This window comes from Macaca thibetana, chromosome 4 (genome assembly GCF_024542745.1).
Source record: "Macaca thibetana thibetana isolate TM-01 chromosome 4, ASM2454274v1, whole genome shotgun sequence".
In the NCBI taxonomy this organism is placed as follows: Eukaryota; Metazoa; Chordata; class Mammalia; order Primates; family Cercopithecidae; genus Macaca; species Macaca thibetana.
The window spans coordinates 130,416,935-130,489,023 of NC_065581.1; positions in this window are offsets into that span (position 1 = coordinate 130,416,935).

Below are 72,089 nucleotides of genomic sequence, written 5' to 3' on the forward strand. Positions count from 1 at the left end.
GGCATGGTGGCTCACGCCTGTAATCCTAGCACTTTGGGAGGCCAAGGTGGGTGGATCACCTGAGGTCAGGAGTTCGACACCAGCCTGGCCAACATGATGAAACCCCGTCTGTGCTAAAAAATACAAAAATTAGCCGGGCCTGGTGGTACATGCCTGTAATCCCAGCTACCTGGGAGGCTAAGCCAGGAGAATCACTTGAACCCAGGAGGCAGATGTTGCAGTGAGCCAAGATCACACCACAGCACTCCAGCCTGAGCAACAGAGCAAGACTCCATCTCAAAAAATAGTAATATATTTTTTTTTTTAAAAGAGAAGATTAGGACACAGACATGCACAGAGGGAAGCCCATGTGAAGACTCAGGGAGAAGGCAGCCATCTACCAGCCAAATAGGCAGACTTTAGGAAAAGCACCTTGATCTTGGACTTCTGGCCTCCAGAACTTTGAGGAAGTACATTTCTGTTGTTTAAGCCACCCAGTCTGTGATATTTTCTTATGGCAGCCCAAGCACACTAGCACATGACCCAAGGGCAGGCGTAGAGATGCTGCTTACTATTATGTGGAGATTCTTTGAGCCAGAGTTGGTTGTTTGGTTTGTTTGTTTTTTGAGACAGGGTCTTGTTCTGTTTCCCATGCTGGAGTGCAGTGGTGCTGTCACAGCACCTCACTACGCTGCAACCTCAATCTCCCAGGCTCAAGAGATCCTCCTACCTCAGCCTCTTGAGTAGCACATACTACAAGCATGTGCCACCATGCCTAGCTAATTTCTTTTCTTTCTTTTTTTTTTTTTTTTGGTAAAAATGTCTCACTGTGTTGCCCAGGCTAGTCCTGAACTCCTGAACTCAAGTGATTCTCCTGCCTCAGCCTCCCGAAGTGTTGGGATTACAGGCATGAGCCACCACGCCTGGCCCAGAATCGATTGTTATTGTTATTTTTCTGAGTATATTAGGGCTAGGACATTGCAACAACATTTATGATCTTTTTTTTTGTTTTTTGAGATGGAATTTTTGCTTTTGTTGCCCAGGCTGGAGTGCAATGGCACGATCTTGGCTCACTGCAACCTCTGCCTCCTGAGTTCAAGCGATTCTCCTGTCTCAGCCTCCTGAATAGCTGGGATTACAGGTGCATGCCACTATGCCCAGCTAATTTTTGTATTTTTTTAGTAGAGATGGGGTTTCATCATATTAGTCAGACTGGTCTTGAACTCCTGACCTCAGCTGATCTGCCTGCCTTGGCCTTAACATTTATGATCTTAAAATGCATTTTCTTTATCCCCATGCCTGTAAGGGGAAAGTGGAGGCTAGAGTATTTCTTCAGTGAGTGCTGTGGAGTACCAAACTAAAGAAAATATTCTTAACATATTCAAGCTAAACCCTGTCTCTACTAAAAATACAAAATTAACCTGGCGTGGTGGTGTACACCTGTAATCCCAGCTACTCAGGAAGCTGAGGCAGGAGAATCGCTTGAACCCGGGAAGCAAAGGTTGCAGTGAGCCGAGATCCCGCCACTGCACTCCAGTCTGGGTGACACAGTGAGATTCCATGTCATAAATAAATAAATGAAACGGTAAAAAAAAAAAAAAAAACATATTCAAGCTAAGTGATTCAGAATTAAATGATATAATTGTCCATTTGTCAGGCTCTACAAAATTGGAGTGACACTACTGTTCTGTGTTAAAAGCAAGGTATATCTTTGCTTCATTTTACTGGTTAAAGATTATTCCAGAGTCCATTTACACCATTCTTCTACTCTGTAACATTTTTAAATCTGTATGATCTTTCTCAGTAAAATATGAAAAATACTTGGCGGTTTGAGCTCTGCTTGAAATGACAGCCATAGGAGGCTAACTTCCTCCAAATCCCTTCTTTCCTCTCTCACACTCCTCCTTTTCATCAGAATTTAAAAAAAAAAAATCTTATTTTTTTTTTTTTCAAAACATGAGACTGCATGGCTAAAGGACTCCGTTTTCTACCTGTTTTTGGTAGAAGAGGCTACATGGAGGTAGAAGGAATGCAGAATAAAGAGAAAGAAAAGAATATGAGCCGGGGTGGGTTATTCTCCTTTGCCTTGGTTCCCCAGCTCTGTCTGGCACATTGGTGTGTCCTGCTCTGCACCCTGGTAGGGGACCTCAAGCTCCTCTGCTTTCTGGTTGGTTTGGCCAAAGGGAGGTTATTAGTTGAGGGGGAGCTAGGCATGGAGAGAGGTCTGGATATTTTGCTCCCCTGTACTTGCACACCTTGCCACAGTTTTGGAAAATCCTCTCCCTTTGGCTAGCACTCCCATTGGTTGGTTCCAAGAACAGCATCATTTCCCTTTGACCCTGCAGGCCTGGGGGCAGCAATGGCTCCTGTCTTCTCTGTTGCTAGTTGCTGGATGCTTCACCATTCCTTGTTGTTTCCCTCAACTCTGCCCACAGCTCTGCAAATCGTCTTCATTTAACTGCTCTCAGTTAAAGCTTTGAGTGTGCCAATGTGGGGATTCTGACTATAAGGAAAGTGGATGTGCTGTGGTCAAGAATAGGCCAAGGCAAACATTTAGTCTAGCGTGACTCAGCAAGTCTGGAGCACAGGCGCACAACCCCGTGCATTACGTAAACACACCACGTGAGGCACATTAGGTGATCACCCATGTGAGCTCTTGCTTGGCTCAGAGCCACTATTGTCTGTAAAAGGTATAGTTACCCTGCTGATGCTGTACATATGGCTTGCACCCAGAGAGGGAGTAAAGCCATGTCAAAACTGTCTATGATTCCTTGAGTGTTTTTCCAGCTACCAGCCACTCACCCACCGACTCCCCTCAGACCTCAGTTAGAACCTGACAATTGGCATTATGAACAGGATCCTGAGCTGTGCTGCTGGAATGAATGGGCTGTGATGGAAACCTGACTGGTGGTGGATGGGTCCCTCATGAGCATGGAGTGGCAGTGAAAAAACTGGAAGTGCAGAGAACTGAGAAGGAGTGAGCTTTTGCCTGCAGATTTCAATGGGCATTTTTGACTGTGCTACAAGAAGTACACACCTAGTTCCTGAAGGATGCAGTGCAGGTGAGGGCCCTCCAGGTACAGGTGGCGCACCCGGGGGCCCAGCTACACAGCTCAGAAAAGGAGTTAGAAGGCCGGATGTGGTGGCTCATACCTGTAATCCCAGCACTTTGGGAGGCTAAGGTGGGCAGATCACAAGGTCAGGAGTTTGAGACCACCCTGTCTCTACTAAAAATACAAAAATTAGCCGGGTGTGGTGGCGCACGCCTGTAATCCCAGCTACTTGGGAGGCTGAGGCAGGAGAATCCCTTGAACCTGGGAGGCGGAGTTTGCAGTGAGCCAAGATTGCGTCATTGCACTCCAGCCTGGGTGACAGAGCAAGACTCTGTCTCAAAAACAACCCTCCCCCCACCGCCCCCCCCAAAAAAAAACCAACAAAGAAAAGAAGGTAGAAGCTGCTGTGAATGGGGACCGCCAGGTGTGGGCAGGGTGCTTGGAGGCCCGGCTACAGAGCTTGGAAAAGAAATTAGAGGCTGCTGTGAATGCAGGCCTGGATCCTTCACACTCACAGATGTGGATAGATTTCATTCTGGTTGGGGGTGACCAAGAGAAAATTGATAAGCAGCCCAATGAAGTACTCTTAACTTTGTGGAGATAGTTGTTTTCAGAGCAGCAATTCCAGAGATGTCCAAGTGGGAGAAGGATATTGCTGTGCAACCCAGTCCCACGTGGGTGCTACAGCTCAGAGACTACTTGCTACAGCCAGGTGGGGGTGTAAAGCCTTTTCTGTTTGATTAGGGAAATGGCCGAGGTGTCTGGCTTGGGGACATACTGGATGACCAGAGGCCACAGGTGGACTTGGCAATCCACTGGTCCCTGCACCTGGATAAGTTTCCAGGCAAGGCTGCATAGATGGCTATGGAGACTGGTGAGTGAAAATGAAACCTGTATCTCTGCACCTTGGCATCGGCCACTTGGCTTCCTGCTTATGCACTGTGTATATCTCTCCCATACCTGAATACATTCTGGGGGTGGAAGTTTTACACGGGTTGGCAGCTGTGCCATCTATCACGGGTTTGGTGGACTGCTTGACAACAGAACTGAGACAGCACCCCTATGTAGGGGACTTGGCCAATGCAGTCTTCTCAATTGACATTGCTCTACAGAGCCAGGAACAGTTTGCCTTCATGGGAGGGCAACAATGGATTTTCACAGTGCTGCCACAGGGCTACATGCATAGCCCCACCTTATGTCATGGTCTTGTTGATGATATTATGTTAACCTCTCACTCTCTTGCAGATTTAGAAGCAGCAATGCCCCTCTTGCCCGGGATTGAGAGAGTGCTGCTGAAGCTGCTTTCCTGCCAGCCAACCGGGCTATTCAGCAGATGCAGGCCCTATGAGTGATTGACCAGGGTTGCCCATTTAAATTTGATATGCATGTGACCACAGATGGGTTTGGCTGGGGCCTGTGGCTGTGCATGGAGCACTTTAGAATGATAGTAGGCTTTTGGTCCCAACTTTAGAAGGGGGCTGAGCTCTGGTATCCATTGATAGAGAAGCAGTTAGTAGCTGCATATACTGCCCCTCAGGCTCATGAGAGCATGGCAAGATGAGCTACAGTCATCATGCTGATGACTTACTCAATAGCAACTTGGGTACAGTTATGGCTATGGATCCCCCAGCCTGGGACTGTGTAGACATCCCTTTAGCAAAGTGGGGCACCTACTTAAAGCAGCAGAGTACACTGAGTACAACCCCTTACAGCAGAGTTGCAAGAGGTCTTGGGACCTGTAGTCTTAATGTAAGAGAAGGCCATGGGGCCTGAGGTACCCCTAGACATGGTTCTAGCTAAGGTGCTACTGCTGCTTGGACTGCTGTTGCAGTCCAACCTAGTACTGGCACCATATGGTTTGAAACCAGGTATGGACAAAGTAGCCAATGGGCTGAACTCAGGGCAGTGTGAATGGTGATCACCAAGGTGGTGACACCTATGGTAATCTGCACTGATAGCTGGGCAGTTTATTGAGGCTTAACCTTGTGGTTAACTACCTGCAAGTTACAGAAGTAGCTAGTCACCAGCCCATGTGGGGCAAGACCTGTAGGAGGAAGGATGACGTTCTCCAACTACATATGAGGACGAACGGTAACCTGTTGTTGCCTGCCCCAGTGCCCCTAAAGGCAGGAAAATAAAAACCTGGCTTAATGTATTAAGCAGCATTGGGGTAACATCACCATGGGGTGGTTGCCCACCATAACCTGGAGTTGTTTCTCCCTGTAGTACTGCTGTGGCCTCTGGATTCAGGGTACTGCCCTGCAGGCGTGTCTCCCACTAGAAGAACTCCCTTGGCTTACAGGGTGGAATGTAAGGCCTGTGTGTCAGACCTGTGTGTCCAAGGCCTATGTCTCCCTCAACCTAGGGGATGGAGTGTAAGGAAAATGGATTTGCTGCAGTCAAGAATAGGCCAAGGTAGATATCCAGTCCAGCATGACTCAGCGAGTTTGGAGCCCAGGTGCACAACTCCACACATTATGTAATCACGCCACGTGAGGCGCATTAGGTGATCACACACATGAGCTTGTGCTTGGCTCGGACCCACTATTGTCTGTACAAGGTATAATTACCCTGCTGATGCTGTACATACGGCTTACGCCTGGGCTCACTTGTGCCCAGAGAGAGAGTAAAGCCATGTCGAAACTGTTTATGATTCCTCGAGTGTTTTTCCAGCTACCCACCACTCACCCATTGACTCCCCTCAGACCTCAGTTAGAACCTGACACTGACTAAGACACAGTCGTAGCTCAGAGGATATTTGATTTCTTATCCTGGACACTGAAAGCAGTTACATGGATTCTATCATACTTTGGCATATTTTCTCCTTCTGCATACTTTATGGGGTGAGAATATAGAATACGTCCCTGTTGCTAATCTCTAAGTGAACTCTGTACCCTTTAAATCTTCTTGGACAAGCATCCTTGTGGTTTTCACCAGGTGCACTCAATCTAGAACAGGAAGGAGTGTGGATGAAGTTGCTTGTGTGAAATAATAACAGATGTATATATCCAGTGCTGTGCTGGTCAATGTTTAAAGTTCAGCTCTGGTGGAGGTGGGGTCTAGGAGGCCCCAGTTTGTAGCATTTGCCATTTTCTGTGGTGTAAATATTTTTACCGTGCTGATTTTAAACCACAAGTGTAACATCATTGAACATACTTTGGGAAGAGATGCTACCCAGCTCTTGCAAGCTGATGCAAGCTGGTTCCAGCACCTCCCTGTTTACACTCAGTTATAGACAGACTGGGATAAACACATTTATGTTACAGTGGGAATTTCATAGGTTAAAACATTACTGTAAAGAAGTTTGACGAGAAAGTCATTGTGGGGGTATTATTAGTCAGCAGGTGAATATAAATAGGAAGCACAGGTGTGTTTGTGTTCTCAGGGGAGGGCCCTGCTGCTGTTCAGTCACTCCGGGTTTCAAATGCAAAGTGAAGGCAGCCTCGTGATCCTAGAATCCTGAAACATTGTCACAGCGTCTGAACTATTGGATATGTTAGCTTATTATTTGCAAATAAAACTTCAGTTATAGCTTGAAGCTTATTTTATCCTTTCTCAAATTAGTTTTATGTCAAATTAGCAACATAAGGTGAGAATGAAAAAATTAACTAAAAATGACAGAACAACTGACGTGGTTTCTTGTTTTCTTTCTTTTCTTTTCTTCTTCTTCTTTTTTTTTGAGACAGAGTCTCACTCTGTCTCCCAGACTGGAATGCAGTGGTCTGATCTTGGCTTACTGCAACCTCTGCCTCCCAGGTTCAAGTGATTCTACTGCCTCAGACTCCTGAGTAGCTGGGATTACGGGCTTGCACCACCAAGCCCTGCTAGTTTTTTTTGAAACAGGGTCTCACTCTATTGCCCAGGCTGGAGTGCAGTGGCGCGATCATGGCTCACAGCAACCTCCATCTCCTGGGCTCAAACGATTCTCATGCCTCAGCCTCACGAGAAGCTGGGTCTACAGGTGTGTGCCACCATGCCTGGCTAATTTTTTTTGTATTTTTAGTTGAGATGGGTTTTCACCATGTTGCCCAGGCTAGTCTTGAACTCCTGAGCTCAGGCAATCTGCCCACCACGGCATCCCAAAGTGCTAGGGCTACAGGCGTGAGCCACCATGCCCGGCCATAATTTTTGTATTTTTAGTAGAGACGGGGTTTCACCATGTTGGTCAGGCTGGTCTTGAGCTCCTCACCTCAAGTGATCCACCCGCCTCAGCCTCCCGAAGTGCTAGGATTACAGGCATGAGCCACCACCTCCGGCCAACTAATGTGGTTTCATTGAAGTTCTCTGAATATACTCCTGAAATTTGACCAAAATCATATAACCAAATCTTGGCATCTAGAACCCAGGAGCTGGCCCTTAATACTTGAAAGAACAATGTTTGAAGAGAGAAATACATAGAGATAGTAAACAGCAGCTATTAAAGTTGTAGTACTTATAAGTCCCTAAGGTGGGCTTTGATGAAAATATTAATAGGTTCTAAAAGTGGTTAGAGAAATTATGGAATGAAAGAAGTATCATAAATAAGTTATGGAAAACTAGTTAAATTGCAAATTAGTACCAAACTTCTTAAAATAGAATAAGTGCCAATCAAGATCCCCTATATGTTATATCTTTATTTTTCATTTAAAATATTTATTTTTATTTTTTAACTTTTGAGGTAGGGTCTCACTCTGTTGCCCAGGCTGGAGTACAGTGGTGGGTCATAGCTCACAGCAGCCTTGACTTTCTGGGCTCAAGCGATCCTCCTGCCTCGGCCTCCCAGATAACTGGGACTACAGCTACCTGGGAGGCCGATGATGCTCAGCTAATATATATATTTTATTTTGTAGAGATGGGGGTCTTGCTGTGTTGCATAGGCTGTTCTGGAACTCCTGGCCACAAGTGACTATCTTCCTGCTTAGGCCTTTCGAAGTGCTGGGATTGCAGACATGAGACACCATTCCTGGCCTTAAAAATTTTTTTGAAAATTATAAATTTTTAAACATGAATTTCAAAACACAGACATTATGTAGCATAGCACACTATATATTTTATAATTTATGTTCCCCATTTCTGTTCCTTTTTTCAAATTATGTAATATATTAATGTATATTAATATATACTGTATATATAATGTATATGTGTATACATATATGTGTGTATTAATGTGTATATATAAATGTAATATATTCTCAGTGTAACAATTCAAGCAACAGAGACATTTATAAAACAAAACTTCAACATTCGTCATTCACCCCACCTCCACAGGTGGTGGTAATCTCTAAGTTGACAAGCATCATCTATTTATATGATAATGCACATATACACACACATTTTAAAAGTTTTTTACGTGGGTGAAAGTCTATATAATTTATTTTTATAAAATATAATTTATTTTCCCTTCACAATATAGCTTGCAGAGATTTCTATTTAAATATGTGTAACCCAATCCTATCTTTTAATTGGCTATGTAGAATAGTTACATATTATTTAACATTTCCTCTATTGACAGGTCATTTAAAAAAATCTTTATAATTAAAGATATGATACAATCTTTTTGTGGGGGATGGAGTCTCACTCTGTCACCCAGGCTGTAGTGCAGTGGCATGATCTTGGCTCACTGCAACCTCTGCCTCCTGGGTTCAAGTGATTCTCCTGCCTCAGCCTCCCAAGTAGCTGGAATTACAGGCATGCACCACCATGCCCGGCTGATTTTGTGTTTTTAGTAGAGATGGGGTTTTGCCATGTTGGCCAGGGCTGGTCTGGAACTCCTGACCCCAGGTAATCCACCCATGTTGGCCTCCCAAAGTGCTGGGATTACAGGTGTGAGCCACTGCGCCTGGCCCTACAGTCTTTTAAAAACACATCTATAAAGTAGAATTTTAGTATTGGACTTGTTGGGTCAATCCTAATACATTATATCTTTAAATGAAACTGTCTAAAGTCCAGTGGAGACCTGGATAGACCATTGAGAATCTATTCTACTATTTTAAAACTTGCAAGCAAATTGAGTTTCTGCAACCTTTTATTGCATTAAATTCATCAGTAGAACTTGGTGGTGTATCAGCAGTGAGCTAGGAGCGGTCAACCCTCTGTGCAGCAATACAGAGATGCATTGTCTATAGAGGACTGAAAAACCGTAAGAAAACTGACTGCAAGTCAGCTGCTCTTTATTATTACCATGAGCTAGCATCTCTAAAAATGTCCGTGATAAAATATTCCTTAAAGAAAATCTGTTGTTGGTTTAAGTTCCAATTTTTATGGCCACTACTAAGTTTTAATAATATGTGTGTTAGCTCCAAATTTACATACATTTATTGCTTGTCATTTAATAAACATTGTATTCTCTAAGAATTAGCCAGGCGTGGTGGCAGGGGCCTGTAATTCCAGCTACTCGGGAGGCTGAGGCAGGATAATTGCTTGAACCTGGGAGGTGAGGTTGCAGTGAGTCGAGATCGTGCCATTGCACTCCAGCCTGGGGGACAAGAGTGAGGCTTCATCTCAAAAATAAAAAAAGAGGCCGGGCGCGGTGGCTCAAGCCTGTAATCCCAGCACTTTGGGAGGCCGAGACGGGCGGATCACTAGGTCAGGAGATTGAGACCATCCTGGCTAACACGGCGAAACCCCGTCTCTACTAAAAACACAAAAAATTAGCCGGGCGAGGTGGCGGGCGCCTGTGGTTCCAGCTACTCGGGAGGCTGAGGCAGGAGAATGGCGGGAACCCGGGAGGCGGAGCTTGCAGTGAGCTGAGATCTGGCCACTGCACTCCAGCCTGGGTGACAGAGTGAGACTCCGTCTCAAAAAAAAAAAAATAAAAATAAAAAAATAAAAAAAATAAAAAAAGAAAGAAAAATTGTATTCTCATCAGTAGTTAATTCAGAAAATTCTCAATTATCCAGTTAGCCCCCAACGCATGTGAATTTAGCTATATGTGTTTGTTTCTAGAGTAAGCTCATAAGAGTGGAGAGTTCAAGCTCCCTTCTGACAAATTTAGTGTCTCCAACCCCTGGGAAATCACATATACCTGTATTTAAATTCTAGATTTGAAATAAACATGATGGTGTAGAGATAATAAAGACGAAGAAACAGAACTTGAGTTAATGTTTATTCTTCATTTTATTGTGACCACTTTGCTTTTATTTGTGTTTAGATTAAAAACAGTGAAACTGTGCTAGCTGCAACGTACAATATTCAAGAAAAGAAAACACTATAACATCAGTGGTATTATTTAGAAGTCACTGAAATTTTAACTTTTGTAGATGTTTCGACTTTATTAAAATCACTTCTTTTTAATTTTTACTGGCATGGTTTTACATATAAAATTCAATAAAAGTCTAACTGTCTGCATTTATTTTGCCTATTACTATTTGTTTCATTTTAGTATTTTTACTAAAAGCAATTTTGTCATACGGAGGGGGTGGAAAAAATCTTGTGTATGTACTAGGTAAATGCTTTAAGGAAAATATAGTATGTACTGGTTATTTGAGGGATCTAAGACCAATGTTTTTATATAATCACCCCCTAATGTGCATGTTTTATAACTATAATGTTTTACAAATTCTTTAACAGAAAATCATTAAAATCCTACTCTAAAGGATGTCAGACTCAGTGACACAGAAATAGAAATAATATGTGTCCACAGCAGCCTATGAGGAAGAAGCGCATGCACATCTGAGTGACCTCTTCCTCACACAGTAGGCATTGCAGGATCAGAGGCTGGAAAACTGCAAACCAACGCTAAATAATCAGAGGCCAAGAGACCAAGAAGTACAGGAAAATATCCTTCTAGGTTGGCTGCTGAAGAGCACACAGACACACACACACACACACACACTCTAGTAAGACAGCATCTTCCTTTGGCAATATTGTCACCTATGTGAACTCTGCCCATCTGTAACTCACTTATGAGTGATATGAGCAATCAGACTGTTTCATCACCGAAATTACCGATCACAACCCCTTCCATTGTTTCATACAAAATATCATACCTGGAGATGGAACTCGTTCTTGGTCCTGCCGTCCTGCCGTCCTGCCGTCCTGCCTTCCTGCCTTCCTGCCTTCCTGACTTCCTCCCTCCCTCCCTCTCTCCCCCTCTTTTTTTTTCCCTTTCTCGGAGTCTTGCTATGTCGCCCAGGCTGGAGTGCAGTGGTGCCATCTCACCTCACTGCAAGCTCCGCCTCCTGGGTTCACGCCGTTCTCCTGCCTCAGCCTCCTGAATAGCTGGCACTACAGGCGCCCGCCACCAAGCCCGGCTAATTTTTTGTATTTTTAGTAGAGACGGGGTTTCACCGTGTTTGCCAGGATGGTCTCCTGACCTTGTGATCCGCCGGCTTCGGCCTCCCAAAGTGCTGGGATTACAGGCGTGAGCCACCGTGCCCGGCCAGTTCTTGGAGTTTCTTACTAGTAACCAATAAAATAAAAATGTTTCTACTATTATATTTCAAATTTCAAATTTTCTATTCAATCTGATATATTTTTGAATAAAAATCACTTTTTATGTCCCAGGTGAGGGCAGGCAATGATACAACTGTGTTCAGTTACTGCAAGTTGGTTGTGCTCAAAAGAAGTGTGCATAGCTAATGAGAAATTGCATGTTCAGAAAAGTGTACAATTGGGACTTAATTTTAAAAATTTTATTTGTCCAATCTTCTGAAGAATACGGGTGAGGGCACTATGTTGAACTCTTAGTTACTAGTGAAGGTAGGTTCCCTGAGCTCCTACTTAATGTGCTTTAATTTAATCACATATAGAATCTGTATTATGTCTTTCTACAAACTAAATCTATCAGAGTTTGGCAGCATCTCTTGGATGATGAAGTTTAAGAAAAAAGTTGCCGGGCGCAGTGGCTCACACCTGTAATCCCAGCACTTTGGGAGGCCGAGGTGGGCAGATCACAAGGTCAGGAGATGGAGACCATCCTGGCTAACACGGTGAAATCTTCTCTCTACTAAAAATACAAAAAATTAGCCGGGAGTGGTGGCGGACGCCTGTAGTCCCAGTTACTCAGAAGGCTGAGGCAGGAGAATGGCGTGAACCCGGGAGGCGGAGCTTGCAGTGAGCCGAGATCGCACCACTGTGCTCCAGCCTGGGCGACAGAGCGAGACTCCGTCTCAAACAAAAAAAAAAAAAAAAAAAAAAAAAAAAAGAAAAAAGTTAACTCCTTGACAATGTCACATTTAGAAGTTCAGGACTAAAGTAAAATTTTTAAAAAGAGGTATATTGTACACCAGGGCATGAAAGATGTGCCCATTTTCTAAGCCAAAGCCAAATTACTTGACCACAGGTATATTCATCTTGTTGATCTGATCAAATCCACTCTTTTTTTGAGACAGGGTCTCATTTTGTCGCCCAGGCTGGAGTACAGTACGATCTCAGCTTATCTCAACCTCCGCTTTCCCTGGCCCAAGTAATTCTCTAACTGGGACTACAGATGTGCGCCTCTAGGCCTGGCTAATTTTTGTATTTTTGTAGAGACGTGATTTTGCCATGTTGCCCAGGCTGGTCTTGAACTCCTGAGCACAAAGCGATTGCCCGCCTTTGTCTCCCCAAGTGCTGGGATTACAGGCGTGAGCCACTGTGCCCAGCCCAAATCTACCTTTTTAGCTTCAAGTTAGTTACTTCCTTATATCCTTTAGGCTGCTAATCATAATGGGATAGAAAACAGCTTAGGTATTGGAACAACCTGATATACTAGTTCAAGTAAGAATGGTTACTAATCTGAATGTTTAAAGAAGCATTGACTCTACAGGTTGATGTCTGTAGTGGTGTCATAAATTTGAGATATCAACCTGCATGTTTTTTTCTCCTTCGTTTGACTATACCTCAATTTGGGTGGGAGATTTAGGGAAGTTATCAGAACTGCACTTGGGGACAAAGATAGCAAGTTCTTAATAGTCCAGGCTTAAGAGTTACAGGTCCAAGTGCAAGACAGAAAACCTTCCAAAGTGTGTCTACTTCTGGAGTTGTTTCATTCCCTGGGGTGGGAGTGAGAAGAGAATTTGGCAATGAAAGGGTGAGATCGAAATTGACATATTGTGGAATACCTTTTTATGTTTGAGGATCTGAATAAACAGTAGACCTGTTCGTTACTTCCTGGTCAGGGCCTGAGCACTGTGGGCTTTGTGGAGACTCACCCTCCCCATCCCTAGTTCCTCTCAAATTGGCTGCTGTACGTAGAGCTGATAGCAAAGGGAACTTAAGCTGGAGAAGCTACTCAAGGTTCGGAATTCCAGAGTAGGTGGGATGGTATCTGGAAATTTCTGGGGCACTTGGGCAGCTCCATAGAAGTGAGTGGGAGCACAGTTCAAGCCCAAGTTCTTGATCCTTGTGTTATACAGTTTACATAATAAGTGATCAATGACATTGTGATAAATCTGATCATCAGACAGTCTCATCTTCGGATTCATTCTCCAGGGCTCATAGAGTACACGTAAACGTTTACTGCCTCTGAGAGAATTAACTAACACCAGTGATAGAGAAGCAGTCAGAAAAATGGAGTATGTTTGTTTTTAATGTGTAATGAACCCTCACTGAGCACACAGTGTCAGGAGATTGCTGTTTATTTGTCATGTCTGAGGACCTTGTGGAAAGTTCATGGTGTTTCTGGACTGTTGCTGTCAATATCGCTGGTGGGCAGGAAGCGGTGAGCTTGAAATTCCCCTTTTCAAGTGTGTAAGGTAAAACTTAAAATAGTCCGTGTAATTTATAGTTCTAATAATTCCCAATGGGAAACATTTTGGCATTTATGATTTTTTCCTAATTGGTTTTCACACATACAAATTATAGAATTTTAATCAGTGCTGTCCAATAGAACTTTCTGGGTTGATGGAAATGTATCTACACTGCCCAATACAGTGACCACCAGCCACATGTCACTATGAAGCACTTGAAATGTGACTAGTGGGACTGAACTTTTAGGTTAATTCATTTTAATTTTAATTTTTTGTTTGTTTATAGACAGGGTCTTGCTCTGTTGTCCAGGCTGGAGTGCAGTGGTATGATCATCGCTTACTGCAGTCTCACACTCCTGGGCTCAAGGGATCTTCCTACCTTGGTTATGGTTATAGAAGTGAGCCATGGAGCCAGGCTTTAATAGCCACAGGTGGCTAATGTCTGTCATAATTGGACAGTGCAGATCTAAATTCTCTTTTTTCCTTCCAAAGTCTATGTAAAACAATTCATGAAATAGCTATAAAGGGAGTAAACTGTAACTTTTATAAAACTGTAACTTTTGGCAGGGCATGGTGGCTTGCGCCTATAATCCTAGCACTTTGGGAGGCCAAGGCCGGCAGATCGCCTGAGGTCAGGGATTCGAAACCAGCCTGGCCAACATGGTAAAACCCCATCTCTACTAAATATACAAAAATTAGCTGTGTGTGATGGCGCATACCTGGAATTCCAGCTACTCGGGAGGCTGAGGCAGGAGAATCACTTGAACCCAAGAGGCGGAGGTTGCAGTGAGCTGAGATGGCGCCACTGCACTCCAGCCTGGGTGACAGAGAGAGACTCCAACTCAAAAAAAAAAAAAAAATTATCTACTACAATCAATCTTTCGGCAGCCTTGGAATAATGTGCATGGTGGGCTTGTAAAGTAATGCACTTGTTCCATACACCCCAGATTTGTGTGTGTGTGTATAAGCTATAAATTGCCATTTATGGTATTTATACTCTACAAAGTCTCTGCAAACACTGAATTAGCGAATACTAAAGCATTGCTCCTAAAGAGAAATACAAGGTTAGGTTCCTGCAAGCCTCTGGTCACAATGTCTGTTAACCAATCAACATATAAGCTTGTTTTATGTGTCTATCTGTTTAAAGACACCTTATGTAATATATATTGCTGATGCATTACCATTGAAATCGCAGCTGGCGGCACTATACCGCCTAACTGATTGAAGTTAACACATGTAATTTCTCTGTAAGGTACCTCACAGCCTTTGTGGACTTTGTAACACTAGGCAGCTCTTCAGCACTCTGCTTGGGGCTATTTTGAACACTGAAGTCAACAAAAAGCACAAAATGTGGACACTCTGTCTTCTTGCTTTAGGTCTCCTATGTAAACACATGTCTATTTTGTGTGATATTTTCCACATTTGCCCGCCATCACGCCTGGCTAATTTTCGTAGTTTTAGTAGAGAAGGGGTTTCACCATGCTGGCCAGGCTAGTCTTGAACTCCTGACCTCAGGTGATCCACCCGCCTTGGCCTCCCAAAGTGTTGGGATTACAGGCATAAGCCACCATGCCCAGCCTGTAGTAGGTGATTTGTAATGACACTGATGAGAGGGGAGGTTCTAATGGAAGTCAGGGTTCTTATTTCTGGTGGCCTGTGATCACTGTCATAATTTTCATTTGTATCTTCCTTCTCATTCCTTGGACTCCAGCTCTGCATGTTTTTTCAACTAGGCTCTGCAATGGGGAATCATTTGAAGCAAGGCCAACCTTCCATAGTTTAGGTTCATCCTAATAAGGTGTATAACAAAGGGAAAAATGTCACTCTTCAATGGTATCACTTTTCCCAATATAATGCTTATTCTTCATGGACGGGGAGGAAGCAGGCCCTACTTGTGCTTTTTTTTTTTTTTTTTTTTTTTTTTTTTTTTTGAGACAGGGTCTCGCTCTGTCACCCAGGTTGGAGTGCAATGGCGTGATCACAGCATGGCTCACTGCAGCCTCGATCTCCTGGGCTCAAGCCATCCTCTCTCCTAACCTTCCCAAGTAGCTAGGACCACAGGCACACACTACCACACCTAGCTGATTTTTAAAAATTTATTTTTGTATTTTTTTCTAGGGACAGGGCCTCACCATCTTGCCCAGGCTGGTCTCAAACTCCTGGGCTCAAGTGATTCTCCCACCTTGGCCTCACAAAGTGCTGGGATTACAGGTGTGAACTGCCACACCTGGCCTTACTTGCTCTTATTTCAGTAATTATAGTTGTGCTGGTCAGTAGCATATGAAATAAGGGTTCTGTAACCTTCAGTCTGTACTAGTTTAGCAGCACGGGCAGGCACACTAGGTCCCCTTAAATAAGTCATGTTGTCATTTTTATCTGCCGCAGAATACTGCATCTTTGAAAGGAATAGGGGTAAGAGCCGTGAGTGGCTTTAGTAGTTGTGAATCCTTCAGCCATAAGTTAAGATTTCAAGGATCAAAATGAAGACATGGAATCTCTAAGAAGCTATAGGACTGTAGCAGAGAACAAAATAGCTATTCTCCCACCTCAGTGTTAAGTAACCTGTGTGATACCCAAAAGAAATCTGGACATAAGCTTGCTGCCTCTTGAGGAAGTACAATCAGTTTTAAACAAAATGAACTCCCAGTCTCAGGTAAACCAAACTTTAGATCTGTCTTTTATTTATATAAAGTGTCTTAGCCAGGAGACTTTCTGGAAACATAAACCATTCTCTTGATTGCAAGTATTAAAAACAAGGCACCCTCATTCTCTACCCCCCGGCCTGCATTTATCAACACCCACCTGGTGTGAATGGTTATATTTGCTTGAGCAGCTTTGAAGGCAGCTAATTTAGTGCCCTTCTCCAGGTTAGATGCAGTCATGTTATGTATCTTCAGCTTTCATTTGACTGGAAATTGACAATGTGCCAGGATTGTAATGTAAGCAGCTGCCATTTTATTTGTATCTACTCACCATATTTTATTTACTGAGGACATTTTTATGTCTTTGTAAAAATGCATGTATCTTTTTTACTTGTGACTTGTTTTTATTTTAGGAGGGCATCTGCTACTTCATTTAAGTCTGGAAATAATTTTGAAAGTTAGTTGTCAAAATTTGTCAGCATCCCTCATTCTCCCTTCTGTTTCTCTCCCTCCCCCAACACTCTTAAAGGTAGGTAAGCATTGAACCAGAATTTTGTAATTTCATATTCTTTTTCTTAAAAAGCATCCCCCCACACTCCTGCCCCTCCCCCATGGGCTAAGCCTCAGGCCCCTCAAAACCTGGGTCCATCTCTGTCCCTGTGGCTATGTGGGTGGGTGGTCCCCAGACCTGTCTGTCCTTTTCCCCCATAATATAGGCAACCTCTCCTGGCTTTGGAAGCTAAGCCTGTCTCAAATCAAGCCTGAAGTTTGCGGTTGTTGCAGACGCAGGAAGAGCAGGTGTTCCAGTTTAGAGGTCTGTCAGGCAGGAGAATGCTGTCTTTCTCAGGGGAGGGTCTGCTTTTTGTTCTATTCAGATTTTTGACTGAATAGAACACCCACATTATGCATGGCAATTTACTTTACTCAGTGTAGATATTTATTTATTTATTTATTTATTTATTTATTTATTTATTTAATTTATTTTTTGAGATGGAGTCTCGCTCTGTTGCCCAGGCTGGAGTTCAGTGGCACGATCTTGGCTCACTGCAACCTCTGCCTTCCAGGTTCAAGTGATTCTCCAGCCTTGGCCTCCCAAGTAGCTGGGACTATAGGCATGCACCACCACGCCTGACTAATTTTTGTATTTTTAGTAGAGATGGGGTTTCACCATGTTGACCAGGCTTGTCTTGAACTTCTGACCTCAGGTGATCCACCCACCTAAGCCTCCCAAAATGCTAGGATTACAGGTGTGAGCCACCGTGCCTGGCCTCAGTGTACTGATTTAAATGTTAATCTCATCCAAAATATCCTTACAGAAACATGCAAATATCTGGGCACGCTGTGGCCCTGTCAGGTTGACACAATGATATGGTTTGTCTGTGTCCTCACCCAAATCTCATTTTGAATTGTAGTTCCCATAATCCCCACGTGTTGTGGGAGGGACCTGGTGGGAGGTGATTGAAGCACAGGGGCTGTTACTTCCATGCTGCTCTCGTGATAGTGAGTTCTCATGAGATCTGATGGTTTTATAACGGGCTTTCCCCCCTCACTTTGCTCCACACTTCTCCTTGCTGCCACCATGTGAAGAAGGATATGTTTGCTTCTTCTTCTGCCATGATTATAAGTTTCTTGAGGCCTCCCAGGCCTGTGGAACTGTGAGTCAATTAAACCTCTTTCCTTTATACATTACCCAGTCTCGGGTATTTCTTCATAGCAGTGTGAGAATGGACTAATACACACATAATATTAATCATCACACTCTACCAACTGAATTAACTGTTATATCCGATCCGTGACTGGCCTACTTATATCTGGGTTCATAATAACCCATTGTTATTTTAAGAGATATACATGCAATTGTATTTTAGCAAGCATTATTTGAAAAGTTATTGTGTGTCTTACGAACAAAACGTAGGGAATAAAGGGGAAAATAGGGTTTTATCTTTGAGAAATTTGTCATCTAGGTATAATCATGTGATTAAACTACTCACTGAAACACGTCGAAGAGAATTCAAAGGCAAGGCAATGATTTAGGTCAACTCAGTATATAGACTCTAAGGGGTCTTCAAGCGGGGCAGTAAGAAATCCTCAGGAAAAACTTCAGGTGAGTTTTGAGGCTGCATTAAAAAATAAACCCCATAGCAAGTGACTTGATGGGGACCAGGAGGTGGGAATTCCTGTCAGACATGAGCAATATCTGTAGAGATGTCCAAGGCACAGGGTGGAGGTCTGGTTGATGGAACAGGTGGGGCTGTCTTTGGGGGAGAAGCTGCTGAGAAACAGGCAAGGTGGGCTATGAGCCAGCAACATGGGAATTCAATGTAGTTGCAGAGAGGTTTGAAATTGAGAGGTGGCTTCTCACAGTAGAGAACTGACATTCAGTAAGGACTTCTAACTGAACTAAAGGGAAGAGTAGCTGTGTCCAATAAACAGAATTGTTATTACAATAGTTGTTCTTTTAAAGCTCTGAGAGCGGTTCTTCCTCATAATGTTAGCCTATGTCTGTCTTTGAAAACTATAAATTTTTTTTCTGAGGCTAATTGAGAATCTGCTATATATAAAGGTAATCATTTTAACCTTAAAATGTTTATCTCATTATGCCTCACGTCGTCTATAATAACATGCTTAATTCCCTTTCCTATGTCAGTGGTTCCAAATTGCTTCAAGAATACCTCTGGGGGTGGAGAAGAATCCTCCTGTTTCACAAGTTGGGCTTGTACCTAAAACAGGGCTTCTATCAAAAAGCAAAAATTGGACCAGCTTTAACATTATTTAGTCTGAAATTGAGTTTGGATTATTATTTAGTTGATGATTTAGTCTAGAAGACAGTGTACCTTAAAAAGAATAATTTACTTCATTATTTCACAAAGTCAACATAAAACATTGTTTGAAGAAAGGGATTTCTGATTTTTAAAAATGACCATAGGTTAAAATTAATAGTTATAGAGAAAATAAAAACCAGCTTAATAAAATTCAGAAAATTTGTGCATGCATGTGTTGGGTGAGGAGAGAGGGAGGGAGAGAAAAGTGATAAAGAGATATTTGATTTATCAGAACATTTGGCTAGAGAATCTTATCTATTGTATCTATAAAACACAAAAGGAAACACAGCCGTACATTTTTACAAGTGGTATAGATACTCAGAAAGGCACAAACTGGCCATCAACTTCGAGGGGTTAGAGCGAAAACTTAAGAAGTTAATGTTCTATTTTTTCTGATTTCTATCAGCAATATGTTCAAAAAGCAAAAATTGGACCAGCTTTAACATTATTTAGTCTGAAATTTAGTTTTAATTATTGTTTAGTTGATGGTTTAGTCTAGAAGACACTGTATCTTAAAGAGCATAATGTATTTAATTATTTCACATAAATCAGTTACAAAATAAGTTTGCAAAATAAGGTTGTGATGTGTTAACAGAGACTTTAGGTTGGAAACTCCTAACTTTCTAGCCAAATCTCACTATCTTTTTGTTCCTATAATTTAAAATGTTATTTTGATGACTAGAAATCCATTTCAGATACTCTGGCTGATTGTCTTTCTTTCTTTTCTTTCTCTTTCTTTTCTTTTTCCAGACAGAGTTCTCGCTCTGTCGTCAGGCTGGAGTGCAGTGGCACGATCTTGACTCACTGCACCATCCGTCTCCTGGGTTCAGGCAATTCTCCTGCCTCAGCTTCCTGAATAGCTGGGACTACAGGTGTGTGCCACCACGCCCAGCTAACTTTTGTATTTTTAGTAGAGACGGGTTTCCACCAAGTTGGTCTGGGTGGTCTTGATCTCTTGACCTTGCGATCCGCCTGCCTCGGCCTCCCAAAGTGCTAGGATTACAGTCTTGAGCCACTGTGCCCAGCCAGCTGATAGTATTTCTAACTCCTCTTCTCCCCTCAAAACTTTTCTTTATCTAGTCAGTGGTTGTCAATCAGGGATGGTTTTGCCCCCTAGAAGATACTTGGCATCTGAGGGCATTTTTGCTTGTTACAATCAAGGGAGGTGATATGGTTTCGCACATATCTGTTCCCCACAAATCTCATCTCGAATTGTAATCCCTCTGTGTCGAGAGAGGGAACTAGTGGGAGGTGATTGGATCATGATTGCTATTCTCGTGATAGTGAGTTCTCATGAGATCCAATGGTTTAAAAGTGTTTGGCAGTTCCCACCTCACTTGCTGTCTCTGTTGCCACCATGTAAGACGTGCCTTTCTTTCCCTTTGGCTTTCGCCATGATGGTAAGTTTCCTGAGGCTTCTCCAACCATGCAGTGCTGTGAGTCAATTAAACCTCTTTTGTTTATAAGTTACCCAGTCTCAGGTAGTATCTTTATAGCAGTATGAGAATGGACTAATACAGGAGTGCTACTGGGATCTAGTGGGAAGAGGCAGAGATGCTGCTAAATAGCCTACAGTGCACAGAAGAGTCCCCAACAAAGAATTATCCAGCTGAGTTCTAAGGATGGGAAATTCTGGTCTAAATAGATCTATCAGGTCCCATTTTGTATTAGGTGTTGGATTGGTTGTCCATTTTTCAATGCATTCTTTGCTGTAAAGAAACAAAAGGTAGCATCTGTGATCTCAGCAGAAAAAAAAAATGCATGCAAGTATTTAGCCTACTTTCAAATTATAAATGCCATGCTTCTTTTAAATAGTCTTAAAATAAATCACTCGTGTGATTGCAAGTAACATTAACAGAGGCCTTCTTCCCCCCAAGAGAGAAAATCCTGATTAAGGAATTTCTAAGTAGTGAGAATAGCAGATTCATGAATTCCACATTAAAAGGTACTTTGGTGCTTCATACTTTTCCTCTACTGAACTTTAGTGTGGGATTGTTGACAATTCTCATCTGATACTCGGTAAAAAATGATCACTCTAATTATTTGAAAAATGGAGAGCAGTTTATATAAAACTCCCCCATTTGCTCTTAGTATCACCAGTGTAAATGATAATAACCCACCCACAAAGCTTGTCCTTACTGGATTCAAGGAGAACCTTTGTGTTTTGGCCTCCAAGTGGCAGCAACAGCCTCCCTGAAGGCAGCAAATTGAGTGTCAGAGTGATAGTGAGTACTCAATGACATTTGACCTGGATGAATTGCTTCCCTAACTCTCAGTATATCAGAGGGATACCTGTACCGCCATGTTTATTGCAGCACTATTCACAATAACCATGATATGGAATCAACCTAAGTGTCTGTCGATGGATACACAGATAAGGAAGATGTGGTACCTATCCACAATAGAATAGCACTCAGCCAAGAAAAGAATGCAATCCTGTCATTTGCAGTAACACGGATGGAACTGCAGGTCATTACGTGAAGGCAGGCATAGAAAGGCAAGCATTACATGTTTTCACTTATGTGTGTGAGCTAAAAAATGTTAATTGCATAGTGTAGAGAGTAGAATGATTTTTACCAGAGGCTGGGAAGGGTGTGTGTGGGGCGGGTGATGGGAGGGATGGGAATGAAGAAAGGTTGGTTAATGGGTACAAACATACAGTTAGATAGAAGGAATAAGTTCTAGCAGTCTATAGTACAATAGAGTGACTATAGTTAACAACAATATATTGTATATTTCAAAATAACTAGAAGATTTGGAATGTTCCCAATACAAAGAAATCATAGATGTTTGAGGTGATAGCTATCCTGATTACCCTGATTTGATCATTATACATTGTACAATAGATCAAAATATCACATGTACCCCATAAACATGTACAAATTATGCATCAATAACATTTTAAAAAGTTTCCTTTATTGTAGCAATGATCGGAATTTTCTCCCGGTCCACCTGGGATGCTCCAACTGATATAAGCTCATGAACATAAGCAAAGGGGGTAAGATTTTCATCTCTGAGCGTTTGCAGTAAGAGCATGCTTAAGAAATTAAAAGTTACATTTCTTACAAGTAAAGAGAAGGGATGTCCAAAACAGCCCACTGAGAGCTGTTTGCTTAACTTCAAGTTCGCTTGACCTTGTTTTGACATCATGTGTATGCTCTTATCTGCCTCATGATGAGAATTTTTTCGTCAGCGCTGCAAAATATTTTGACTACAATGAAAGCTGATCTATCTTGTTTTGTTCAAATGGATTGGGAAACAAAACCATTAGGAAATCTCGGGGATAGAAATGAAGCCGAAATGGATTAACATTTGTTTTTAATTAGTGAGTTCTATTGGTCTGGGTCACTGTGTATAAATTGGAAATGCAAGCTACATTTATTTAATCCCAAAAGGTAGTTTAAACTTGTTTATATGTATATTCTGTGATTCACAGAGCTGTTTCTGAGGTTTTACAATGTGCTTTGAAGTTTCAGTGCTTGAGAGGTGATAAAACAGGGTGATATCCAGCTTTAGGTGGAGGTACAGTATGTACAGTAGGCCTCTTGTCCCTTTCAGACTGTGCTGGGGTGGAACGTGACCTCACTGCTATCAGTAGCCTCACTACCATAAAAGAATGAATGTCCAGAGATCATCACTGGGTCCTTTGATAAAGAGGGCTGATTTTAGAATAAAGAAATCCCAGTCAGCCTGAGTAATCATGTAATCAGAGAAACCACATGGGCAAGGAGAGGGAACTCTTAGCTACTGGCGTGAGAGGCAAAGTCCACTCGGGTGACAACACAACCTTTTCTAGACCCTCAAATAGGGAAGCGCAGCAAGTGACCCATAAAAGCGGGGCCTAACACTAGGTCCACTTTATAATTAGCTTGCTCTTACTCAGTTACCAGTTACACAGCTTATGTTTCATGCTCTGCCTTCTCCTTCCTGTGGCTTGACTCTTAGCCAGCTTGGAGCTTATTGCCTTCAGAAGCATGGTGGTTTTCCTGGAGAGATGATAGAATGTTCTGCCCCTGTGACAATTAAAAAGGAAGGGGCCAGGCGCAGTGGCTCGTGCCTGTAATCCCAGCACTTTGGGAAGCTGAGGCGGGTGGATTGCCTGAGGTCAGGAGTTCGAGACCAGTCTGCCCAACATGGTGAAACTTCGCCTGTAATCCCAGCTACTCCAGAGGTTGAGGCAGGAGAATCACTTGAACCCAGGAGAAGGAGATTGCAGTGAGCCGAGATCATGCCATTGTACTCCAGCCTGGGCAACAAGAGCAAAACTCCGTCTCAAAAAAAAAAAAAAAAAGGTGATAAGTACATCTTTGTTCTTTAATCCTCATTGCTACATAAGAGAACACTTTCATATATATTTTTATTTATTTATTTAGAGATGGAGTCTCGCTCTGTTGCCCAGGCTGAAGTGCAGTGGTGCAATCTTGGCTCACTGCAACCTCTGCCTCCCTCATTCAAAGGATTCCCCTACCTCAGCCCCCCAGAGTAGCTGGGACTACAGGTATGTGCCACCATGCCCAGCTAATTTTTTTGTATTTTTAGTGGACATGGGGTTTCACTATGTTGACCAGGCTGGTCTTAAACACCTGACCTCAAGTGATCTGCCCGCCTTGGCCTCTCAAAGAGCTGGGATTACAGGTGTGAGCCACTGCACCCAACCTTTACTTTTCATATTTAATCCTATCTCTGCTTGACTGAAGACCAGTGGCTTTCTGGAACTTTTACTCAATTCTCCGACCACTTATTGATGAACGGAAGCTCAGTGGGCTGGAAGTCACCACTTGCTTTTGCCTTCCTGGACCTCAGTCTGAGTGTGGGAGCTTATCCCGGAGAGGCTTGATTTTGATGCTACATTCTCACCTAAATTCATCAGTGAGAGAAATTCTGGTAAATTCTTAGAGCCGGAGGAGTCTAGAGGATTGTCATTGTTTTACATTTGAAGAAGTTCAGGACAAATAAACAAAAGTGGTTGTGTAAAGTCACAAGGGCATTGAATGAATGAGTCAAGATTTGCTTGAGGTCTTTTGGGTCCCAGTTTACCAGTCTTTTTACTACACTGCCTGAACGAAGTTATGTAGTGTCACCTTTGGGCAATGCAAAAAAAAAAAAAAAAAAAAAAAAAAAAAATAGTGAAACAAATAGTCACAGTGAATTATACTCAGGTGCCCAGAAGACTCAGCTACAAAATACAAATTTATTTTATAGTGTGGTTTCCATGAACATATATCTTCAATAGTCTTTCCTGAAACTAGACCCCTAATTGTGCCACCCAGACAGGATATTTTAAAGCAAGAACCACTGGCCAGGCACGGTGGCTCACGACTGTAATCCCAGCACTTTGGGAGGCTGAGGTGGGTGGATCACTTGAGGCCAGGAGTTCAAGACCAGCCTGGCCAACTTGACGAAACCCTGTCTCTACTAAAAATACAAAATAATTAAAGAACCACCGCTGGTGTGATTTAAGCCCATGGGGATTCTTAACCTGGGCCTGTCATGAGTTTTACAAAGGGTTTATCATTTCGTGAAGCTTCTACCGTAAGTCTCCTTCTATAGGTCGGGTCTGAAGGAGCAAGTCTTCTAGCAGGGGAGATTCGTAGTCGGTAATGAGACTTAGTCGTCAGGGGTACTCTGTCGACCTTTGCGGAAAATGCAGAAGGGGGAGGCTGGAACAATAGGCCTGCTGCTCTGCATCTCTGTGGTGTTACGTGGGATGGAAAATGAGCTTCAAAGCCTAACATGTTTCAAAACCCGAATCAAGCTGAGCCTCCTCCTGTCAGCCCACTGAGAGGCTGTTACCACTAACAGATGCAGCTGACGCTTTGTTATTTTGTAGAGAAGGGGTGGAGGGATCCTGTTGTTTTGCTTCTCAAGTGTAAAGCTTGCTTTTGTGGTTGTGTCATCCTCACCAAAGGCCACATATTTGTATGTATATGAAATGTCCCAAATAGGCAAATCCACGGAGACAGAAAGCAGACTTGTGGCTGAGGGGATGGAGGAGGATGGGTAGGGAGTGACTCCTATCGGGTAAGGCTTCTTTTTGGGGTCATATGAAACATCCTGAATTAGATGGTGGTGGTTGTACAACATAGAAAATATGCTAAAAACAATGAGCTGTTTACTTTTAGATGGTGAATTTCATGCTTTGTGAATTATATCTCAATAAAAAATTAATATATAGTTGTGCCATCTTAAGATGAAAACAGGTGAAAAGTGATGGCTCTGCAATGCTCTGGATGACAATCGTGGCAGCTTATGCTTATTGTGCACCAATTATTGTTCTAAGAGCCTGACCTGTGCTCACCCATTTAACCCTCACAGCAGCCCCCGAGGGGGATACTATCACTACTCCCATTTTACAGATGAGGGGACTGAGGCACAGAACAGTCCTGTGACTCATTCAATGTGACACAGCAGGGGCATGGCAGAGTCAGGCTCCTCACCGGCAATCTGGCTCCCAGGTCTGCCTCCGGCCTGCGGTGCAGCACCCCTTCTGGATTCCAGCAAGGTCACTGCAGGCAGGATACTGAAGAGACCATCAGAGAGTTCACATGAATGTGGGAGCTTAAGGTGACCCAGTCTTGAGTGTTGGCATGGGCTTCGTCTGCAGCAAAGGTTATTTGCACAAACAGATTAGCCCACCTAACTGTTGTGCCATCGCAGCGGCTGACGTCAATGTCAATCCACCCTATTTGTTCAGAGCTGGGGCACACAGGTGTTTCTCGCTGCAGATTGGTCTGTACCCACACGCCTCCACCCTTCCAGGAGACCTTCTGGTGGGTGGGAGGGACGAACAAGCTTGGCACTCACTTCTGATGCAATATTGGCAGCTGTCTCAATGCATGCTGACCTTGAAGGTTATTGTGAGCACACAGTACCATCCAATTTAGGTCCTCTGTAAGAAATATACTGTAAAGCAATTTTGCAAATTGTTTTATGCTTTAAAAATCAGACATCTGATCTCTGGGTGCAAGAAAAATGAGTCACTTTAAAGATCTTAAAATGACCTTCGCTTTAAGTCAATAATGCATAGAAATAATGATCTAGCTACTTCCTATTTTGTTGAATACTTCAAAATATATAACGTCCAGTGTTCTAATTTATCCTTAGATTTCCCTTCCTCCCTCCCTCCCTCCCTCCCAACAAGTGAAACACAGGTAACTGCTTGGTACCTGGTGCTCTAAGCCATGCGAACTGAGAGCTGAGACAGGGTAGTAGGTAAGAAGAATACAAGGACTAGCACAAACCCATTGCTTGGGTTTGAAGCCCTGCATGGCTACTCATCACCAGTGTACCCTTGGGCAGGTTTATTTAGGCTCTCCCTGCTTCCATTAGAAAATGGAAGTGTGGGCTGGGGGCGGGGGCTCATGCCTGCTGTAATCGCAGCACTTTGGGAGGCTGAGGCAGGTGGATCACTTGAGGTCAGGGGTCCAAGACCAGCCTGGCTAATGTGGTGAAACCCTGTCTCTACTAAAAATACAAAAATTAGCCAGGCATGGTGGCATACACCTGTAATCCCAGCTACTTGGGAGGCTGAGGGAGGAGAATTGCTTGAACCCAAAGGCGGAGGTTGCAGTAAGCCGAGATCACGCCATTGCATTCCAGCCTGGGCAACAGAGACTCTGTCTCAAAAAAAAAAAAGTGTAAAATGGTGACAATCACGACACCTACCTCAGAGTGTTGTGGTGAAGTTCAAATGGCCCAGCAAGTGCAAAACACTTAAGGGTAAGCATTAAGGCCTGCATTATACCTGTGATTTATCTTAAATCTAGATACTTAAGTCTGATAAATGAAAAATTAAAATGCAACAGTAAGCCAGACTTTTATTTATGCCAGTCCTTGTACTCTTCAGAGTGTGTTCCATTCATGACGTCATTTGATTATAATATGGTCCCCATTTGACCCACGGGGAAATCGGAAGTGAGAGGGGTTTGTTCAACATCACACAAGGAATTCGTGTCTTAGTTGCTCCAGAACTCAATTTTCCTTATTCCTCAGCCAGTTTTATTTATTCTCAAAAATATTTTTATATAATTTTCATTAATTTCTTAGTGAGAAATTTACAAGAAAAAGAGAATGTGTTTCAGGATTCAAAAATATTTGAAGATCAAACAACAGAGGCACATTGTTGGAGGGACAGAGCTCAAGTCTAGAGCTCCAGCTTCTCTCAGTTCACAGCTGCTAGAGAAAGCCCCTGTTGGGCCCGGTTTGTTCACGGATTACATATTGTTGGAGCTTGTAGCAGTACCAGGGATAGTCAATCTTAACTTTTCATTTTATGGATTCAGAAACATTTCCAGGGAGCTGGAATGACTTTATTGAGGTTGCTAAACAGGTCAATATAAAACCTGAGAATCCAACTTATTGGTCTAGTTCCAAGTCTATTTCCTTTCCATCTTAACACATTCCCTCTCACGGAGAAGGGAGGATACTCAGTGCTCCCAGGATGGCATCAGAACCAGGAAATGGCCTCCCTCCCAGCCTCCTTGTGTGTTTCTCTCCCACCTCCTTACATACTGCACTGTGAGGCCCCGTCTCGGTGGAGAAGCAGGGATCTGCCTGCCACGCTTTGTAATGTCTGAGGTTCATGTACACATAGCAAGTTCACTGCAGTTCTCTGTTCCTGGGTTACAGCAAAGCCCTCTCTTCTGCATCCAGTTCTCTCAAAGCATATTTCCTTCCATCTAACCACCAGACTTGGCAAATCATTTAATGTTTCTGTGAATCAGTTTTTTTACTAGTAAAATAGGTACAATTCCATACATTTCATAAAGTTTATGAGAGGATAAAATGAACTAATAAATGTATATGCCATGGCACCGTGTCTGGTATAGAGTTAATATTGTTTCAGTATTATTATCCAGGACTGTTCTTCGGATTCATCTTACTATGAATGGATACTCTCTTGGTGGGAGTCGGGACAAGAGATTTGCTCTGGGCTCCGTATCCCGCAGTCTTGTATCTCTGGCTTCTGGTTTACCCAACTTCTATTCTCAGTATTCTCAAGGGAAGCTTTACTAACCCTTTTTTGATGAACCCCTAAAGGTACTGGCCTAGATTTCTTTTCTGATTAGAAGGTATGATCAGAGACATAATTTATATTCATCCAGAATGCTAAAGAGAATTGTGCATGCCTCCTGTCAAAAAGAAACATGCACACATGACATTGAGAAGTCTCCAGAAGCAGTGGCGGGGTAGGTTCCATTTTTCCTGGCTATGCCCAGGCAGTGTGCTGCCCCTCCGGACGTGTGTGCTGATGCCTTTTCTCAGGAATAATGCACAGGTCTTTGCTGAACTCTCTGCATTCTCTTGGCTGGCATCTCTATCTATAACAGCACACAATTATTTAGCGCTGGGGGCTTAGCCTAGCACAGGCTTTTCATACCCAATTGAAGACTCGCTTGCTTGCCTTCATCTACTGCTCAACTGTGTACCTCTTAATAGTAGAGATTATCTTGTTCATCCTTCCTTTTCAAATAAATCACTGCATGGACAAACTCCAAAGCAAGGGAAACATCCATGAACAGGGAACAAAAGGTGTAACTTACTGAACTCTCCAGGCTTAGAAGATGAGACTTGGCATGACCTGGCGTTACCTTATCTTTCACTGCTCTCTCCTTTGCCCTCAGTGTGACCATCACTCTGGCCTCCTTTCATTTCCCTGTGCTCGTCATGTCCAGTCCTGCCATGCAGGGCGTGTGGTATTGTCTGTCAGGTTGTGCAGCACCCAAGGCCGCCCTATCAAAGGGTGCACTGATGCTGTTGAATACAAATATCATTCAAGCCACAAACCATGAATGGAATTTTAAATTAAAATTTCTTGTAGCCTTGTTAAAAAAGTAAAAATAAAACTAACCAAAAACCAAGTGAAATTAGGAATATGTTTTATTTGACCTAACATATCAAAAGAGTATAATTTTAACACGTAATCAGTATAAAAATAATTGAGATCGTTTATATTTTTTACACGAAATATTTAAAATCTAATGTGTATTTTGTAGCGTAGCACATCTCAATTAGTCACATTTTAAGTGCTCAGTAGCCACAGGTGTCTGGTCACTATGGTATCAGGTGGCATAGGGTTCTGCCATGAACACTGCAGATGATGTATTAGAGAATTGTCTAAACAGTTTTCTGGAAGCTTGCAGTAAAAAGTCTTGCTCTAACACAAAATTAGTAAATTATGACTATTTTCCAGTGGAGGCAAAAGGATCGAGGAGTTGGTAACTGTTTTCTAATCTGCACACACATGCTGTCTGGACCAGTGGCCTTGCTACCATGAGGCTTTCGCACATGCTGTTCCCTCTGCCTGGAAGCTACCTCTGCCCCTTACCCTTTGGTTAACGTCTGCTGGTGTTACTGTTCAATTGTCACTTCAGTAAGGTCTTTATCCTATCTTGTTGCAGAACTCTATTTCTTTGCTTATAGCACTTATGAGGATTTGTAATGATATATTCATGGGTGAGATGATTTGGTTACATTCTGTCTCCAACACAAAATGGTCAACTCTAAGAGGGCAAGTTTAATTCTGGTTTTGCTCATTGTGAATCTCCAACTTGGAGCATAGCACTTGGTGCAGAGAAGCTCAGCAAAGATGCCGTAAGCAACTGCCTGGCTGGACACACAAGTCAATGGCAACCAGCCTGAGCCATGTGAGACACTCATCTCCCATGACTCTGGATATAGGCGCCTTCTTCTCGGCCACCAGGAAAAGGCAGAGATGAGGATGTCATCCAGGCCTTCTCAAGGAAGAAAGCTGACTGTCCTCTCTTTCATGGCTCATAGGTGTTGCTCATTGGATGTGTGTTGAATGCGGCTGGTTGGTTTCATCTGAAGCTATTCCCTGGTCTCAGGTGCCCTATGTCTCTTTAGAGCTGAATAACCTTGAGTTTTATCTTTGACTCATTCAGGAGATTAAATCTTTAATGGCCACTTAAACACATTTTTAAAGTAGGTCAGTTGGTCATAGGGAAAGCCAGCAAGTCAGCCGATAAAACACTCTAAATCTTGACATCTACAGGATTGTGTAAGTCCTTATTTGAAATCTGGGAGATGGCAAGCTGGAAAACGTACTTCATTGCTTCATATACTATCTTCTCCCTTCCCATCCTCTTAGGATTCCCATCAACAAATAAAATCCAGGCCAGTCGTGGTGGCTCATGCCTGTAATCCCAGCACTTTGGGAGGCTGAGGCAGGCCAGTTGCTTGAACCCAGGAGTTTGAGACCAGCCTGGGCAACATGGTGAAATCCTGCCTTTAAAGAAAAAAAAAAAAAAAAAAAAAACACCGCAAAAATTACCTGGATGCACACCTGTAGTCCCAGCTACTTGGGAGGCTAAGGTGGGAGGATCACTTCAACCTGGGAGGCAGAGGCTGCAGTGAGCTGAGATCTCCAATCTGCACTCCAAGCCTGAGTGGCAGGATGAAATTTTGTTTCAAATAAATAAAATATACACACAAATCAGTTACAAATAAAAGATATAAGATAAATTATGGACACTAGGCAAATTCTTTTAGCATTTTAATTTATTTAGCAAATTAATTAGCATTAATTATGTGTTTATAGTGTTTAATATAATGGTTAAGATTTGGAGCTCTAATGTCAGACTACCTGGGTTCAAATTCACTAGCTGTGTGACCTTGGGCAAGTTACTTAACATCTCTGGGGCTCAGTTCCCCATCTGTAAAAATGAGAATTTACCTCCTAAGTTCTGAGGCTTGCATAATGTGTGATACCCAGGGTGATCCATGCCAGAAGTTATATTTAACTTTTCAAGAAGTTTGTATCTATATGACATTATAGAGCTGGTTAAAAATGGACACTTCAGCCAAGCATGGTGGCTCATGCCTGTAATCCCAGCACTTTGTGAGGCCGAGGCAGGCGGATCATCAGGTCAAGAGATCGAGACCATCTTGGCCAACACGGTGAAACCCTGTCTCTACTAAAAACACAAAAATTAGCTGGTCATGGTGGCACGCTCCTGTAATCCCAGCTACTCAGGAGGCTGAGGCAGGAGAATCACTTGAACCCGGGAGGCTGAGGTTACAGTGAGCAACCAGTGAGATCGGGCCACTGCGCTCCAGCCTGGGTGACAGAGTAAGACTCCGTCTCAAAAAAAAAAAAAAAAAAAAAAAAAAAAAAAAAAAAAAAAAATGGACGCTTCAGGTAATTATTGTGCAGAAACAGCCTCAATTTAGGGGAGACAAACCAGGTCCACTAATATTTCTTTTTCTTCTTTTTTTGAGACAGAGTCTTGCTCTGTCACTCCGGCTGGAGTGCAGTGGTGTAACCTCGGCCCACAGCAACCTCCACCTCCTGGGTTCAAGCTATTCTCATGCCTCAGTCTCCCGAGTAGCTGGGATTACAGGCGTGTGCCACCACGCCTGCCTAATTGTGGTATTTTTTAACAAGAAGAGGGTTTCACCATGTTGGCTGGTCTGATCTCAAATTCCTGGTCCAAGTGCTGGGATTACAGCTGAGCCAATGTGCCTGGCCTAAGAACCCACTAATATTTCAATTGTTCCTTGAGTTCTTGATAAGGCCTTACTGAAAAAAAAGTTTTAACCAAAAAAATGCCTTCCATTACTAAAGTGAAAATAGAACTGGTGACTTTAGGGTGTTGGGCCAGATTTCACTGAGGCCTTTAAATTTCAGGCCTGTCTCTGAAATTTAGAATTCTATATCTTATGGCTAAAATAGTTAAGTAGGAAAAAATAGGTAAGACATATAAAAGGCAATAGAAGTATTTCATAAGTTAGGAAATGCTCAGTGCTTATATTAGCCAGTTTATTCCAACCAGGCTCTAATGATCTTGGAGGATAATTTGGCTCAGCTGGGGAGGTAAAGCAACACATCGTTATTAAACACTTTCTGCTCTAATTTCTATCAGGCTTGGCAACCTGCATGTAAGGTGGTTTCTTACACAGTAAGATTAAAAGGAAGCTGCCTTGAAGTGTCTTGATCAAGACTGTGTCTTGTACAAATCTGCCTAAGGGCCTATAAGCCCCACAATTGAGATATACTCCTTTGTATGGAAGTATTCAGTCTCAGGCAATATCATGTTAAAATGGAAATTTTCCTCCCCGACCCCCTCCCTTACCCTAAGAGAAAGTGTGCACTCAGCTATTCTCAGCAACAGCTTCCTTGGGCTGTCTTTGACAGAGGTCCTCAACACCAGGCCACCAGTCCATGGCCTGTTAGGAACTGGGCCACATAGCAGGCAGGTGAGCCAGCATTACCACCTGAGCTTTGCATCGTGTCAGATCAGTGGGGGATTCGATTTTCACAGGAGCAAGAACCCTATTGTGAACTGAGCATGCGAGGGATCTAGGTTGCCTGCTTCTTATGAGAATCTAATGCCTGATGATCTGAAGTGGATCAGTTTCATCCCAAAACCATCCCCTCTGCTGACCCCACTTCCATGGACAAATTGTCTTCCATGAAACCAGTCCCCAGCGCCAAAAATGTTGGGGACTGTTGGTCTTTGACACTTGGCAATGGTAATTGTGGGAAGGACATACAGGTTTTTACATCAGAGCCATGGTGTAGGAAAAACTCTCTCAAAGCATGTTTTCCTGCTACTCTTTTTTTTTTTTTTTTGAGACGGATTCTCGCTCTGTTGCGGAGGCTGGAGTGCAGTGGCGCAAGCTCTGCTCACTGCAGGCTCCGCCTCCCGGGTTCACGTCATTCTCCTGCTTCAGCCTCCCGAGTAGCTGGGACCGCCACCATGCCCGGCTAATTTTTTTTTTTTTTGTATTTTTTTTTTAGTAGAGACACGATTTCACCATGTTAACCAGGATGCTCTGGATCTCCTGACCTCGTCGTGATCCACCCACCTCGGCCTCCCAAAGTGCTGGGATTACAGGCATGCGCCACCACACCTGGCCATTTTCCTGCTACTCTTATACCACCACCACAATCACCAACACAGAAGACTTCTGTGACCAAATGTGTGGGGGTTTTCCTCACACGCCAAGCAGTGAACATCAGTGGGGTGTCTTCCAATTCAATTCTGACACCATCTACCTGGAGATATGTCGGATCCCACAGGCTGGGGCTCAGTCCTGTAAGACTGCTTCCCATAACCCCAGACACCAGTGGTAGCAAGTCCAGGCTTCCTGAACTTGTAACCTATGGGCTTTGAGTTGGGGTTTCCACAATTCCCTCTTTGGGTTCTATTAATTGCTGGAGCGGCTCACAGAACTCAGGGAAACACTTATGTTTACTGGTTTACTAGGAAGGACATTGTAACGGATATAGATGAGAAAACGCATAGGTCAAGGTATGGGCGAAGGGGCGAGGAGCTTCCATGCCCACCCTGGGGCACCACCCTCCAGGAACCTCCACATGTTCACTAGCTGAAGCTTACTGAACCCTGTCCTCTTGGGTTTTTATGGAGGTTTTGTGATGTCAGCATTCCTCCCTCCAGCGTATAGGGCAGGACGCTCTTTTGGGAGGGTCTTAGGACCTACAATCAGAAAGGTGGGGGAAGATCAGAGTCCTGCTTTGGGGCCAGTGGAAGGAGGACAGGTGAGAGATTCTATATCCTGAGGCCTGCCTAGGAGGCCCAACACCCCCACCATGATAACAAAAGATGGTAACAAGGTCTATGGGAGTTATGAACCAGGAACTGTGGATGAAAAGCAATATATAACACAAACATCAAAGCTTAAAACTGGACCTTTATAAACGAATTTTTTTTTTTTGAGATGAAGTCTCGCTCTTGTCACCCAGGCTGGAGTGCAATGACTCGATCTCAGCTCACTGCAACCACCACCTCCCAGGTTCAAGCGATTCTCCTGCCTCAGTCTCCCGAGTAGCTGGGGTTACAGGTGCCCACCACCACACCAGGCTAAGTTTTTTTTTTTATTTTATATGTTTAGTAGAGTGGGGGTTTTACCATGTTGGCCAGGCTGGTCTTGAACCCCTGACTTCAGGTGATCTGCCCACCTCGGCCTCCCAAAGTGCTGGGATTACCGGTGTGAGCCACCACGCCTGGCCACAAAATTGTATTATCTTTACAAGTTCTTCAAGTTTAGGGTTTGTTTTCTTGCTTATAATGAGGCGTGGTATTAATAGACTACTCATTAGGGCTGCTACAAAGATTGAATTATGTGATGGCTGTAATGCAGGAGTACATAGTTACTCAAAATAGTTGTCATTACCCTGAGAAGTGGAGTGGCAAATTATGATAGAGAAAGACTGAAGTTCAGATTAGAGGCCCTGCCTGGATCTGCTGATCCAGAAGACAGGAGAGAGCATGAGGCCATGGGTTTGTGAGTGTATGGCGAAGAGGCCTAGGGAAGAAGAGAGGAGGGAAAAGAGCTCAGGAGTTTGAGACTAGCCTGAGCAACATAGGGAGACCTGGCAAAGGGAGCAACATAGGGAGCATCTGGCAAAGGGAGAAGGATGCCAGCACAAATATCACCGACTTTAAGCTTCAGACTTATCACAGCACCTGGGTGACGTATGTGAACTAGAATTAATAGAACAATAATGATGTCAATACATCAATCACAAGGTAGGAAAAAAATAATATACTGCATATATGGAAAAGAACTGTAACATGTAATCTAAATTTTATGTAAATTCACTGATTTATGCAATCTGCTTTGACTGCCCAGTATCGAGCTTGCTAGGTACTGTTCTAAGCACCAGGGGATACAGTGATAAGAATAACAGCCTGTGGTCACGGAGCTCACATGCTTATGGGGGAGACAGAAAGAAACCAATAAATATGGAATCTATCAGGTAGTGATGAATGTTAAGAAGAAGAAAAAAGAGGGTAAAGATATAGGAAGTGTTGAGGGATGGTATTTTAGATAGGGTGATCAGAGTCCTCTCTAATATGGTAAAACTTATTAAAAAACAAAAACACTCTTCATTTGTTCAACTTACTGAACACACCCATTTGGAGTACCAATTATGTGCTAGGTTCTGTGCTAAGAGACGGTAACAGTCATGGAGAAGAGTCACAAATTCCTTCCCTTTCATGGAGCTTTCATTCTTATGGAGAGGAGGAGAAATAAATGTATAAACAAATAAATAACTTCATACGGTATAAATGTGTAAAGGCAATAGATGATAGCATGGGGGAATATGATAGAATTGTTCTTTGGAGGTGGGGGCAGGGATAGGAGAAATGGGTGAGCAGTTGTAAGGCAGAATTAACAACTCTAGGCTGGGTGCAGTGGCTCATGCCCTGAGCTCAGGAGTTTGAGACCAGCCTGAGCAACATAGGGAGACCTTGTCTTTATTCAAAAAGTAAAAAGAAATATAAAAAAGAATTAACATCTCTAGAGGACTTTAACAAGTACGTGATAAAAATTATAATTTAGACTGGGCGTGGCAGCTCATGCCTGTAATCCTAGCATTTTGAGAGGCTGAGGTGCAGACAACTTGAGCTCAGTTCAAGACTGGCCTGGGGAACATGGTGAAACCCGTCTCTACAAAAAACACAAAAATTAGCCAGGCATGGTGGTGCACGCTTGTAGTCCCAGCTACTTGGGAGGCTGAGGTTGAAAGATCACCTGAGCCCAGGAGGCAGAGGTTGCAGTGAGTCGAGATTGTGCCACTGCACTGCAGTCTGGATGACAGAGCTAGACCCTGTCTCATAAAAAATTGTAACTTTTTTTTAACATGTAATATGTGTATCTGTGGTCCTAGAACATCTTTAATACATCAGAATATGTTAATAAGAATTTGGCCACAATTAATTTCTATGTATGGGAGTATGAAAAAAATTGCTGGGATATTGTATACATCCCCCCACACTTTTTAAAAAGTCCATCTCCCTATTGATGGACCTGAGTTTTCCTTCTTTATGGTCCCCCAGGACTTGAGTATTTTAAAGGAGAGGCTAACATTCTCCATACACTTCACTTACTTGAACCATCTCAGCATATCCACCATGTGCTGACATCTCTAGCTAAATGCAGTATGCTTAATATTGTAGTTTAAGGCACTCTGGTTATTTCTAGAATAATCTTGAGATCTTTACACAGCCCAATATGACTACCCTTACTCTCCCAAAGTGAAGGCTTAAGGTTGGCTTTTTCAGATCTACTCTCTGTTACTGGGACAGTGTTTAAACAATTTGTAAATGATCCCAGACAGAGAAAGCCTTATGAGGTCTTTTTTCAATGGTTCTGGCTGGAGAACTTCAGGATGGATTCCTTCCAGCCATTTTGAAATTGAGTCAAAGTCTCTTGTTTAGAGAGTTCATTCTTAAGATATTTTGTCCCCATTATTTAGTTACCTAAAAACGTAGTAATCTGCTCTCCTCAGACTTTAACTGCTTTTCCAGGTAAACCCTTCTATTTCTATAGCATGAAGTGATGATAAATAATATGTTATTGCTTTCCTTTCTGTAAGTCCAGGCTGCACCACATTCACTTATCAATAACTTACGGGCAGCTCTGCCTACATATCCCATAGTCTGAGAAACTTAATGGAACTCTTATTTCCCTTCCAATTGGTTCTACCTCCTGTGTTTCTTCTCTTGGTTAATGATTTCCTACTTCAGTCACTTCAGCCAGAAATCTAAAGGTCATTGTTTTTCTTTTACACACCCCTCTCACCAACTGCTGGTGGGTGAGTCCCATTGTTTCTACTCCTTGACATCTACAAGATCTGGCTTCTTGGTCGGGCACAGTGGTTCATGCCTGTAATCTCAGCACTTTGGGAGCCCAAGGTGGGTAGATCACCTGAAGTCAGGAGTTCGAGACCAGCCAGACCAATATGGTAAAACCCTGTCTCTACTAAACACACACACACACACACACACATAAATTAGCCAGGTGTGGTGGTGGTCACCTGTAGTCCCAGCAACTTGGGAGGCTGAGACAGGAGAATCACTTGAACCCAGGAGGTGGAGGTTGCAGTGAGCAGAGATTGTGCCACTGCAGTCCAGCCTGGGCGACAGCAAGACTCTGTCTCAAAAAAAAAAAAAAAAAAAAAAAAAAAAAAAAAAAAAAAAAAAATCCGTCCTCTCCTCACCATGCCCCAACTGTTGTCTCAGTTCAGCCCTCAATTATCCTCTTGTGCTAGTTGTAACTTCATCCTTCACACAGTTAACTGAGAGATCTTAAGACACAAATCTGATTATTTAGCACTGTGTTACTTAAATTCCTCCTAGGTTTTCAGTCAGTGATTACAGATTAAAACTCCTTGGCATGGTGCAGAAGACCCTCCTTCACTGGGGTCATGCCAACCTCGTTTAGACTCGTCTTGTTCTGTTCCATGTTGCTGTAGTTCCAGCAACCATCCTTATGATCATCATGCCACACATATTGTGCCAAGAGCCTCCCGGGTAGGATTTCACTTACTTTGCAATAAATTTTCACAACACTCTTATCAGGTAGGTACTATTCTTACCTCCATTTTACAGCAGGTATAACATTCCCAAGGTTACACACCTGGAGAATGAATTTTCAGTACAGGTCTGCTTTCTCAAGTCTGGGCTTGTGACAATTTTGCCTTACATTATGTCCATATCTCTGACTTGTGGCACACTTCTTTAGCTCCATGGCATTTGCACTTACCATCGCCCTTGGTCAACATGCCTTCTGCCACACTCTTCAAGGACATTCTTTAAACAGTACTTCCATAGGGCAGTGGGATACACCACACCCTCCTTCAACTTCTATCACACGCCCTCCTCTCTTGTGGCTCCCACAGTTCTGTACAGCACTTTCTATCACACCCCCTCCTCTCTTGTGACTCCCACAGTTCTGTACTGCACTTATGTTTTGCATGTCTAGTATGGTTTGGCTGTGTCCCCACCTAAATCTCATCTTGAATTGTAATCTCCATAATCCCCACATGTTGTGAGAGGGACCAGGTGGGATGTAATTGAATCATGGGGACAGTTTCTCCCCATACTGTTCTTATGATAGTAACTGAGTTCTCACAAGATCTGACGGTTTTATAAGTGTCTGGCATTTACCCTGCTTGCACTCATTCTCTCCCCTACTGCCCTGGGAAGACATGCCTTCTGCCATGATTGTAAGTTTCCTGAGGCCTCCCCACGGATGTGGAACTGTGGGTCTATTAAACCTCTTTTCTTTATAAATTACCCAGTCTCAGGTATTTCTTCATAGCGGCATGAGAACAGACTAATACAAGTTCTGACCCCCACCTCTGGGCTATATATTCCTTGAGAGCAGAAAGAGTATTTTATTATTTGTAGAACTCTAGTGCCTAGTACAGTACCTGAAACATGGCAGGCTAAATGCCCATCAGTGATAGACTAGATAAAGAAAATGTGGTATATATACACACACACACACACACACACACACACACACACACACACACCATGGAATACTATGCAGCCATAAAAAAGAATGAGATCATGTCCTTTGCAGGGACATGGATGGAGCTGGAGGCCATCATCCTTAGCAAACTAACATAGGAACAGAAAACCGAATACCACATGTTCTCACTTATAAGTGGGAGCTAAATGATGAGAACACATGGACACATAGAGGGGAACAACACACACTGGGACTTACCAGAGAGTGGAGTGTGGGAGGAGAGGATCAGGAGAAATAACTAATGGGTGCTAGGCTTAATACCTGGGTGATGAAATAATCTGTACAACAAACCCCCATGACACGTGTTTACCTATGTAACAAGCCTGCACATGTACCCCTGAACTTAAAAGTTAACAAAAACATGGCAGGTACTCAACAAATATTTGTTAAATAAATGAATGAGTATATGAATGAATAATTAAGTCTTGGAACAGGATCAAGGCTGAGCTTAACCATCCTCTTTACTAAAGCGAGTTGATGGAAGTCTTTACCTCTTATCTGTTAAAATCCCTCCCTGGATTTCCCAGCATCTGTAGTCTAAGTTGAACATACATGCGTTTATTCCCTCATTCATTCATTCCTTAAGCATGTATTGAGTGCTACTAAGTCCCAGCTAAACTCTATGATGCGAAGATGAATAGCAAGAATCTCTGTCCTCAAAGAGCTCACAATGTAAAAAATGGAAACTAGTCAGTAGATGATTATAATACAATGATACACACTTAAAAGAAGTATTGTGTAATACAGTGAGCTTGCATAAAGAAGAAAGTCTCTACTTCATGTAAGGAAAGAAGGAGGGATTTACGAGATGATGTAGGACATAGGAGCTGATTCTTTTTTTTTTTTTTTTTTTTTTTTTTGAGACAGAGTCTTGCTCTGTTGCCCAGGCTGGAGTTCAGTGGCACAATCTTGTGTTCAAGCGATTCTCCTGCCTCAGCCTCCTGGCTAGCTGGGATTACAGGTACGTGCCACTATACCCAGTTAATTTTTGTATTTTTAGTAGAGACAGGGGTCTCACCATGTTGGCCAGGCTGGTCTCGAACTCCTGACCACAAATGATCCACCCGCCTTGGCCTCCCTGAGTGCTGGGATTACAGGCATTAGTTACAGTGCCCAGCCTAGCAGCTGAGTCTTAAATGATGTGTAGAGGTCAAGTGGAAAAGGTAGGGGGCAAAACGATTTCAGGATTTTGGAAAGGCTTAAAATGAAGGGCATCGGAAGCAGCAAGAAAAGTACAAAGACATAGAGGCATATGGGTTCATGGGATGATGAGGGTGGTCTCTCTGTATGGGAATGTGAAATTGAGAGTTAGCTGGGATCCAGGTCCACACAGATTTTTGGTGCCCTGGGAAGGAGTGCACACTTGATTGTAAACACAGGAGCACCAGTGGAGGAGTTCAAGCATGCAAATGAAGCGATCCTTTTTTTTTGGCTTTTAGAATGATCACCCTGGGATGTACATGAAGAATTGATAAGGTCCTAAGTTAGGACAGTTGCTGTGGGAATGAAGAAGGAGGGATGGAATTGAGAGATGTTTGAGATCTAGAACAAACAGAACTTGACAACTGAAGAAATGTGGGTAAGCCCTAAAGAGAGATGTGGAAGAAGAGCGGGAATGAAAATTGGTGTCTCTAAGTGAACTTGGGATATATGGTTCTATCTCTTTAAGAGAAAAAATGATCCAGATACAATAGGAAGCTAAAGGATTTTTTAAATACTCATTTAATTGAATACAAATATTCCCTTAAAAACTTTTTTTTTTTTTTTGGATGGAGGGCCATATGCTGCCTTTAAATATTTAAGTACTTTTGTGTCAGGGATATGTTCCAAAAATCCATTGGTAGTTAATCTCTCTGAATTAGTGGCTCTTCAACTTGGGTTCTTTAGGCCTCTGGGAACAAGAAGGACCTGGGCAGGCAGAGCTCAGGACCACTTCCAGGCTGCAGCAACCACAGTACCACCCTTATTTGTTGTCACCGTGAGCTTACATGTGGAATTTCAGAAATAGCTCTGGAGCTGTAAAATCTTCAGAATCACTAGTCTAATTATCAGTTACTCATGTAATATGTTTTGTTAAAGTGTTTGGCTGTAGTTCTGTGTTATGGAGTGTTTCTTTGTTTTGTTTGTGTTTATTGTTTGTTTCTATCTTGGAAAATGGGGCTCCCTTCAGGGGAGCTACATTCACAAATCTGGTATATTGTGTCTGATTCTCTTTAATGGCAGAGAAAGGTTGTCTTACTTGCCACATTTTCTGTTTCCTAATAAACACACAGCCATCTCAGGCCACAACGGTCCATGTTTCTCTTAACAATGGCATTAGAATAAAACATCTGTCACCAGAGCAGTCCACGGGGCCCTTGGTGTTTTTTCCCATCAGTCCTACTGAGGTGAAAAGTGAAAGTTAGCCACGAATCAGCTGAGAATTAGCACAAGCTGTTGTTTTTTGAGTTTTCCAAATATTTTCCAACTCCCATTGTGTGTTTTTGTGTTTTGCACTCAAAACCCTTGCCAAAACCTCCTCCAACAGCATTCCTTCCTGGATTCCGAAGTCATTTGGAGAGCAAACAAAACTCCTCATAGGTCATTAATGTCATGGATGTATTTATATTTGTTAAAAAATGAGGAGATGACTAGAATACATATTTTTGTTACCTTTGGATCCACAAATTCATTTTTTAAAATTAAGACCTTTGCAAACTGAATTTATAAAATCTATGTTTGATTTGTATTTGGGGTATGGTTTCAACTGAAGAAATACTTAAAATGTATTTAAAATGAAAGTCACACCCTCGTGGAGTTAGCAGGCATAGAACTTGAAGAAACGATAGGTAGAACAAGAAAAGACAGAAAGCTGAGTGACTTAACTACAAAGCACAAGCACATCCATGTTTTTCTTTTTCTGATATATGTATTTTACTGCCCATGGACAGACTATTCTTGGAAAAAATCTTCTGCTTATATCTTTTTTGTTAGATACTTTGAATTTTCAGTATGACCTTTCCCCTGCAACCATCATTAAATTCTCTAAATAATAACAAGACAGTTTTCCTTTTTTCTACCTATGTTTATGGGAACTGTATTAAAATTGATTAAAATAAATCATGTGTGTTAAGTACTAATCTCATTTTCTTTCTTTTATTCCCATGGCCAATGTTATAGTGTCGATATGGATGCCTTTGTGCCCTAGGGAGACAGAAAACAGAGGTTATCCATCTTTGCCAAGGAGATTGATGTCTTAGTCAATATCATCGTGGGACACCTGGAAAAACTGGCCTCTCTTCTCCCTAGAACTCCTTCTGATTTTCAGCTCACCAGGGGTCCTGCTCTTGTTCCTTCCATTATTATAGTCAGAGAATGTCAAGCTTTAGTAACTCCCTGTACAAAATGCCCTTGAAGAAAGATAAGGAAGTCTCAGAAAAGAATAGGTTCTCATTATAATTCCTCCACTTCCTTGGAAAGTGTTATTTGACTCAGTTTCCCTCTCACTTGGGGATAGTGGGTGTCACAGGCATCCTAGGTCTATTGCTTTTGATACTTACTGCAGTCAACACAACAGTAAGGTCTTTTCTGTGATATTCCTTTTGCATTTTACATTGTCTCACTAAGTTTCAAAACATCTAAGAACGACCATTTCCTTACATTATAATTTAAAGTCAGCTCTCTGCTTTGTAACAAGCCAATTAGTTCCACCTTGCAACAAAGAGGGGGAGAGAAGCTGTTGTTCTAAATGTTAGGCCATTTTTTCTTATTATTTTAAATCAGTGTTCCATTTTTCCCTGTTGCTTTTTAAACTCAAAACCTGTTGTGTGATTTTATTAAAGACTATGAAAATGTTTGGGAGGAAAATGAAAAACATCTCCAAACACACTAATATTTTAAACCCCTTTGGTACATACACACAGAATCTATTGTAGTTTGCATGTGGGATCTTGATTGTGTAGCTATGAATTGTTTAAACACAGCTTATGCAACATAGAGAACTATTGTCTAAAACTATGAATAATCATTTCCTTATTTTTGAGGTCGTGTGTTTATTGGTTCTGCTGATGTCATCAAGGGATATTTTATTCTCTACCGGCCTAGCTTTCAGACTTGCTTCTGGCTTTGACTGCCGGTCTATTAACAAGTTTTTCTGAATTCAACCTGTTCCGCGTGGAAACCGTGTCACATGTGACAAAACAATAACCCACATACCACAAACTTCAGGTTGGCATCTATGACGTTCAGGCTGACTCCTGTTTCAAAAACTGTCTAAAATTATAGCATCTATTTGATTGCTTTTCCACAAGGGAAACAGTCTAGGAAAATACCCCCGGGCTCTGAAAGTTGTTAGAGCTTTAGCTTTGGTTACCTTTATTTTAGAGTCCAGCTTAGCTCTCTGCAAATATTATCTTATGTTTTTGTTTTTCCCTTATGAAATAACTCACTATATCTGTGAGCTAATTAAAGGTCCTTTGAATTTCTTTACTGTACTGAGAAAAGTCTCCTGGGGTGAAATGAGTGCAGAGTAATCTCTGTTTTTCCCTTCTTCCCTCCCTCTTTCTCTCTGGGCTTGAGGAGGGATCCCTCCATCAGTGATACATATTAAATCCTACACTGTGTTTAAAAGGATAACTAGGCTGGGTGCAGTGGCTCATGCCTGTAATCCCAGCACTTTGGGAGGCCAAGGTGGGTGGATCACCTGAGGTCAGGAGCTCGAGACCAGCCTGACCACATGGTGAGACCCCTGTCTCTACTAAAAACACAAAAATTAGCCATGTGTGGTGGCAGTCACCTGTAATCCCATCTACTCAGGAGGCTGAAGCCAGAGAATCACTTGAACCCGGGAGGGAGAGGTTGCAGAGGTTGAGCTGAGATGGCACCAACTGCACTCCAGCCTGGGCAACAAGAGTGAAACTCCATCTCAAAAAAAAAAAAAAAAAAAAAAAAAAAAAAAAAAAAAAAAAAAAAAAAAAAAAAAAAGACAACTAAAAATATACATATAATGGGGTAGATTTGATTTAATAAACATTTAATATGAAAAAAAAGTCCCCTGGAGCAAGGGTGGGTGACTAGTTGGCTGTGAGTGAGCAGTGTGGCATGGCCAAGAGTCCTGCAGAAGGCTTTTAGGTCTAGGTCAGCACCAGAGAAGGGTCCAGAGTTGTGGAGCAATCCTTGAAGCCTCTGACACTATCTTTGTCTCCAGGTCCTGCATTTCAAAGGAAATTTTCCCCAAAGTTCACCTAGTGAGGAGTAATTAGAATCATTGGATCTTGAAACATGGGCATTTGAGTGATGAGCCAGGAGCCATGAAAAATATGATTCAGGATGGTGCATAATTACTCTTCCAGATGTTTGAAGTGCGTTAAGAGGAAGACAGAGTCCATGTCTTCATGTGGCTTCAAAGAGCAAAATTCTGGCCAGCAGGTAAAATTATAGAAAATAGTATTTCTGGGCCGGGCGCGGTGGCTCAAGCCTGTAATCCCAGCACTTTGGGAGGCCGAGACGGGTGGATCACGAGGTCAGGAGATCGAGACCATCCTGGCTAACACGGTGAAACCCCGTCTCTACTAAAAAATACAAAAAACTAGCCGGGCGAGGTGGCGGGCGCCTGTAGTCCCAGCTACTTGGGAGGCTGAGGCAGGAGAATGGCGGGAACCCGGGAGGTGGAGCTTGCAGTGAGCTGAGATCCGGCCACAGCACTCCAGCCTGGGCGACAGAGCGAGACTCCGTCTCAAAAAAAAAAAAAAAAAAAAAAAGAAAATAGTATTTCTGGCTGGGGGCCCTGGCTTATGTCTGTAATCCCATCATTTGGCAAGGCTGAGATGGGAGGATCCCTTGAGTTTAGACATTTGAGACCAGCCATCATGAGATCCCCATCTTTACAAAAATCTTAAAAATTAGCTGGTGTAGTAGTCCCAGCTACTTGGGAGGCTGGGGTAAGAGGATTGCTTGATCCCAAGAGTTCAAGGGTGCAGTGAGCCAAGATTGGCCACTGCACTCCAGCCTGGGCGACAGTAAGATCCTGTCTCTAAGAAAAATGAAAAAGAAAAAGCCTATTTCAGCCTAAGGAAGGAAAGCTATTTCCAATGGTCCCAGCTCTCTGAGATGGGAGAAGAGTGCTACAGGATGCAGTGAGTCCCTGTTCCTAGGTTGAGGCCAGAGAATATGGCTGCTCCCCTTGAGAGGATGTGGCAGGGATTGGACTGAACGTCTCTGTGGATCCTATCAACGCCAAAATCCTCTGGTCCTGTTAGAAAACATGAATTCTCTGTTTCTAAATAAATGAAGTTTCAGTCTTCACAGCTATACCAGTGAAGTTTCAGCCTATGCATTCAGCCTATGCAAATGTACATTAGGGACAAGTGGGCTAAGTTCTGGGATCCTGGAAGGAGGCGGCCTGGGTTTACCGTTTATGAGACAATATTGTTACATTCTCAATTTTCCCATGTGTAAACTGGAAGTGTTAGTAGAATGTGTCTCTTAAGGTTGTTGTAAGGATTAAGCAGGTTAGTGTATGTAAAGATGTTAGATGCGGGAAGGCACAAACAAGCTCTTTGTATGGGTTAGCTGTTTCTAGCATTACCGGGGCACTTTCTGCATGAAAGTACTAAGTTAATGTTGCATCTTCAAAAATAAGTAATCACACAATCAGATAGTGGAGTCCCGATGAGCGCGATTCCACTGGGTAGTCTGGTCCAAGTTCATCCTCCGCTTTTTCAACTGAATATAGAACATCAATCTAGAGATTTTCTTTTTTTTTTTGTTTTGAGACAGAGTCTCGCTTTGTTGCCAGGCTGGAGTGCGGTGGCACGATCTCGCTTACTGCAACCTCTGTCTCCTAGGTTCAAGCATTTCTCTTCCCTCAGCCTCCCAAGTAGCTGGGATTACAGTCGCATGCCACCACACCTGCCTACTTTTTGTATTTTTAGACGGGGTTTCACCATGTTGGCTAGGCTGGTCTTGAACTCCTGACCTCAGGTGATTGGCCTGCCTTGACCTCCCAAAGTGCTGGGATTACAGGCGTGAGCCACTGCGCCCGGCCGTGGGCAATGATTTTTCTAACTCAAATGCCAAAATGCATCATATAGTTGTTGAATGAGTAGCTTTCACCATGAGCCAATAAATAATTCAGTTAACACTTCTTGGTCTTCTCTAAAATATCAAAAGCTTTCCAATTCACTTATGCTGGCTAAACCCCTAATTATTATTCTAGTAACAAAACTGGGGCCAGTTCCAGGCATCAATGTGAAATGACTTTCTCTGAATTGTAGCATAAATGATAAATAAATAAATAATGCCAAATATTAGAGGTAAGTAAATTAGAGTATGTTTAGTGCAAGCATCTATTGCGGCAGAAAAAAGATTCAGCAGGGAGAGAAGAGGACGTTTTGGATCAAGAAAAAAACACAATAGCATGTGTAAGAGGTTATTAACTCTGCACCATTTGCCCACTCCCTTAGTAATGTTTAACAAGGCTTTATTGATTACAATAGCCTTGATTTGTAAATGGGAACAGAAGATCACATTGTTGGCACCAGATCAGTCCTTGCATACAGCATCTGCCAGCTGAAGACTTCATTAATAATTGATTTTAGGGGGATTAGATGGGCCCATATGGGCCTGTCTTTTGCCAGCATGCTTCATCACAATATGCAGCTTGATTTATGAATAATTGTAGGTTATTAGTTCTGGAAGACACCACAGACTGGAAATTAGAGGATTTAATCAGTGGCAGAGCCAAAGTCAGATTTTCTGATTCCTATTGCAAAGCCTTTTACACTAAATATATGTGGACTCTTTCATCAGCAACCTGAAATGTTGGCTGCAGATTTTAAACATCTGACAGCTCAATAATATAAAATATTTCTCCAAGCAGCTCACTACAGGTGACCTCCAGACACTCTTGACTTCATCTTCTTACCTTCCCCTTGAGGCTGAATCTCTATGTCAGAGATCATGAAGATTGGGGTTGGAAATTGCTTGTCCCTGGTAAGTAAGAAATGGCCTCAAGTGGCCCAATTCACAAGCCAGAATTCTGTCCAACCTTGCATAACATACTCAACTGGAAACTACAGTTTTTGCTTCTCATTAACACCCAGGATGTCTGGTAGTGTTAACAGGCCATGATTCACCAGGTGCCTGGCCTGCTCTGCCCTGCCCTGACAGCCTGCCCACTGACCTACAGAGAAGGCCACAGCTATGCACCAGCAGCTCTGGGCGTTCTTTCTTAGCTCTAGCTTCTAGCACTCATCTAGCATTTCTGATTTCTAACTTCCTGCCTGCAATATTTATGGATCGTGTTTCTGCCTTGTCCTTGGCAATGGCTGTTTCATGTGGACTGCCTGCTTGGTGTTCAGTCTGGCCTTGCTCATCCTCAGCTCCATGATCCGTGGGCCAGCACCAAATCACTCCTGGTCCTACCTGGCCTGTGTCTGACAACCCAGGTTCTTGTGTGTCTAGGAGGGAAGTTCAGACATTCAATCCCTTCATTGCCAGTTGCGTGAATTTATCATTAACTTATTGTCTGTGGCTGTGGCTGTGGCTGGAACATGATCCTTGCTGGGCGGTCCACCATCAATCCTGGCTGGTTTCACAGAGCCGAGTGTTCTAAGTTCAAGGGAACATGAGGGGTGTGCTTCCCACCCTCTGCTGGATGGTGGCCGCTGCTGACTGGAGATGAGGAGGGAAGAGATTCTGCCTGTGCCTTACAGGAACTTTCTAGTTACAGGGCAGCCAGCCACTTCCTAGCATCACAGAACACCATAGCTCCCCCTGGCAAGAGATGGCCAACAATATCAGCCAGAGGCTCCATGGTTACAAGGTGGGTTGGGGAGGATGGATGCACTGCCAAGGCATGAAACCTTGACATAGAAATACAATGCAAACTGGCACTACAGGGAAAGCCCTGGAAAGGTCTCCTGAGAGTGCCCCAATGCCCTGAATGTCCCAGTCTCCTAAAGCTCATATTTTGAGAATAAAACTCTTCTTGACCATTCATTCCTGCCCCCTCCAAACATGATGATTCCCTTCTTTTCCTCCTCTCACAGGGGGATTTTCTTTTTGCCTGTAAGTGCCCACAACCTTCTGACACCCACAATATGGGCCCATTGACATGTTGGGTGGCCAGCCTTTGCTGGGTAAAGTTCCTGTTTTCAGTGCCTAGTCCTGGGAGGTTCTCCTGCCTCACTGCTCCTCCCTGCATTGTACCCCAGCTCTCAGTCTCAGGAAGAGGTGGTTACCATTGCACTGAAGTGCCAGACTTGGCGATGTTGGGGTGCTTCATGGACCAAGGTGTGGTCAGTCAGCCTCCACTTCTACTTCCTGGGAGGCATGGACCCCATTGCCTCCCGTTTGAGGAAACCAGTGGTCTGTGGGAAAACCATGTCATTATGTCTTTTCTTGAGCTGCCCCTGCTGTAGTCTGAACTATCCTACCATGCAGTTGTCTTTCAGAGAGGCAGTCCCTCAGCCTCTGTCAGAAGTGATAGGTCTGTCTCCATCAGCTTCCACCTTCACTGTAGCCATCATGCCAGGGATGCCAGTCCAGCTTGTCCATTGTAGGAAGGCATTTGCAGTTGTAGAGAAAGAAAAATGGACTCATTGATTGGAGTGTTATTGTGAAATCATGCTGGAGTGGTGGGCTGTTCACTGATAGGTGGATATAATTTTCTGAGCCTGATATTGGTGCCCTCCACAAATATGTGGATGCCACCTCATGGAAGGGTTCATCAGGCTCTCCATCCCTCAGAGCTAGCGTGTGACCCTGTGAAGTTGCTTATCTTTGACTGTCTTAAGTATCTAATGTTTGGCATAAGGCCTTCTAGTTGGCGTGTCTGCAGTCTACTCAAGAACCCTACCCTAACATGTCATGAACTCGGTTCCTGCAGTCTCCATCAGCTGCGGCAGGGGATGGTGATATGGTTTGGCTCTGTGTCCCCACAGAGATCCAAATCTCATTTTAGATTGTAATCCTTATAAGGGATTGGCGAAGGAGGACCAGGTGGGAGGTGATTGGATGATGAGAATGGTTTCCCCCATGCTGTTCTCATAATAGTGCATGGATTCTCACGAGATCTGATGGTTTTATAAGTGTTTGACAGTTCCTCCTTCACACATTGTCTCTCTCTCCTGACACCTTGTGAGGAAGGAGCCTGCTTCCCTTTCTGCCATGACTGTAAGTTTCCTGAGGCCTCTCCAAGTCACGTGGAACTGTGAGTCAATTAAAACTCCATTGTTTATAAATTACCCAGTCTTGGGTATTATCTTTATAGCAGTGTAAAAATGGACTAATACAGATGGTAAACTTTTTCTATACAGAGCCAGATAGTAAATACAGGCGTTATGGGCCACACTTTCTCTCTGGCAGCTACTCAATTCTGACATTATAGTACAAAAGCAGCCATGAATACGTAAATGAATGGCCATGGCTGTGTTTTCATAAAATTTATTTACAAATTCAGGTGGTGAGTCATAGTTTGCAGATACCTGAGATATCATAATACCCCTTCTAAGATGCTCCTGAGACATGTACCAGCCAAACTCAAATGGGGTTTTGGGACCATATTTTGTACAGTTCAGCAGCCTGTATAATGCCATAGTGGCAGACAGAATCTCAGCTCTTCAGAACAGCAGCCCTGCCTAGGTCCATCAAAGTTCAATGTTTTCTGGGATTCATCTCTTTATTCTTGTGCCTTAACAATTGTGGTTCCTTCTACCTCTTTTTTTCTTAGTCTCTATTAACATACTACTTCCTCTAAGAGGCACTTTCTGATTTGGACTCTAGACTAGATTATCATCATTAATTTTTGCTCTGTTACCTGTAAGTTTTATGAGATCAGGACCATGATCATTGCCTAGCACAATGCCAGGCTCATGGTAGGTGTCCCTTTATGTTCTGATTTTTTACAATTGTTCAGTTGAACTTGTTTCCCATGCATGTTTCTCCCGGAAGGTTGCTCTGATGAATGTGAACAATCTTCCCTGGTAACGGCTCCTACCTTGTCACAGCCACCTGAGGTCCAACAGCTCTGCCATGTAGTGTACTTGCATCTGAGCTAGGGCTCTCAGCAGACCCAGAATTTCAGTTCACTCAAACCCACCCTCTTTTCTGAATGTGTAGTTTTCACTTCTTATTTGTTAAGCAGTTAAAACCACAGAGCCAACACTCTCTCAGAAGGCCAAGTATGGAGACCAAGTTCTCCAGCTTGTGGGTTCCCTGGTCATCTGGCTCTGTTGACAACAGACAGAAGTCCACTGTGGATGTTGGAGATATAATCCGGGCTTCCAAGAGCAGTAGAGCCTGCAAAGGTGACTCAGAGAAGGGCAGGGTGCCAGGGGAGCTGGCTGCATGGGAACAGAAAGCTGGGGAGGCAGCCCAACCTCAGGTCATTCCCACCTCCCTGCAGTCAGCCTCGGCTACTACTTTTCTGGGAGAATTTGGAAAGGACACACCCATATCTACGAGTTGACTCTTGAACTGTGCCAAGGAGAAGCTGTGTAAGTTTCATTGTCCTTTGTGGTCTGGCAGCTTCAGAAGCATGACAGTCCATTTTGTTCCTTATCCCACTGGGTGTTCACTTGATTAATGATGAATGGAATGCTAGCCTTGACATATAATACTACAGTAACCACATTGGCCAGTGCACCACATCATATGATTTTAACTTTTAGCTCTATGTGAAATATCTGGCATTCATTTGGAGAAAAATGTCAGTCCAGACACATCTATTACCTATTGCCAAGGCCTGGAAAATGGAGTAGAGCTTTGCAAGACCTGACACTTGAATAAATATAGCTAATAAGAGAAACAAGAGCAGGAGAGGCTGGGTTGCCTTTTGAGTCAAGATTTTAGCAAGTAGACACTCTGCTTGTATAAGCAAAACAGGAATAGGAAACTGACCAATTTCAGAAACAAAATTCTTCCCTCCCCTCCTCTTTCCCTCTTCCCTCTCCTTCTTTTCTTTCTTTCATTTCTTAGAGACTGGATCTGGTTCTGTTACCTAGGCTAGAGTGTAGTGGTGTGATCATAGCTCACTGTAGCCTTGAACTCCTGGGCTCAGGCCATCCTCCTACCTCAGCCTCCCAAGTAGCTAGGGATACAGGCATGTGCCACCACACCCGGTTAATTTTTTTGTCTTTTTATTTTTGTGGAGATGGGATCTCATTTTGTTGCCCAGGTTGGTCTTGAACTCTAGCTTCAAGTAATCTCTCCTGCCTTGGCTTCCCAAAGTGTTGAGATTACAGGCATGAACGACTGCACCTGACCTGGAAAGCTCATAAAGAAATGCTGGCCAGGCGCGGTGGCTCACGCCTGTAATCCCAGCACTTCAGGAGGCCGAGGCAGGTGGATCATGAGGTCAAGAGATTGAGACCATCCTGGCCAACATGGTGAAACCCTGTCTCTACTAAAAATACAACAATTAGCTGGGTGTAGTGGCGCACCTGTAGTCCCAGCTACTCGGGAGGCTCAGATAGGAGAATTGCTTGAACCTGGAGGCAGGGGTTGCGGTGAGCCAAGATCGGCACTGCTTTCCAGCCTGGAGACAGAGCCAGACTCCATCTCAAAAAGAAAGAAAGAAAGGAGAGAACGGAAAGGAAAGGGAAGGAAGGGGAGGGGAGGGGAGAGGAGGGGAGAGAAGGGAGAAATGCTGGCCTCTAAATGAGCAAGTTGGAGTTGGTTGCCATGATTGTCTTCTAATGACATCTACTTACTATCTTTTTCTGACATCCAAACTGACTCTGGCGGGGCGCGGTGGCTCACGCCTGTAATCCCAGCACTTTGGGAGGCCGAGGTGGGCAGATCACAAGGTCAGGAGATTGAGACTGTCCTGGCTAACATGGCGGAACCCCGTCTCTACTAAAAATACAAAAAAAAAAAAAAAAAAAAAAAAAAAAAAAAAAAAAAAAAAAAAAGAAAAGAAAAATTAGCCGGGCATGGTGGCGGGCGCCTGTAGTCCCAGCTACTCCGGAGGCCGAAGCAGGAGAATGGCGTGAACCTGGGAGGCGGAGCTTGCAGTGAGCCGAGATCGCGCCTCTGCACTCCAGCCTGGGCTACAGAGCGAGACTCTGTCTCAAAACACACACACACACACACACACACACACACTCTGACCCAATGGTCCCACAGACAGTTCTTTTTGATAAACATAGAAATTGACCCTTCTAGTCTTAAAGCTTAAAACTAGTATTTGTTTTATCTGAGTTTCTTCCTTAGGAAAGGACTTTCAGACCTCTCAAAAAAAAATATCAAAGGAATGAAATTCACCAGGTCACCAGGTTCAGACAATGAGATGCCTGACCCCTCATTCATCATGATTTCTTCTTTGCCCTTCCCTAGTTCCTGTTTTCTTATACATTGTTACATTTTTTCCCTGCTACGTAAACCCACGTTTCAGTTGATCAGGGAAATGGAATTTTTTTTATTTTTTTGAGATGGAGTCTTTCTCTGTCCCCCAGGCTGGAGTGCAGTGGTGCAATCTCAGCTCCCTGCAACTTCCGCCTCCCAGGTTCAAGCTATTCTCCTGCCTCAGCCTTCCAAGTAGCTGGGACTACAGGTGTGTGCTACCACGCCTGGCTAATTTTTGTATTTTTAGTAGAGATGGGGTTTACTGTATTGGCCAATCTTGGTCTCAAACTCCTGACCTCAGGCGATCTGCCTGCCTCAGCCTCTTAAAGTGTTGAGATTACAGGCGTGAGCCACCACGTCTGGCCAGGGAAATGGATTTGAGACTGAGCCCCCATCTTCTAGAATGTAGCACCCAATTAAAGCCTTTTTCCTTGGCAGTATCATCGTTTCAGTGATTGGCTTTCTGTGCAGCCAGCAGCAGGACCTAGACTGAACCCTTGGTGTTTCAGTGACAACATCAGTGTGACTGATGTCCTCATGAAACCAGTGGAATCAGAATTTCCTAGAAATCTTTACAAAGCTTTTGCGTTTCTGATGTTTTATTCTTTAGCCCATGGTGGTTTACATTTGCCTCTTTTATCATCTCTTGTAGTCTGAAAAATTTCTATTTCTCGTGTTAGTCCTTGATTGCCTATTGGATTATTTTCTCATTTACACAGCAGGCCCAGGTTGGATGAGGGGAATATGATTAAAAGACAATACATATATTTAATACTTTCAGAGGATTTATACAGGAACAAAAATCAGAGGAAGACCTACAAGGTGTTCTAATTTAAAAATTTTTAATTCTTCTAATAAGCATTTCATGCTCTTAGCTAACTCTTTACTATGAAGAAATGGACTGGGAGCCAACAGATCTGAGTTCCTGTCCCTGCATTGACAGATAATTCATTTTCAAGGCCTCTGTTTCATAAGCCGTGAAATGAGGGAACCATTTTATGTAGAGAGTAGCTTCAAAACAGCTGGGATGAATAAAGTACTTTATTACCTGGAGACTTCAAACACAGTCTTTTTGCTGTGGCCCATAATTTGATGGTGTCTAATTGCATCTAAAATCCAAGTTTTCTGGGATGGCATCTAAGCATCTTTCTGTTCCAGTCCTGAACTGCCTTTCACATCACTTCCCACCCATCTTCTTCTTGGGCCCTGATCCTTTATCACATGCTGTACTCTCGGGACTCCTGACCTTCGCCTCTGCTGTTCCCCCTGCCTAGCACACCACACCCATTTCTTTAGAAATCAAAGGCCCATCTATCTCCTTCAAAACTCAAATCTAGTGCTTCCTCTTGCGTGCAGCTTTTTCTAACCTCAGCAGAATGAATTTCCCCCTTCCCTTTGTGCTTTCTCATAGTGGAACGTTTATCACATGGGATAATTACTTGTTACATGTTTTATTTTCTGTTTAATACCTCCTAAGTTTTGCCTGAAGCTTGTCCACGTGCTTGGTCACAGAACTGTCCTGGGAAATACCCTGATGAATTATTTCAAAAGCAACCAAAGTGTCCTAACATGATGGTAGCAGGGGAAAATGAAGGATCATCTCAGTGTGACTGAATGAAAAGCAGTATCTGGATCTTCATAAATGATGGAATTGATTTGCCACACCAATTGGTAAAGGCCTGAAGCCATGGTTAACAGGGTTATTTTGCTGAAAACTTGAATCAAGAAACACTGAAAGGACAAGAGTCCCGATGGCCCTCGAGGCGGATGATTGATTCCTGGGGCTACGTTGGAAAGTTTGGCAGAGAAGAGACTGAACTATGCTGTTGGGTGAGTAGGTTGTAGGAGGGGACCCCACTGGGAGATTCTTGGGCTTTGTAAACATGGGGGAGAGAAAATGTCCAGAAATGTTGTCTTGAGAAATTAGGGACAGCAGAGCTAGGAGAGTGAGATGTTTCTCATTCCCATGTCTATGGAATAACAGCATGTCTAGAATGCTCCGATAAATTGCCACTAGATGACGCTGTTTCCTCATTTGGCAAATGAGATTTATTACCCTACCCCTACCCCCCAGCGCAAGCCCTGGACCACAGAGGTGTGAGAGCCTGGAGGCCTGGGCTCTAGTTCCAGATCTGCCCCTCCCTGGAAAGAGGCCTGGAAGGAACAGACCTCTGAGATTCCCTGAGATCCCTCATTTGTAAAACAAAGAAATCCTGGACCAAGTGCTTTCTAAAACCTCTCCAATTACTTTTTAAATACGTTTTATTTTTCCATTTTAATGAAACCTTTAGAGATATGGATTGCCTTCTATGTAAATATATACTCGTACAGAAATGTCAATTTTTATTTAACCAAATCTCGTTTAGATAATTAGACTCCGTAAAGCTTACGGGGCAAGAATCAAATGAATTGCAGTATACCTGTATACATTGGTATGCCTCCTGGGCCTAAACATTTCCCATTTATGTACGCAGTGAATTGTAGAGCTGGAAAGAATCTTAGCGGTTATACAAATAGTTCGGTCTTTTACGTATCTAATATCTAAACATAAGCTTCTCCAGGGGAAAAATTCTATTATTTTTTTCCATGATGAATTTTTTTAGGGTCTGTAGTTCTAGAACTATGTCCTCATGCTTGAGGCCAGCTCTCCACTGCATTCTCTCATGCAGGTTGTCCTATTGGACACACGAGTTCTGAAGCTCGCTTAAGTCATAACTGAATCATTGAATGACATCAAACACCTAGCTGTTGTGTTTGAGCTACTTTTTTTTTTTTGCCTACTCTTGTAATATGGGTCTGTCCAGCAGTGCTTCTCTCTGTTTGCTTCAGATGTTTTCAGTTATATGGAAATTAAACTCCAAGGCAAGAATATGGGGTGGATCAAATTCTGTAACTGTGTCAATCCCTGCCCCCAGCCCAGAGGACACATCCAGATCCATGTCACTACCTTGTGTTTACCATCAGTGGAGCCCAGATTGTTTCAACACACAGAAAGACTCACTGCTTTTCCTGGCAAGTCCTGAAGGTCATTTGTTTGCTGTGTTTTACAGTAATTGTAACAACCATTTATCCCTTGTAAACAAATAGTGCGCTTCTAACCTACATACCACAGTTAAAACGTTATCCCGATAGGACAAGAAAGTTGCTGACAAAGAGAACTGGCAACATAGGGGGAAAAAGAAGCAAGGCGTAGTCTGTATCTTACAAATGTGGGTCATAGATTTTTCTATCTGAAAGAGATGATGGACTTCAATTCCTTTCTATACCCCAGTGAGAACAGTTTTTAGTAAATATGTAAGTTCTCTTACTTTAAGAAGAAAGACAAGAATGATAATAATCTCTGAATGTACCAATCCCCTATTAAAACCCCTCCACCACCCCCCAAATAACTCCTCTCACTAGATCAGTTCAGCCCCAGGGTTCATAGTTAACAAGGCTTCATTAGGGCTGAAAAAAAAATTGCCTTTGCTTCCAAACACGGGTTGAGCTCTGATACAGCCTCAGCAGGGAACAGATTTCCCCTTTATCTTTTTGCTTCACTGGTGTGTAATCTTGTCTTTTGGAATAGTGGTAATCAGAACAAATTACCTAGAGTGGGGAATGAAAAGACTTCACAGTCATTGTGGGTAATTTTTTGGTTTCTTTAACAGTTGGTACCTTCCCTCAGTAATTGAAAATGATCCAAGAAATCTCTATATACTTGGTAAGGCTTTCCTAAGCATGCCAGCTAAAGCTTTTAAGGTGGTAGAGATGGTTTCAGCAAGAGTTTGGAAGCTCCAGAAAACCAGAAACTTGCCTTGTTGCCTGGTTCCCTCCCTCAACAGGGACGGCCAGAGTTTCTGAGACAATTGCTGCTGTGGTCTGGAGAGAAGCAGAGTCATGAAAGAGGAGAAGGCTTTGTGGCATGTCTAGGCCCAAATTCCAGATGCAGAATTTAGTATGAACAGCGTGTCCCTCCCAATCTTGAGAAAAGGATAAAGAAGAGTGCTCCTCTAGGATCTGCCCTTGGTTTTTGTTGGGGGCTCCAGTCCCACTAGACCTGGGTTATTGTCAGGAAGGCAGCCTTACGGCGTCTCTGCCACTCAGTGAGGGGCTCTGCACTGGCTGCTTCATTCATCATCCCCTGCCTCTCCCATGTGCATCGGAAAACGTATTTGCTGCTTGAGGTTCAGAGAGATGAAGAACATGCCTGAATTCACTAGCACGAAGCAGGTGTTAGAACCTCTGAGAGATTGAAGGGTTGGGGTGAGGGTTTATGACATCCATGGGGATGCTTAGAGGAACATCTGCCATGCCAGGCATCATTTCTGAAGCTTCATACTTGATGAATTTGAGGTGTGTGGAAATAGGAACAGCCTATTGTGAGGTTACCTTCCTGGGAAAAGCAATGTTATCCAAGACTCACTCAGAAAGCTGCAAGAAGCATGCCGGAGCTAGGTGTCAAGAGGAGGTTTGTGGCATGTCATTAGTGGAAAGTCAGGTGGAAAAGAGCTAACACCTGTCAAGGCATCATCCTTCTGTGTCAAAGTCTCTCTCCCTCTGCAGGGCTGTAAGTATATGGATTGATAGAGCTTCTAGTGCCTTGAACATGTTGCCACTGGTTGAATGAACAAATGAGCAGAAGTTGGAGATACCCTCATTAGGACCTAGGATGCTCTGAGCCTTAGGTTATCTGAGACTAAGGAGTTTATGAGATGGACTCTATCTGCAAAGTCCTGGAGGACTTTAAGAGATGATTAAGGCTCCGTTGTGTGTAGTGGTAGGGATTTACATAAGCAAAATTTTGGATGGCAACTTAAACTGGGTCAGCATTTTTTAAGGGGTAAGGACATGTGTAAAGAAAAGTGAATGTAGTCTCAAATCTGGATATGTCTAAGTGGGAATCAGTGCAAGTCGTCTCTGTCGGCATACTTAACCAAAATGAGAAATTAGGGAGCTAGGAGAGTATAGGGTCTTAGGTATAACCTTCAGCTGAGAGACTGGGTGCCTGCCAGCAAATTCAGTCATTAAGGGACTGAATTCAGGGTGGAAAGTCCAGCCTTGGGTGCTGTGGACTCCAAGTTCAGAGCAGAGTAACCACTTTTATTGTGGTTACTAGACTAAGTTCAACACAAGTTCCAATGTCTCCTCTTTTCCCTGGGAACAATGCAGAAAGTTTATGTACTTCTTGAGTTACTCTAAGGCTTGGTGTTTCTTATATTCATTTCTGTCTTCCTTTAGTCAAGCCAAATTTTTAATATGCTTGACAAAAATGATGGAAAAATCAAGATAATAGCCGGAGTTGAGTAATTTCTAACATGAGTCAAAATATAAAAATTATTAGACTGCCCATGAACATAAAAACAGTAACATTACCAACATCAGTTCAAACACAGCATCACAAAATAGAAGTATATTTGTAAATTTTAACAGCTGCAACTGAACTACATTTTACATGTATTGATAAAGCAGCTTGGGCACAAAAAGAAATTATGAGTCACTGGGATGTCTGTATCAGACTCAGAGTAGTACGTCAATTTCTAAAATTGATCTCAAATATATTTATGTCAGAGTCATCCCAAGATGCTTCTGATATGAGTCTTGTGCTAAAGAGTAAGATGACTTTGGAGATGTCCTAACCAGGGTTATGAGAAACCCTCTTCTATTTGCCAATGTGATGGTTCAAAACACAGTTCATCTGGTTCACAAAAAGCAGTTGATCTCTGGTTGGATCAGAGAAGGTCTGGCGGAGGAGATGAAGAATGGGGAGGAGACTGTCTTAGGCAACTCTGCTGAGCAACTCCTTGAATTTGACCTGTGTTCCACCCTTCTAACATTTCTTCCGAGAAAAGAATACTGGCAGAATGTCGACAGTTACTGAAGCCTGGTGGCAGGTAAAGGAGGTTCCTTAGACTATCTTTACTTTAGTTTAACAATTTCTATTATGAAAATTAAAACATTTCTTCAAAGTAGCTGGTAGGAATTTTTTTTTTTTTTTTTGAGATGGAGTCTCACTCTGTCACCCAGGCTGGAGGGCAGTGGTGCGATCTCGGCTCACTACAACCTCCACCTCCCGAGTTCAAGCAATTCTCTGCCTCAGCCTCCCGAGTAGCTGGGATTACAGACGTGTGCCACCACGCCTGGCTAATTGTTTGCATTTTTAGTAGAGATGGGATTTCACCATCTTGGCCAGGCTGGTCTCTAACTCCTGACCTCATGATCCACCTGCCTCAGCCTCCCAAAGTGCTGGGATTACAGATATGAGCCACTGCGCCCAGCCAGAAATGTTTTTTTAAATAGCAAAACAATTTATGGGATTTCTGTATTCTTATTGCCTTTCTTGATTAAAAAAACCCTAAAAATTGAAATATAAATATATTGTTATATATGACTATTATTTTGCCTATTTTGCACACTTACATATGCCTATTATTTATACTTCTGGTGTATAGGAGAGAGAAAGTGAGCAAATGGGTATTTTCCCTAACGAGACGGTATATTTTTTCTTACCACGGTAGTGTTTATAGTCTGTGAAATTCTGTTAAGATGTGGAAAGTGACAAGTAGAGCCCACTTTCCATTTTATGGGAGAGGCTTAGGGAATGACTGTTCATTGAATCCACTCCCAAAACAGACTTGCCTTTGATTATATTGGCCATCTTTTATGTTGAGGAACTCTAATGAGCACTTTTTTTTTTTTTTTTTTTTTTTTTTTGAGACGGAGTCTCGCTCTGTCGCCCAGGCTGAAGTGCTGCAATGGTGTGATCTCAGCTCACTACAACCTCCACCTCCCGGGCTCAAGCAGTTCTCCTCCCTCAGGCTCCCAAGTAGCTGGGATTATAGGCGCCTGCCACTATGCCCAACTAATTTTTGTATTTTTAGTAGAGACGAGGTTTCACCATATTGGCCAGGCTGGTCTTGACCTCCTGACCTCAGGTGATCTGCCTGCCTCCGCCTCCCAAAGTACTGGGATTTCAGGCATGAGCCACCGCACCCAGCCAAATGAGCATTGATTCGGGCCCTGAGGTGTGCTCTGAAATATGTGGAGCTACTAGGTTTCCTGATAACTCACATTCACGTGGGGATGGCTCTTGGTTTAGCCACATAGACGTCATCTTCATTTTATAATGAGGCCTAGCTTGTAAGTTATAAATCACTGTCTGACATGTCTGGTTATGTTTTTTAAAGACTTGTTTGAAAACTCGTTAAACCTGGTGTGTGTGTGTGTGTGTGTGTGTGTGTATGTGTGTGTGTGACGTGTGATGTGTGTATTTGATTGCATTCTTTTTTGGTACAGGGACTATAAGTACTTGGGGAACCAAATTTGTTATATTTTATGAATATTAAGTAAAACATTAGACCCATCTATTTATTAATTTAATACGTTCAGTGAGGAAATATTTATGAAGTGCTTTCATGAGTCAGGCACTGCGTTGGGTGCTGCGAATTCAGTAAAGACCAAAAGCCCTGTGGTCATTGTCCTCACGGGGCTCCCAGACTAGCATAGGAGCAAGCATGAATCTAAATAACCACACACGTGACTGGTGTAATTATGCAAGCTACTAAGCGGTGTGACAAAGGCTAGGGTCCTTCACGTGTGTAATAAAGTGTCTGCAACCAGCGTGGGCCTCAGTGAAAGCATCCCTGAGGACGTGGTATCTGATTTGCTATCTGAAGAGGAAGAAGAGCACCAGACTGAGGTAAATGCACTTGAGAAGATTCTGATTGCAGGGAGGACACTCGACAAGACCTGGTTTCAGGGAAAACACTGCACTTTGGAAGTCCTAGAAGGCCAGGGTAGCTGGAGAGGAAAGCACGGAGGGAGACTGGTGCGCAGTGAAGCCAGAGAGGCAAATGCAAGCCAAGTCCTGCAGGGCAACGTATCCCATGGAAAGAATTTGGTCTTCATCGGAAGAGCAATTGGAAAGTCTATTAAGAGTTCAATTTAGAGGGATAATGTGATCTAATTTACACTTTTCAGGAAATCACTTTCACTGCAGTCTGGAAAATGGAGGGCAGGAGAGGCTACAGCCCTGGGGAAGGGGTGGTGATGAGTCAGCTATGAACCAGCCCCTCGGCCGTGCACTGGGAATGTGCCGGGAGGTGAGTGGAATGTTCTCTTGGCCTCTTCAAGATCGTGAGCTGTGAAGAGCAGGACTAGTAAACAGATGATGATACAATGTGATGAGCTTCATATTAAAAGTGAGTAAGACACATTATGTTGTGAGCACAGTAGAGAAGGCAATTAATTTTAATTTGGAGGATCAGAGGAGGCTGCCTGAGAAGGTATCATCTGACCTAGGCCTTTAGGAATGAGTAAGAACCAAAGAAGAGAGTCAAAATTATCCCAATGAAAGGAATAGCAAGAGTAAATTTCAAAGTAAGTTTGAAATGCCTTGAGCTTCAGGGAATGGTCAGTCATCTGATGTGGCTGCCTCACTGCCGGTCCACCCTCCCTCCAGTCCAGATCACATGCTTCCAGATTATGGCCTCTAGTACCTTGACTTGAATAATTATTTTATCATATCAGGGCCAGGAACTCCTCAAACTCTCCATCCTCTCACTGTGTCTCACTTCCTTTGTAACCTTAGTTGCCCCAATTAAATCTCATGAGTCATCATTAACATCATTTTCTGGTAAAGACCCTCAATGTCCCCGCCCTTCTCTAACTTTATCTCAAAGACTCAATAACCTTCAACTCTGATTTGCTGCAGCCCTGTCTACTCTGCCTTATGCTTGAGCAGCTGCCTTTGGTTGGACAGGGGGACATATCCACATCCTCTGGTCTTATTTGGGACCACTAGATGCAAGGGAGCTCTCAGGGCAGCCAGGCCATCCTACAACACTTTCCTAGTGCATTCACTCCCCCATGCTCCCAAACCATTCTACACCTTCTGCTCTCTCCTCAAAACCCCAAGATCTGCATCCTCACTCTCAGATGACAACTTAGCCTCTGAGGTCAATGGGAAAATAGAAGCAGCCGCAAGAGACTCTGCACTCTCTCACACTGCATCTTTCCACAAGCCTGCATCTGAGCCCATAGACTCTACGTTCCCTCCCACTGCTATGCATGAGCTCTCCCTGCTCCTATCAAAAACCATCTCCTTTACTTGTGCCTATTGTCTTTCCCATCTTCAAGGACATGGCTCCAGTAGTTTTTTTCTGGTCCTTTCCTCCATCGTTAATTTCCCCCCTATGAAATCATTTCCATCAACCTGAAATATATTGCAATATCTCCTATCTTAAAAAAAGTCAACTCTCTCTTGACCCCACATACCTAGAGACATCCTTGTTACCTTACTCCCAGTTATAGCAAAACTTCACTAAAGATGTGTCTTTGTCAGTTTTAGTGGAGCTTATTTCCATTCTTTCTCAAACCTATTCAAATCAGTTATTTCCCCTAATCACTTCCCTGAAATTTTTCTTGTCACTAACCAAGACCTGTACGTTGTTAAATCCCATAGGAAATCCAATCTTCATTTTACTTACCTATTAACAATATTTGATATAATTGATCATTCTCCTTCCTTGAAACACTTTATTTCCTTCGGATACCAAAATTCTCCGAATGTTTCTTCTTTTTCATGGGCTGCTCTTCCTCAGTCTCCTTTGCTCCATCCTCTTCTCACCAACCTCCAAATGATGACAGAGGACCTCATGGTTTAGTCCCTGGACCTGTCCTTTCTGTATGTGTATTTATTTCTTAGATAATCTTACGTAGTCTCATGGATTTGAATATCATAATACACTGATTACTTCCTTTTCCCTCCTTTTTTTTTCTAGCCTGGATCTCTTCACTGAAGTCTAGGCTCAAAAATCTGACTATCTGATGTTTCCATTTGGAGCTCTGAAAGGTACCTCAAACTTAGAACTGTTTATCATTACCTTCAAGCCTGTTCCTCACATTTTCTCACCCTCACATCTAATCCATCACCAAATCCTGTCATCTTCATACTCAATAAATGCCCCAAATCTGACCATTTTTGTTATCTCTATTGCCAACACCCTACTCCAAGCCACTAGTTCCACTTCCTGATATTATTATATCAGTTTCTTAACTACTTCCACTCTTGCATCTCCACCTCTGCACAGCATAGTGTCAACTCAATATCAACAGTAATCTTTTTTTTTTTTTTTTTTTTTTTTTTAAACAGAGTCTTACTCTGTCACCAGGCTGGAGTGCAGTGGCGCAATATCAGCTCACTGCAACCTCTGCCTCCCAGGTTCAAATGATTCTCCTGCCTCAGGCTCCCAAGTAGCTGGGACTACAGGTGCACGCCACCATGCCCAACTAATCTTTTTGCATTTTCAGTAGAGACAGAGTTTCACCATGTTGGCCAGGATGGTCTCGATTTGCTGACCTCATGATCTTCCCACCTTGACCTCCCAAAGTGCTGGGATTACAGGCATGAGCCACCGTGCACAGCCTATCAACAGTAATCTTCTTATGATGTAAATAGGAATATGTTGTCATTCTTCTGCTCAAAATCCCCTACCAACGTTCCATCTCATTCAGAATAACATCCAAAGATCTTACATTGGCCTAGGAGGCACTGGGAGATGAGACCCCTGTTTTCTCTCTGACCTCATCTCCTACCAGCCACCTCATTGTTCACTGCATTCCAGGCATCCTGACCTCTTTGATGTTCTTTAGACATAGCAGGCATGTTTCCTTCTCAGAACCCATAGGCTCACTGTTCCTTCTTTCTGCAGTTTTACCCAAGAGTTTTCAGCTGGCCTGCTTCCTCACTTCCTTCCAGTCTCTGCTCATATCAATGGATCAGTGAGGTCTTCTTTGACCACTTTGTTTAGATTAGCAGCTCTCCCCATCCACCAGATTTGTTATTACTCATCTATGCGTTATTTTTCTCCACAGTGCCTATGGGTATGTGACATACTATATTAGTTGGGTTAGTGGTAGAACCTGCAAACATCAGCTCCAACATTTCTGCAGTTGAATATATTGTAGGTATTTTACATGCTTCCTTACAGTTCAATGCTAATGTTCCTATTTGGGGTTGGTATTCCTTCGCCTGGGATTCAGACACTCGGATCCTTCCATCTTGAGGCTCTGCCTTCAGGGCTTCAGAGTCCTCTGTGTCTAGCAGAAACCAAGGAAAGAATAGTAAGTGGAGGAGGCACATCAAACTCTTAAAAAACCCTGTCCTGTAAGTGATACATATCATTTCTACCCACATTGCATTGGTAAGAATTTGTCATATGGACACAACTGGTTGCAGTGGAAGCTGGAAAATGAAGTCCCTGTCTGGGCCACTGCCTCCCAGGGACAACTCCACTCTGGAAATTTGTTGCACAGAAGGTCATCCCTGCCATACACACTATGCCTTTACTTGTCTAGTAACAGTGTTCCTTCGTTAGAATGTAAATTCTATGGAGAAGTGATCTGTTTCCATCCCTCTTACAACTCTAGGGCATAGAACAGCTTCTAGTGCATAGTAGGTATCCAGTGATTATTTGCTTCTACTTTTATTTTTTTTAAAGTTCCTAGTCTGGAGGAGGGGAGGAGTTATAGTAGTATGGGAGCTGAGGCTGAAAAGATAGAGTCAGGTAGTGAAAGGTGTGTGTACTTGCAGCCATCATGAATACGGGCTGTCCTAATGCGTAAATATGCCCAGATCACAGGCAAATTGGACTAGAACCAAAGCATTTGGCCACATTTTTTTTTCCATAAAACCATTTGGACAATAGTTACACAACAGGAATTTCTCTATTGCCATCCTGTGGCTTTGTAGATAAGCAGCAGTGGATCAGCCAGGACCAAAAAATGTAATTCTGTTTGATTTAACTGCACTTGTATACACATGGCCTATGTTCCTCCATGGGAAAGTTTTACTATGTTCAGTGAACTGTATGTTAAATCTGTGGCATAATTCCAAATTATTTCTTCGGCTTTTTCCTCTTCATGTTCTCCTAATTTAGGGTTGTGCTGTTATTAAAGAAGTAAGTATCAAGCATGAAATACTATTAGTGCACTTTGGGTTCCAGTTGTATGTCTTAGTCCATTTAGTGTTGCTATAATAGACTACTCAAACCTGGGTATTTTATAAAGAAAAGAGGATTATTTGGTTTGTGTTTCTGCAGGCTAGGAAATTCAAGAAGCATGGAGCTGGCATCTGTTGGGCTTCTGGTGAGGGCTTTTGTGCTTCATCATAACATGGTGGGAGGTCAAAGGAGAAGCAGATATCAGTGAAGAGGCAGAACCAGAGGGGCATCCTGGCTTTATAACAACCCTCTCTTGTAGGAACATTCCCATGAGAACTAATCCAGTCTTGTGAGACTGAGAACTCACTTGCTACCATGAGAACAGCACCAAGCCATTCATGAGGGATCTGCCCCCATGACCCAAACACTTCGTACTAGGCCCCACCTCCCAACTCTGCCACGTTGGGGATCAAATTTCAACATCAGTTTGGGTAGAGACAAACTTAACGATAGCATAGTGTAATGGAGATAACGTCAGACTTCAAGCCAAGCTCTCAGGCTCCAATACAACCTTCTCCAGTACATTTGAGATCAAACACTGAATTGCATGCACTGTGTTTTTGATTTAGAAATACATGTTCGTTTCTTTTAAAATACAGCTTGATTATTATATGTCAAACTGAGAGAAGACACACATGTATATGTTGACATAATCTTTGTGTACTTGAAGATTTGTTGTTGTTGTTGTTGTTTTTTGTTTTTGAGACAGGGGCCCACTCTGTTGCCCAGACTGGAATGTCATGATATGAACATAGCTCACTGCAGTCTCGACTTCCCAGGCTTAAGCAATCCTCCTGACTCAGCCTCCTGAGTAGCTGGGACCACAGGCAAACACCAACACAACTGGCTAATTTTTAAATTTTTTTGTAGAGATGGGGTCTCGTCATGTTGCCTAGGCTGGGCTCAAGCAATCCTCTTGCCTTGGCCACCCAAAGTGTAGGATTACAGGCGCCAACCACCATGCCTGGCCTGCAGGTATTTTTTGTTGGTCACATAGCTTATCGTTCCATCATAAAAATCACGCTTGAGATGTGTCCCCAAAACAGGTTATATAATGTCAATGATCAAAATACACAGAAAATGTTGTCTTTACAAAGCCTTTTATTAAACATTGGAAAGTATGCTTACCATTTGGAGAGAAATCAGTCCAAAGACCTTGTCAAGCAAAACAGTGGGCATGTGTTTGCAAGGAGGCCATACAGAGCTCTCTGAGAGACAGAACTTGGCAAATGCCTCACAAATCCCTCATGCTCTTACCCAGAAGTATTTTTGTTTGAAAGACCAAGCCATGTTAGGGTCAATTTGCTAATGAAATAATTTGCATCTCTAGGCAACGTTCTTTTGGAAGCATCTCCATGACTTTGGGATCCATCATACGATGTTTACCACATAGTTGAGACGTAGCTACTTCTATACCTCAGATTAGGAGATGTGAACAAGTAGGAAGCACCCTCATCTCAGAAGCCTGGGAATTCCAGGACATAACATTGGAGTAGGTGGAATAAAGTTTGATTCTGGTTTTCTATATTATGCAACTCCCTTGATCACAATTGGAGACATACAAATGATGTATTTATACTAAATAGTAGGTAGAAAAAAGCTAAGGGTAGGATGTGTGAGGATTCTTTTCCATGTTTTTCTTTCTTTTGCTAGTATTTCTTCAGAACACCAAAAAAAATTTGCATTGAGCAAGCTGTTTCTCTGAGTTAATTTACTGTAGAGATGCTTGCAACTCCTAAAACCTATGACTATCACAATTGCCTTTCAGAAATCTGTTGATAAATGAACTTATTTGTTCATTTTTTTTTCTTCTAACATAAATGGTAACTAGTAATCTGATCATCTGTGGGGAGGTGTTTCCTATCTGTGTCCATTTTCTGGGGTTGGTGTAACAAAGTACCTTGAGCTGGGTCATTTAAAGAATGGAAATATATTATCTCTCATTTCTGGAGGTTAGAAGTCTGAGCTCATGGTGTCAACAGGTTTGGTTCCTTCTGAGGGCTGTGAGGAAGAACCTTTTCCATAACTCTCTCCTAGTTTCTGGTGGTTTGCTGGTAATCTTGGCATTAATTGACTTGTAGACAGAGATCCACCCCCATCTCTGTCTTCATCTTCACATGGTGTTCTCCCTGTGTGTATCTGTGTCCAAATCTCCTCTTTTTATAAGAACACCAGTCATATTTGGTTAGGGGCCCACCCTATTCCAGTATGATCTCATGTTAAGTAAGTATATCTGCAACAACCCTACTTCCAAATAAGGTCATATTTTGAGATACTGGAGGCAAGGATGTCAACACATGAATTTTGTGGGGATACAGTTCAGCCCCTAACACTGTCCATCCAGTGTTCCCAGAGAAGGAACAGGAGGGAGGGAAATCTAACAAGTGACATTTACATTCTCAGTGCTGTATATCTAAACCCAGTTTGTTTTTCCCTGGGTAGTTCATTCTCACCTAAGAAGGTGAAAGAGGACATTTCAAGTTTCCTTTCCCCGTTGAACTTGGTTTCTACTTTCATCTAAGGGGGATAAAACATATCTACCCCATATTCTGCCCAGCAGGTGTATATCTAGTTGAAACGAAATAAAGGATGTCGCAATACACTGAAAAAATATACTGCATTGGTATTGTCGATTTTTCATCACTATTTTCATAAGTGTCAATGGTTACCTAAGTGGTTGATTATGAAAATTGCCTTGAGAGCTCTGTATTTATAAAGACTCCTGGGCCCCTCCCCCCAGAGATTCTGATTCAGCAGGTTTGAAATAGAGCCTAGGGAATCTCTTTTAAATGTTCTCCAGATCATTCTGGTGATTAGCCAGGTTTGGAATTACTGGTCTTGGACCATTTCTTAAGAGTGAGCACTGTCAGTAATGTCTACTTAACTAGATTACTCACATGATAGGAAAAAATATTGATTAGTGGTTTCAATAATGGCGTCATCAATTTGTTTTAGAAAGGCAATATCCATTTAGTGTGAAAGTTCCAGTTTGGGTGTTTCTGGATTTGAATCCTGATGTGATATATGATATATAATGCTTCTATATTCATTTAATAAATGTAAATTGGGGCAAGTAACTTCTCTGATACTCAGTTTCATTATCTGTAAAGTGAGGACAATAATGCCTACCTCGCAGGGCTGTTGAGAGAATTAAATTGGATAATTTATGAAAAATCACTGGAACTCAACAAGTCTTCATTAAAAGATCATTTTTTTCCCCTTACTCATCTAACACTTTGATTTATTTTGAGTCACTATCTCTAAACTTTTGGTAGTGGGAGACAGTTAAAATTGATTAATAGAACTACACACAACATACTAATCTAAAAGGATAAAATCTTGGATTGAAAGGTTGAAATGAGGAATTTTGATTGCTGGATATTTTCAGAGTACACCAGGTCCTAATAGTGCTATATTAATGTTATGGAAAAGTGAAAATGTTGGCAGCAAATCCTGAATTCTAAAGAGGTGAGTGAGCTAAGGAAAATCCAGTGTGATGAATGACCCATTAACTTAGAAGAGGCTTGGGTACATGCTGCAGGGCAGGTCAGAACTGAAAGCACTGGACCATAGTGTGGTTAAGCATTAAACTTTGAGCAGGGTCCAGCAGCGGTCCCCATAGCATACCTGTGGAACGGTTTAAGTAAGCATCTAGCTTTTTTTTTTTTTTTTTTTTTTTGAGACGGATTCTCGCTCTGTCACCCAGGCTGGAGTGCAGTGACATGATCTCGGCTCACTGCAACCTCTGTCTCCTGGCTTCAAGTGATTCTCCTGCCTCAGCCTCCTGAGTAGCTGGGACTACAGGCGTGTGCCACCATGCCCGGCTAATTTTTTTTTTTTTTTTGTATTTTTAGTAGAGACGGGGTTTCACTGTGTTAGGCAGGATGGTCTCGTTTTCCTGACCTCATGATCTGCCCACCTCAGCCTCCCAAAATGCTGGGATTACAGGCGTGAGCCACTGCACCTGGCCAGCATCTAGCTTTTAATAAGTCACTATTAAGGAATGACTGGGCTTTGGTCTTTTCCTCTTTAGAATCTTCATGTTACTTATCCTCCAACAATGCCACTGGTGTGGCATTTTTTTCAAAGTTGGAAAGAAAATAGTGGAAAACAAGAGAATTGTGAAGTTTATTTTGCAATTGGTTGGGTCTTGACAGAGCCATCAACTTTTTAATTCCTGAATCTATTATTCTGTTTCCAACTCAGTTCAGGCACACTTTAGGATGTCCAATCTGAAATTCTAAGAGAATCTATTTTATTTCAGTTTCCTTCTATGCACATTAAAGGCAGATGTTAGCACCTGTTTCAATTCCAAAACTTCTCTTCAGAAGATTTTTCTGCCTCTTGAGGTATTTTACAGTTTTGCATAAGCAAACAGGAAGCCTACTCACTATATGGACTAACAAACTATTTTATTATTGATCATGAATTAATTATATTTTGGCGGGAAAACCTCAAATACTGTAGAAACTTCCATTTTTATAGAATGGTTCTAGTGTGTATTTCAGAAGTTATTGCTCCATCTTCTTATGTGTGATCATTAATAAGAGATATGGCTGGGCGCAATGGCTCACACCTGTAATCCCAGCACTTTGGGAGGCTGAGACAGGTGGATCACGAGGTCAGGAGATCGAGACCATCCTGGCTAACGCGGTGAACCCCGTCTCTACTGAAAATACAAAAAATTAGCCAGGCGTGGTGGCGGGCGCCTGTAGTCCCAGCTACTCGGGAGACTGAGGCAGGAGAATTGTGTGAACCCAGGAAGCGGAGCTTGCAGTGAGCCGAGATCGCGCCACTGCACTCCAGCCTGGGTGACAGAGCGAGACTCTGTCTCAGAAAAAACAAAAAACAAAACAAAACAAAAAGGCAGGTGAGGGGCAGGTGTGGCAGCACTACGTTGATGAATATTAAATGTGTAGTCAGGTTTCTCTCTATCTATAGACAGTCTATGATAGCCTTTCATTCCCACTGGCAGAAAACAAGTAAGGGATAAGTTTTGTAAAGGAAATGCATAAGTAAATAAATAAAACCAAAGAGAAGGGGACCTGTTGGTTTCAGGCAGATGATCTTTGTAAGAAGACTCTGAAGTGAAACAATATTTTCCTCTCTAAACCCTTGGGGCCAAGATAAGTAGCACCTCTTGATGTGTTTCCAGATAACACTCAATCTAAGAGTTATTGTGGTAGAGTCTAGCGGGTTGTTGGGATTTAGAATCTGGAGAATGTATGGATTAGTTACTGACGTCAATGAAGACTAGAAGACTGGAATTGTCAAGCCAGGAGGTAACACTCTATATGAGACAAGTTTTGAGATCATCATATGGTATCTGTGCATTTCAACCAGAATGTTTGGAGTATTACCAACAAAGGAGAGAGGGTTGATCACCGAAGAGCTTGATCCTCTGGGGTCAAGGGTGGGGCTCCTTGATTGATCAGGTGGCCTCACCTCTCTCTTTAGATGAGATGCAGCCAAAGTCAATGCTTCTCAGAGAAGAAAGAGAGCATGAGAGAGCCTGAACCCATCATAGAGCAATAAAATCGGTGTTGAGCTGAACTGTTGACCTGGTTAGCGGCCAGAATAGCAGAAGCAGAGAGCTTTTACGGTCAGGCTCAGACATGGAAAATGGGGAAACTGAGACGCTTGCACTTACCTACATTCCAAAGATTGATGGCATAGGTTGGGAAAGAAAGAAAATAATGTCTAGAAACAGGTCCCAGAATTTTGTTTTTAGATACTCACTGGCTTAGTTAGCAACATCAGGGCTTAATTTTCTTGATTTCAGAAAAATGGAATTACTGATTAAACAAGACCATGGTTGTCCTACCACTTGAAGTGAGCAAATACTGGGAATGCTGCAAATGCACCTCTTCTGCAAGGCATATTGGTACCTTGGGTGCCTTTTGCTCAGATGTCTGCTATAAAATGCCTGTGAATGTCTGTGAAATTGCACGGTGGCTGGTGAAGGGGAGAGACTTTCTATAACTTCTTGGCTTTATGTGTGGACATAATAACTCTTAGATTAAATGTTGTCTGGAAAATCATCTCTTATTATTCCCAAGCAAAATATGTTTTCTGCTGCAACAGTTAATTGCTTCACTGTTGAACTATTTCATTCATTCAACCAATAACTGGGCACTCACTATCTAGCACACACAGTACTTTTCATGTGCATTCATATTGCATTTACACTGATAGTTGTCCTGTGAGTGGACATTTAGTACCATTTAGACAGGGATAGAATGTAAATATGGGGGCACATTACAGATGAAGCTGCTGCTTCTTAGGATGAAGGATTCCTAAAGATGTAATAACATCAATTATTTCTATGAAAAACCACAACATAAAAGGCTGACTTCCATCAACGTGATTTGAAGAAAGAGATTTATTTATAGGTTACCAGGGCTCATGCCCTGGCTGGACGATTCATCTTTTCACAAAGAAATTCCCAGGAGAATCTGCCTGATTTCTAGTCTCTTCATGTTCACAATGGGAGGATCCGTCTAACTTTATATTTACTTTGTAAGTGTCTTTCAACCATGCATAGCTTTTCTAGAGCATAAACCTCAAAATACTTCTCATGCCTCCAATGCAACATTAAACTAAAAGAAAACTTGAGAGCTATATCAAAGAGAAATAAATAATTATTTAAGTTCTAGTTTTTTTGGTGGGGGGAGGGGGGAGCAGCAAGTTGCTTTTATTTTTGAGATGGAATCTCGCTCTGTCACCCAGGCTGGAGTGCAGTGGCATGATCTCAGCTCGCTGCAACCTCCACCTCCTGGGTTCAAGCGATTCTCCTGCCCCAGCCTCCCAAGTAGCTGGGATTACAGGCACACGCCACCATGTCCAGCTAATTTTTATATTTTTAGTTGAGACAGAGTTTCATCATGTTGACCAGGCTGGTCTCAAACTCCTGGCCGCAAGTGATCCACTTGCCTCGCCCTCCCAAAGTGTTGGGATTACAGGTGTTAGCCACCGTGTCCAGCCCCTATGAAGTCTTTTAATCCTTGTAATAAACCTCTGAGATTGGTACTATTGCTTTCCTATTTTACAGATGAGGAAATAGAGGTGCAAAGGCCAGGGAAAAAGGTCAAGATCACAATGCTAATAGTAAGTGCAAATTTGGGGTATGAACTTGTACAACATGGATTCAGAATGGGTGCTTGTATCTACTACTTTAGGCAAGGAGAAACAACAAGAGCAAAGTAGGTGGTTATTATGTGCGAATTCTCCTCCTAACTTCGCATCTTAATTTATTTCCAGTCACTATATCTGCCTTGTTGAAAATGAGAGCAAGTTAAAATATGAGAACTAAAATGACACCCGGTGTTCTGTTCTTCGGTCAAGGGCTCTGGTGTGTGAGTGTGTAAGGGGTTGGAGGAGGGAGCGGGCAGAGGCAGAAATGGGAAGCTTTTTAGGCCAGATGCCAGCTCCAGAATGTGATCATATAAATGTGAGCCCTGTACATTTAATAAATAACAGTCCTGGTTCTTAGCTCATTGACGTATCCTCAATGTGCCTCAGACTTTACCCTGGTATCGGTAGTGGGGGTGAAGGCAGGGGGAGGGATACAAGAGAAAGACAACCAATACCTGGATGGATTCAGATCAGATACCTTTGAGAACAGAGATGTGGAAAATCTAGGTGGAATGGCAGAACTAAAGGGGGCAAAGGATATGAACAGACATTTCTCAAAAGAAGACATTCATACAGCCAACAGACACATGAAAAAATGCTCATCATCACTGGCCATCAAAGAAATGCAAATCAAAACCACAATGAGATACCATCTCACACCAGTTAGAATGGCGATCTTTAAAAAGTCAGGAAACAACAGGTGCTGGAGAGGATGTGGAGAAATAGGAAAGCTTTTACACTGTTGGTGGGATTGTAAACTAGTTCAACCATTATGGAAAACAGTATGGCGATTCCTCAAGGATCTAGAACTAGATGTACCATATGACCCAGCCATCCCATTACTGGGTATATACCCAAAGGATTATAAATTATGCTGCTATAAAGACACATGCACACGTATGTTTATTGCAGCACTATTCACAATAGCAAAGACTTGGCAATCAACCCAAATGTCCATCAGTGACAGATTGGATTAAGAAAATGTGGCACATATACACCATGGAATACTATGCAGCCATAAAAAAGGATGAGTTTGTGTCCTTTGTAGGGACATGGATGCAGCTGGAAACCATCATTCTTAGCAAACTATCACAAGAACAGAAAATCAAACACCGCATGTTCTCACTCATAGGTGGGAACTGAACAATGAGATCACTTCGGACTCAGGAAGGGGAACATCACACACCGGGGC